Source organism: Nothobranchius furzeri, chromosome 12 (assembly GCF_043380555.1).
Source record: "Nothobranchius furzeri strain GRZ-AD chromosome 12, NfurGRZ-RIMD1, whole genome shotgun sequence".
Taxonomy (NCBI): domain Eukaryota; kingdom Metazoa; phylum Chordata; class Actinopteri; order Cyprinodontiformes; family Nothobranchiidae; genus Nothobranchius; species Nothobranchius furzeri.
The window spans coordinates 71,067,600-71,130,099 of NC_091752.1; the positions used below are offsets into that span (position 1 = coordinate 71,067,600).

Below are 62,500 nucleotides of genomic sequence, written 5' to 3' on the forward strand. Positions count from 1 at the left end.
ACAAGCCTGAGGCATCAAAGTCCACCTAGGTTGGCTCAGGGCTGGATTCCTGGCATGGTTTCATCCCAGCAGGAATCACTAAGCAGTCTGTCGGAGGAAAGGTGGGCGATCAAGGAAGACCATCACTTACCTTCTCTGGTTATTCACCAGCACAAACCTCGGCGATCTCTTCTGGTATGAATGAAGTTAGTGTGCGTTCGGTTGATTGGGTTTTATTATTGTTGTGACACTTCTTGGCAAATAACCTTTAGTCAGCGGAAAGTCAGATCCGTCACGTTTCCTAGGACAAGTAGGGAATGTGAAGCAATAGAAGGAGCAACGTAGCTGAATGTGGGCATAGAACCTCCCGTGTGGTTTTAATCCAGATTACGCATTTGTACAGATCAAATGGGTTTGATCACTCCTAGAACTTTTCACCTGTCTTTCTTGCCATCCTTTCTGTCTTTCAGGTCCAATGCACTGAGTCCTCCAAGCTCCCAGCATTCCCTTGTGCACAACAGCACTGGCCTGGATGACAACAAAAAGGTGGCGGTGATAGCGGGACAGGCGTTGTGTTGACCTGTTTGGGATCTGGCTTTTCCCTGTTTGTTCCGTGTTTTAGGATTTTCTGATGTCACTCATCCCTCTCATCCATAGTTCATAGACAGTTCTGAGGAGCCAGTGGGCTGCGATGTACCTGTCGACTTGAGATAATACTTACAAATGAAATAAAATATAAAATGATTTGGTTTGAACCAGTTTGATGAGTCCAGCTTTTAAGTTCAACATGAAAAATAGTATAAAGGTTCGTAAAACTGTGTGACGTGAACCTGTGTGAACCTATGGGTGGATGGATGGATGGGTGGATGGATGGATGGATGGATGGATGGATGGATGGATGGGTGGATGGATGGATGGGTGGATGGATGGATGGATGAATGGTTGGATGGGTGGCTGCTTGGATGATGGGTAGATGCATGGATGGATGGATGGATGGATGGATGGATGATGGGTGGATGGATGGATTGGTGATTGGATGCATGGATGGATGGATGGATGGATGGATGGATGGATGGATGGATGGATGGATGGATGGATGGTGGGTGGGTGGATGAACGGATGGATGGATGATGGGTGGATGGATGGATGGATGATGGGTGGATGGATGGATGATGGATGGATGGATGGATGGATGGATGGATGGAGGGTGGATGGATGGATGGATGGATGGATGGATGGATGGGTGGATGGATGGATGGATGGATGGATGGATGGATGGATGGATGAATGGTTGGATGGGTGGCTGCTTGGATGATGGGTAGATGCATGGATGGATGGATGGATGGATGGATGATGGGTGGATGGATGGATTGGTGATTGGATGCATGGATGGATGGATGGATGGATGGATGGATGGTGGGTGGGTGGATGAACGGATGGATGGATGATGGGTGGATGGATGGATGGATGATGGGTGGATGGATGGATGATGGATGGATGGATGGATGGATGGATGGATGGATGGATGGAGGGTGGATGGATGGATGGATGGATGGATGGATGGATGGATGGATGGATGGATGGGTGGATGGATGGATGGGTGGATAGATGATGGGTGGATGGATGGATGATGGATGGATGGATGGATGATGGGTGGATGGATGGATGATAGATGGATTGATGGATGGATGGATGATGGGTGGATGGATGGATGATAGATGGATTGATGGATGGATGTGGATGAACGGATGAACGGATGGATGGATGGATGATGGGTGGATGGATGGATGGATGGATGGATGGATGATGGGTGGATGGATGAACGGATGGATGGATGGATGGATGGTGGGTGGATGGATGAATTAGGATTTTTGTAAATCTTTCGAAACTATTTTCTGAGATCTGATTGGTGGGCTGATCTGCGTCACTCCACCATCTAGTTTTTTAAGTCTTTTGCAGTAAAATGCGTTCATATCTGACATATAAAAATAAATAAATGATGGAAAAACTACAGCAAACAGGACTGAGTCACCTCCCAGACTTCCTCCTTTACCATATTTGGGCTTCCAGAACATGGATATAATACAACAGCACCACCTTGTGGTTGGAATGCGAGTCCACATCAGTGTTTGTGTTCAGCATCCTCTGATCCATGATAGCTAACACTGAAAAAGCTTTCATTTGTTGAAAACTGATGGACTCAAATAAATAAACTTTAAGTCGTTTTATATCATTTCTGTGTTTCAGGATGTAATGAATTCAAACTGATGACAACATTAATATTTACCTCCATATAAATTAGATTTTACTCGGATATTGCTTGTTTTTATTTTTAGTCTGATCAGTTTTCTCACTGACTTGATTTTCATTCAATTCTTAAATATTTGTTTTATAATTTTTTATTGTAAATTTTGGACACTGATTTCCATCTTCTGGTAAAGAAATCTTCAGGTGTTCTAGGTTGCTGCTGCACTTTAAGCACCTGCTGCTAAAATAGGTTGCACCTTTGTGCAAGATTGTGAACCAGGCAGTGGCGCCCCCAAGGTGTAGCCAGAGGGGGGTCCATGGCCACCCCTGGAATTTAGTTGGCTTTCCCACCAGCCCCGCAGCGAAGACCACCTCTCGTAATAAATCCCATTCACCACTGTAATGGATGTTAAAGAGAGAATTACAATTTAATTAATGACCAGAGACATTAAAGGTCCATATCTAGCATGGACCCCATCTCTGGAAACTGGGCTATTTAAATCAGAAGAGTGGTTCTTTTTATTACAGGGAAATTTAAATTAAACACTTTGCATGAACTGAGAGACAAGAGAAGAGAGAGAGACCTCAGAACGTTTAGTAAAATTTATTATCTAAATGATTTTAAACAGTTTAACAGGACTAACTCTCTAGTGATGGATGCTGATGGAATGAATGTGAGGTGGAGTGTGTGTTGGTGCAATGTCGGTTCAGAACCTACGTTCTGGAGAAGCGAGTCTGAGCGGGAGATGATGTTTTGCTCCTAACTGATCAACTTTTGAACCGTGGTCATAAAACACGTGAGAGGCCATTTGTCGCATCCACATACCCGTCAGTGAGACTCCCGTACAGATCAGGCTGCCAGGTCCACGGACCCTCCTCTGGTACTGGAGCCGATGAAACAGCGTCCTCAGCACGACAAACCAGTCCTTGGATAGTCTCCAGGTAAAAAGAGGCAGGTGTTTCATAGTGTCAAAGGGACCCCCCTTTGGGTCAGCCAGTTCAGCTTTTATTCTGAAGGAACCGTTGTTGGTGGGTAACAACGACAGATTTTCCCAGCTTGATGGTTCTCAGTTTAAAAGTAAAAAGTACAGATGGCCGGTCCGTACTCCACTTAGCAATGATGAACATCAGAGGATCTTGAGAGCTGGCTGAATACTGCCCTCAAAATGGCGTTCTGTTTTATTAATCTTGATGTTTATGATTCTGGACGAATCACAGCTGACAGATTAAATAAACACCACAGAGACTCTGCCACGCTTCACACATGAAGGTTCTGATTGGTTCTGATTTGCGACCGGAATGTGTCATGTGATTATTTACCTTTAGTGTATCAGCATGTCTAGTGGCTAGATTAAGTCATATTACTTATTAAAACATATTAATCATAATATTGTGATTTCACAGATCAGTCACATGGTTAATAACCGAGAGGTTGCCGAAGGCATTCTTCACCACATATTCATCTTCTTTGATCAAGACATAAGCTAATAATCAATATATTTTCATTAAACATTTTATACATTATATCTAATCAAAATGTAAAACTATAAAAACAGATAAGTACAATTAGTTGTGAATTTTTTTGCCGAAACGTTTCTGCTTCTCACATTTGAAGTTCAGGTGTTGGATGCAGGCATTTAGTGTGTAATGAAAAAGGATGAAGGAGCAAAGCAAAGCTACAAGCTAACCGCTCCCAGACTTACCACAGGGACCAATTTGGTGCCACCCCAACATTCTCACTGGCCCCTCCTATCAAGTTTTCTGGGGCCGCCACTGGTGCTGCTGTGGGAGAGAGAGCAGCAGAAGCAGGTAGAGATGACTGCTGATCAACAACTGGAGTGCATCAGGGATCGCCGCTCTCTCCTCATGAGCGTGGGGCCGGAGGCGAGGGGAGTCCATGGGACTGAACCAGAGCAACGGACATCTGAGTGGCGTGTGCTTTGTGTCATGGTGCAGTAGACTGGAGTGGACCCAAATGCTGCTGAGCACAAACGGGTCAGACTGGCAGGTAAAAGAACTGTTTAACATGTATAATGGGAGGTAGGATGACACAACGGGTAGACAAGGCAAAGATCTGACAAGGACAAGCACACAGATGGTTTAGATAAAGGAGGGTGATCAGCAGTCAGCTGGAAAGTGGCAGGTGAGTCCAATAAGCCTTCAACGAGGGGAGAAGGGAGTTGGAGCAGATCCTGACGTTGTGGCCCTGGTGTAGCTGGTGGACACGGTCAACGATGGACACTAATGTTGTCTGCAGCTTTCTAAGGAACCGCTAGACAGACTTGGGTTAAACCCCCAGAAAGGAATAGAAATCTTTAACTAGTAGAATAGCTGAGACTTGGTCACAACCCCAAGTCTGATGCTACATGAGATCATGTGACCTGCACCAGAGGCGTGGTTAGCAAAGGTAAAAATGTGTTTATCTGACAACAAGTGATTAAAAACCATAGATGAGAATGTATTCACTAAATAACAGCCAAAATTATTAGTTGGTTTTAAAAGGAGGCGAGGCTAAACTAGAGGACCACTGTCACTGAAAATGTACCAATAATAATAATCATAATAATAAAAATAATAATAAATAATAATAATAAATAATAATGATCATAATAATTTTATTATTATTAATAATAATAATGATAAAATAATCATGATAATAATAATATTATTATTATTATTAACAACAACAGCAATAATAATAATAATAACAATAATAATAATAATGATAAAATAATCATGATAATAATAATAATAATAATAATAACAACAACAGCAATAATAATAATAATTATTATAACAATAATAATAATAATGATAATAATAATAATATTCTTGTTATTATTAATAATAACAACAGCGATAATAATAATAATAATAATAACAATAATAATAATATAATAATAATAAACACGTGATATTTATATATTTACACATTCAAAAGGTTTGTTGACACATTTAGGCTTTTTCTGATTAAAATGATGTAACTTCATATTTCACATTTGACCTTTTATTACTAATTTCCTTTTATCTGAAGGTAAATTATTGCTAATCTATCGGATTTTGTGTAAACTGGAACATTTCTTTTTTAAAACACAGAACTTGTCTTTTCTCCACGTCCTCGTGAAGAACATGTTTTTCTGACCCTCTCCGCTAGCTGAGATGCTGAGGTGTTGTAATCAAAGGGTGAAGGGTGGGGCAGGAGCAGGAGCAGCGGAACCCGGATGCTGATGCTGACTGAGGAGCAGGAAGCTGAGAGGATGCAGAGAGGAGGAGGAGGAGGAGTGTGAGAGGAAGAAAGCGGAGCAGCGGTGAGGACATCCCGGCGCTGATAGGAGCTTTTCCACCAGACAGCCTGCACCTTTGGTTCTGACGGAAGCAGGTTGGTTCTGGTTCTGGATCCAGACCGGCCGGGCAGGAGGAGGAGGAGGAAGAACACTAGAGAGAGGCAGCAGAGTCGCCAGCTGAGGATGCTGCTTGTTGTTTCCAGGAACAGGATCCACAATCGGCCCGAGTTCTGATCTTGAAGCCGTCCCGAACCGGATCTGGTGTGGTTCGGCCTACCCGGAGGCTGTTTGCCCCCCCAACCCCTTCCGCTCCTCTTTTTCCTGATGCAGGACCGGGGAGGGGGCGAACCAAAGTGTGACCGGATATTGGAAAACCCATCTGGAGCTGCTGGGATAGCAGCGGGATCTGATCCGAACCGAACTGGGACTCGGGACATGCTGGAGCTCTGGGGGAAGTAAGGAGGTGTGGGGGGCTCCAGGTGCTGATCTGAGACCGGATCCAACCGGGATGTTCTGACTCGGGTCATCTGAAACTCTGTTCCATCAGACTTCCGGTCCAACCCTGCAGGAGATCGTGCTCCACTTTTAGGATCAGTCCGGTTTCCGTTCTGAGTTATCTGTTTGATGTGAGTCGACTCGCCGGTCCTCCTCCCCCCACCCCACCCCCCTCCAGGCCCATTCAGGGACCGGCTGGTGGAGGGGAGTAGCCTGCAGGGCCCGGCTTTGGATCACGACCACCTCCTCCTATCCAGGAGCGTGTGACGCCGTCATGCACGGAGCAGCAGCGAGCACGTTTTTCATCCTCCTCGTTTAACGAAGAAAGACCCCCCCCCCCCCCCCCCCCCAAGCTCCACCCCGCACGCGCGCACGGAAAGATGAGCAGCAAGGAGCTCACAGGGGGCCAGTCCACTCAGTACGTGGGTCCATACCGGCTGGAGAAGACCCTCGGGAAAGGACAGACAGGTGAGTCTGCAACACACACACACACACACACACACACACACACACACACACGCACGCACGCACACACACACACACACATCATGTGGTAAGCTCCTCCTTGTCTCCCTGGTTCTGTGTTGCTCTGGGACCCAAATCAGTTTAATATTTTCCAAATTTCCTTTAGTTTCTTTTCCAAAAGTGTCCTAGAATCTAAAGTTGTAGTGGAGTAAAGGCAGTTTGGGGTGGCTGATGTACCAAAAGTCTTTACTGCCTTCATGCTGTAACTACTGCTGGGAAAAGCTGGTCTAACACGTCATAAACAAGACACGCCCCCTCTTGTATGTCCCAGTCACTGCCCAGCAAACATTCAGACGTTTAATGACAGTTAAAACAACGTCAAACCCACACGTTTCGTCATGGTTGAGAAACAGTTCCAGGGATACGATGTCGTCGTGACGATGTTTGCTCAGCAACATGTAAACGTTGGTCGTGGTCAGTGGCTGACGGGCCATTGGATTACTAGCTGCTAGCGTTAGAGCTACAGCTAATGCTAGCTGAAGTTGCTGCTAATGCTAGCCCAATCAAACGCTAACGCTAGCCTGAGCTAGTGCTAATGCTAGCTCAAGTTACTGCTAATGCTAGCCCAAATGATAAATGATAAATGACCCGCACTTGTATAGCACCTCTCAGAGGAAGAACTCCAAAGCACTTTATACTAACGTGTATCATTCATCCATTCACACACTGATGGTGATGAGCTACGATGTAGCCACAGCTGCCCTGGAGCACACTGACAAGCAAGCAAATGCTAATGCTAGGCTGAGCTTCTGCTAATGCTAGCTCAAGTTACTGCTAATACTAGCCCAAGCAAATGCTAATGCTAGCCTGAGCTACTGCTGACTCAAGCTAATGCTAGCCTGAGCTACTGCTAATGCTGGCTCAAGCTAATGCTAATGCTAGCCTGAGCTACTGCTAATGCGAGAAACAAAGAAAGAAAGAAAGAAAGAAAGAAAGAAAGAAAGAAAATGATCTTTTATATAGCGCCTCTTAAGATAAAAACCGTGAGGCGCTTCATGTCAACAATAAAACTATTAAAGAACAAAAAATATTTTTTTTTAATTTTCTAAAATATTTTCTAAATGAGAAAATAAAGCCTGAGCTAATGCTAACAGTGGCTTAACGGTGCCTTGGAAGTTGTTATTTCCGAGATGTAGCCGGAAATAACGCAATGAATTGGGAATTCTTAGCTGTGAGCTCGTAGGTTTCAGAGGACCCCGAGATCCCAAATTTAAAGATGGCTACTCCCAGTGCTACCAGGAAGTAGTTATCGTCTTTATTTTTTTTTTATGATTTATATGTTCTGTTTTCTTCTTTTTGCTCTTTAACAGCACCGGTAAGTTGTTTATTGTTGTTATCAATAGTTGCGTTGCTGAAAAATGTAACGTTGTCGCCAGAGTTGACCGGTGTTGATGGTTTTTTCTTTTCCTGGCGTTTTTATATTTACATTTGTTTTGTGATGTTTCTCTGCTCGTTTGCGGAAACAGTCGAAGGGCGTGTGTGTCACGATTATTAAGATGCAGAGAGTACTTGGTTACATAATTGTTTTGGTTTAGTGCTCAACAACACTGGTGGCATCCTTTTTTTTAGTTGGATGCTGGAATGCAGAACTAGCCTGTTACGTAATTTACTGCTCCGAAATTCTGAGTTTCGACGACAACTGGAACGCACGATGAGCTTCTGCTGATTCCGGCTCAAGCTACTGCTAACGCTAGCCCAAGCTACTGCTAACGCTAGCCCAAGCTAATGCTAATGCTAGCCTGAACTACTGCTAATGTACCTGTTGGAGAGGAAAACAACAAAGGATGTTGGAGCACCACTCACATTCCAGAATTCACTGGGAATATCCAGAGTACGGGGTTCACGAGTGAGGAAAGACGCAAGATTGTTAGGTGGATTGATGTTTAGTCTACAGTAATGCAGGTGTTATACCGGATTGTCGTATTCATAGCTCTCGACTTACCGGTGGATCTACGTTCCTACCCTCACCCATGGTCACAAGCTTTGGGTAGTGACCCAAAGAACGAGATCGCGGACACGAGCGGCCAAAATGAGTTTTCTCTGCAGAGTAGCTGGGCTGTCCCTTAGAGAAAGGGTGAGTAGCTTGGTCATTCGGGAGGGGCTCGGAGTAGATGTGCTGCTCCTCCACATCAAGAAGAGCCAGTTGAGGTGGCTTGGGCATCTGGTCAGGATGCCTCCCTGGTGAGGTTTGCCAGGCACGTCCAACTAGGATGAGACCGTAAGGAAGATCCAGGACACGGTGGAGGTACTATGTCTCTCAGCTGGCCAGGGAACGCCTTGGGATTCTCCCGGAGGAGCTGGCCCAAGTGGCTGGGGAGAGGGAAGTCTGGGCCTCCCTGCTGAGACTGCTGCCCCCACGACCCGACCCAGGAGAAGCGATTGAAAATGGATGGATTCCAGATAGATTCAGAGATTGTTATTGTTGTCCTCTTCCTTGTCCACCACTGACCCCCCCACCCCTCGGGCCATCGTCCACAAACTCACCTCCTAGATCTTCCTTAAACCGCTGCTTCACAACCCTCCAGACACTCTCTTCAGTCCTCCTTCTCCCACAACCCCCCAGCGCCACGGATATCGGCCAGCTGGTGTCGTTCTTCACCAATGTGTCTCCCCCTGGACCCACAACACACACACACACACACACACACACACACACACACACACACACACACACACACACACGCGCACACACACACACACACACACACACACACACACACACACACACACACACACAGACAAACACACACACACACACAGACAAACACACACACACACACACACACACATACAGACAAACACACACACACACACACACACACACACACACACACACACACATACAGACAAACACACACACACACACACACACACACACACACACACACACACACTCAGAACACAGATTTAGCGTCACAGACCCTTTGGGGCAAATGCACCTCATTCAATACTCATGTCTTGGCGGAGTGGGCGGGGCCATTTGGTAATCAGGACCATTTGAGTCCCATCAAAGTTTCATGTGTTACAAAGAAGCTCAAAGAACCGTTTCAATAATGAATAATTAAAATAAAAAAGTATTTTATTTCACCAAAACATTCGTTGTTGTTTTTAGGTCTTTAAAAATCGCGCTGTAAAATGATTCCTTGTGTCTTTGTAACAAAAATAAACCAGAATGTTGTTTTCCAGGGCTGGTGAAGCTGGGCGTCCACTGCATAACGGGGCAGAAGGTGGCCATAAAGATTGTGAACAGAGAGAAGCTGTCTGAATCGGTTCTGATGAAGGTACGGTCCTCGTTTCTTCACGTTTGTGTGGTTGGATGAAAGTCCCGGCTGCAGGAGGAGCCGGGTCAGGGTGCTGTAACATGAGACTGCTGAGTGTGGACTCTGCTCCTCTAGACAACAGGACTGCTCATCAGGACGCCTGCAGCAGAAATAAAACTCCTTCCAGTTCTCCTGGAGCGTATGTGGGCTGGGGGCGGGGGCTGTTTGGGCATCACCGTTAAGCCGAGCAGCTCTGGAGCGTTTCTGCGTAAAATAACATGAATTATTATCAGATGTGTTTTAGCTACAATCACAAGAAACGACATGATTCACCTGAAAGAGAGAGAGTGGTCTGACTCAGGTACTGTGGTTAAAAAATAAAACATAAATACATGAAAAGGTTTTTTATCCAACTTGGCAGAGCCCGGACCCTGCTCTTCAGGACTGAAACGGTACAGATTTTATTACAGATCTAATTAAATCAGTTTAAAACATCATTAACTAATCATTTAATATAATTATTGAAGTCATGGATAATTAATTCATGTGTTTTGTGGATTTGGTGACGCGCTTGACCGTGTCCGGGGGAGTCCTGTGGGGGTACGGTGGGGTGGAATCTGTTCTCCAGGTCAGGGGCCAGGTCCAGTCCGAGTTCATCTGGGGTCGTGTTCACGAGTGAGGGAAAACTGGAGCGTGAGATGGACAGGAGGAAATGTGCTGCGTCTGCAGTGATACGGGCGTTGTACCGGTCTGTCGTGGTGAAGAGAGAGCTGAGTCAGAAGGCGAAGCTCTCGATTTACCGGTGGATCTACGTTCCTACCCTCACCTATGGTCACGAGCTCTGGGTAGTGACCGAAAGAACGAGATCGCGGATACAAGCGGCCGAAATGAGTTTTCTCCGCTGTAGGGGTAGACCAATATCAGTCTGCCGATAAATCGGGCCGATTTTTACCGTTTTTTATACATCGGCCGATATTTGTCCTTAGTAAAGCCGATTTAAAGTCAGGCACATGCTCGGACAGCCCGGTGCTGAAGCAGAATTTAATTTGAGATTCATGTTCACTAATTACATCTGCATAATAAATACTCTAATTAACTTTATTTAGGTGTCCGACTTTAACACTGAGCGGTGAACAAAGTTAAGATTCACCAGGAAGTTAAATTCAAAAACAGATCCAGCTTCAGAAAGTTTCTGCATCGGCTGGTTTTCTTAGTGACATTTTAGCGTGAAAATAAGGTGGAAAATGTCTCAATATTGTCCCGAAAAATCTGCAACACATATCGGCCATCGGCTGACCGTGTCTCTTACATATCGGCCATCGGCTGACCGTGTCTCTTACATATCGGCCGTCGGCTGGCCGTGTCTCTTACATATCGGCCGTCGGCTGACCGTGTCTCTTACATATCGGCCGTCGGCTGACCGTGTCTCTTACATATCGGCCATCGGCTGGCCGTGTCTCTTACATATCGGCCATCGGCTCTTACATATCGGCCGTCGGCTGGCCGTGTCTCTTACATATCGGCCGTCGGCTGGCCGTGTCTCTTACATATCGGCCGTCGGCTGACCGTGGCTCTTACATATCGGCCGTCGGCTGGCCGTGTCTCTTACATATCGGCCGTCGGCTGGCCGTGTCTCTTACATATCGGCCGTCGGCTGACCGTGTCTCTTACATATCGGCCGTCGGCTGGCCGTGTCTCTTACATATCGGCCGTCGGCTGGCCGTGTCTCTTACATATCGGACGTCGGCTGACCGTGGCTCTTACATATCGGCCGTCGGCTGGCCGTGTCTCTTACATATCGGCCGTCGGCTGGCCGTGTCTCTTACATATCGGCCGTCGGCTGACCGTGTCTCTTACATATCGGCCGTCGGCTGGCCGTGTCTCTTACATATCGGCCGTCGGCTGGCCGTGTCTCTTACATATCGGCCGTCGGCTGGCCGTGTCTCTTACATATCGGCCGTCGGCTGGCCGTGTCTCTTACATATCGGCCATCGGCTCTTACATATCGGCCGTCGGCTGGCCGTGTCTCTTACATATCGGCCATCGGCTCTTACATATCGGCCGTCGGCTGGCCGTGTCTCTTACATATCGGCCATCGGCTCTTACATATCGGCCGTCGGCTGGCCGTGTCTCTTACATATCGGCCATCGGCTCTTACATATCGGCCGTCGGCTGGCCGTGTCTCTTACATATCGGCCGTCGGCTGGCCGTGTCTCTTACATATCGGCTGTCGGCTGACCGTGTCTCTTACATATCGGCCATCGGCTCTTACATATCGGCCGTCGGCTGGCCGTGTCTCTTACATATCGGCCATCGGCTCTTACATATCGGCCGTCGGCTGGCCGTGTCTCTTACATATCGGCCGTCGGCTGGCCGTGTCTCTTACATATCGGCTGTCGGCTGACCGTGTCTCTTACATATCGGCCATCGGCTCTTACATATCGGCCGTCGGCTGGCCATGTCTCTTACATATCGGCCATCGGCTCTTACATATCGGCCGTCGGCTGGCCGTGTCTCTTACATATCGGCCGTCGGCTGGCCGTGTCTCTTACATATCGGCCGTCGGCTGGCCGTGTCTTTTACATATCGGCCGTCGGCTGGCCGTGTCTCTTACATATCGGCCGTCGGCTGGCCGTGTCTCTTACATATCGGCCATCAGCTGGCCGTGTCTCTTACATATCGGCCATCGGCTCTTACATATCGGCCGTCGGCTGGCCGTGTCTCTTACATATCGGCCATCGGCTGGCCGTGTCTCTTACATATCGGCCATCGGCTGACCGTGTCTCTTACATATCGGCCGTCGGCTGGCCGTGTCTCTTACATATCGGCCATCGGCTCTTACATATCGGCCGTCGGCTGGCCGTGTCTCTTACATATCGGCCATCAGCTGGCCGTGTCTCTTACGTATCGGCCATCAGCTCTTACATATCGGGTGTTGGCTGGCCGTGTCTCTTACATATCGGCCATCGGCTCTTACATATCGGCCGTCGGCTGGCCGTGTCTCTTACATATCGGCCATCGGCTCTTACATATCGGCCGTCGGCTGGCCGTGTCTCTTACATATCGGCCATCGGCTCTTACATATCGGCCGTCGGCTGGCCGTGTCTCTTACATATCGGCCGTCGGCTGGCCGTGTCTCTTACATATCGGCCATCGGCTGGCCGTGTCTCTTACATATCGGCCATCGGCTCTTACATATCGGCCGTCGGCTGGCCGTGTCTCTTACATATCGGCCGTCGGCTGGCCGTGTCTCTTACATATCGGCCATCGGCTGACCGTGTCTCTTACATATCGGCCATCGGCTCTTACATATCGGCCGTCTGCTGGCCGTGTCTCTTACATATCGGCCGTCGGCTGGCCGTGTCTCTTACATATCGGCCATCGGCTGGCCGTGTCTCTTACATATCGGCCGTCGGCTGGCCGTGTCTCTTACATATCGGCCGTCGGCTGACCGTGGCTCTTACATATCGGCCGTCGGCTGGCCGTGTCTCTTACATATCGGCCGTCGGCTGGCCGTGTCTCTTACATATCGGCCGTCGGCTGGCTGTGTCTCTTACATATCGGCCGTCGGCTGGCCGTGTCTCTTACATATCGGCCGTCGGCTGGCCGTGTCTCTTACATATCGGCCATCGGCTCTTACATATCGGCCGTTGGCTGGCCGTGTCTCTTACATATCGGCCGTCGGCTGGCCGTGTCTCTTACATATCGGCCGTCGGCTGACCGTGTCTCTTACATATCGGCCGTCGGCTGGCCGTGTCTCTTACATATCGGCCGTCGGCTGGCCGTGTCTCTTACATATCGGCCGTCGGCTGGCCGTGTCTCTTACATATCGGCCGTCGGCTGGCCGTGTCTCTTACATATCGGCCGTCGGCTGGCCGTGTCTCTTACATATCGGCCGTCGGCTGGCCGTGTCTCTTACATATCGGCCGTCGGCTGGCCGTGTCTCTTACATATCGGCCATCGGCTCTTACATATCGGCCGTCGGCTGGCCGTGTCTCTTACATATCGGCCATCGGCTCTTACATATCGGCCGTCGGCTGGCCGTGTCTCTTACATATCGGCCATCGGCTCTTACATATCGGCCGTCGGCTGGCCGTGTCTCTTACATATCGGCCATCGGCTCTTACATATCGGCCGTCGGCTGGCCGTGTCTCTTACATATCGGCCGTCGGCTGGCCGTGTCTCTTACATATCGGCTGTCGGCTGACCGTGTCTCTTACATATCGGCCATCGGCTCTTACATATCGGCCGTCGGCTGGCCGTGTCTCTTACATATCGGCCATCGGCTCTTACATATCGGCCGTCGGCTGGCCGTGTCTCTTACATATCGGCCGTCGGCTGACCGTGTCTCTTACATATCGGCCATCGGCTCTTACATATCGGCCGTCGGCTGGCCGTGTCTCTTACATATCGGCTGTCGGCTGACCGTGTCTCTAACATATCGGCTGTCGGCTGACCGTGTCTCTTACATATCGGCCATCGGCTGGCCGTGTCTCTTACATATCGGCCATCGGCCCCTACATATCGGCCGTCGGCTGGCCGTGTCTCTTACATATCGGCCATCGGCTCTTACATATCGGCCGTCGGCTGGCCGTGTCTCTTACATATCGGCCATCGGCTCTTACATATCGGCCGTCGGCTGGCCGTGTCTCTTACATATTGGCCATCGGCTCTTACATATTGGCCGTCGGCTGGCCGTGTCTCTTACATATCGGCCATCGGCTGGCCGTGTCTCTTACATATCAGCCATCGGCTCTTACATATCGGCCGTCGGCTGGCCGTGTCTCTTACATATCGGCCATCAGCTGGCCGTGTCTCTTACGTATCGGCCATCAGCTCTTACATATCGGCTGTTGGCTGGCCGTGTCTCTTACATATCGGCCATCGGCTCTTACATATCGGCCGTCGGCTGGCCGTGTCTCTTACATATCGGCCATCGGCTCTTACATATCGGCCGTCGGCTGGCCGTGTCTCTTACGTATCGGCCATCGGCTCTTACATATCGGCCGTCGGCTGGCCGTGTCTCTTACGTATCGGCCATCAGCTCTTACATATCGGCTGTTGGCTGGCCGTGTCTCTTACATATCGGCCATCGGCTCTTACATATCGGCCGTCGGCTGGCCGTGTCTCTTACATATCGGCCGTCGGCTGGCCGTGTCTCTTACATATCGGCCATCAGCTGGCCGTGTCTCTTACATATCGGCCATCGGCTCTTACATATCGGCCGTCGGCTGGCCGTGTCTCTTACATATCGGCCATCGGCTGGCCGTGTCTCTTACATATCGGCCATCGGCTGACCGTGTCTCTTACATATCGGCCGTCGGCTGGCCGTGTCTCTTACATATCGGCCGTCGGCTGGCCGTGTCTCTTACATATCGGCCATCGGCTGGCCGGGTCTCTTACATATCAGCCATCGGCTCTTACATATCGGCCGTCGGCTGGCCGTGTCTCTTACATATCGGCCATCAGCTGGCCGTGTCTCTCACGTATCGGCCATCAGCTCTTACATATCGGCTGTTTGCTGGCCGTGTCTCTTACATATCGGCCATCGGCTCTTACATATCGGCCGTCGGCTGGCCGTGTCTCTTACATATCGGCCATCGGCTCTTACATATCGGCCGTCGGCTGGCCGTGTCTCTTACATATCGACCATCGGCTCTTACATATCGGCCGTCGGCTGGCCGTGTCTCTTACATATCGGCCATCGGCTGGCCGTGTCTCTTACATATCAGCCATCGGCTCTTACATATCGGCCGTCGGCTGGCCGTGTCTCTTACATATCGGCCATCAGCTGGCCGTGTCTCTTACGTATCGGCCATCAGCTCTTACATATCGGCTGTTGGCTGGCCGTGTCTCTTACACATCGGCCGTCGGCTGGCCGTGTCTCTTACATACCGGCCGTCGGCTGGCCGTGTCTCTTACATATCGGCCATCAGCTGGCCGTGTCTCTTACATATCGGCCATCGGCTCTTACATATCGGCCGTCGGCTGGCCGTGTCTCTTACATATCGGCCATCGGCTCTTACATATCGGCCGTCGGCTGGCCATGTCTCTTACATATCGGCCGTCGGCTCTTACATATCGGCCGTCGGCTGGCCGTGTCTCTTACATATCGGCCATCGGCATCAGCAATCAAAAAGTCAATATTGGTCGACCTCTTCTCTGCAAGTGGGGGAGGATTTGACCTGTAGTCACCTTAACAGCCTTTATTCACAGAAGTAGAATTCACATTTTTATGCTTATTTATTTTTATGTTTATTCGTTTAGCAGACGCTTTTATCCAAAGCGACGTACAATCTATAACCTATAGGGCATGTTGTGATCTGTGGGGGAAACCGGAGTACCCGGAGGAAACCCACGCATGCATGGGGAGGACACGCAACTCCACGCAGAAAGGCCGTAGCCGAGTTTCGAACCAGCATACTTCGTGCTGCGAGGCAACAGTGCTAACCACTGTGCCACCATCACATCCTACAGGACTGATGAGCTAACGGCTAGTCTTAACACAGCTCTTTTGACTTGTATTTTACTGACAGTTTCACAAAGGTTAAAGGACATTTACAGGAAAATGTGCAGCTTGGGTTGACGTTTTTGCAAACTCAGAAACTCTTTTCTTGCCAGATTTTCTTATATTTACCTGTTATCTGTCACCACATAATGTAGTGTGGGCGTGGCTTAACTTTAAATGCATCCCACCACGGGGCAGCCCCAGGGAGCCAATAATCAATGTCCCTGATGTGAAGGGAAAATCTATCCTGAGCTCATGTGTGTTTTAGGTCACAGAGCAGCTCCATGACCCGCTTCTGGGACCACAAAGTCTGACTTTTAAGACGCGTTTGGTTTTAAATGTCGTGACTATGAAAATCAGTCGGTATTTATTCCGTTAAAATATTCCCAGTTTGGAAAATCAGACAGAAGCTAAAGGCTAATCTAGCTAACAGGTAACCTGGAGTGGTGGTGCAAGTTATTCACTGCATCTACACACGTGCACGCACACACACACACACACACACACACACATATACACAAACATATACACACACACACACACACACACACACATGCGTACACACACATGCACACACACACACATATACACACACATACACACACACACACACACACATGCACACACACACACACATATACACACATATACACACACACACACATGCACACACACACACATATACACACATATACACACACACACACACACGCACACACACACACACACATATACACACATGCACACACACACACACATGCACGCACGCACACACACACATGCACACACATGCACGCACACACATATGCACACACACACGCACACACACATGCACACGCACGCATGCACACACACACACATGCACGCATGCACACACACACACACACACACATGCACGCACGCACACACACATGCACGCATGCACACACACACACACACACACGCACGCACACACACACACACACTTGTGGGACACCATCTTTATCTTTATGCAGCATCACAGGAACAAAAGTCTGATTTGAGCTTTTGCTGTGAAACCCTCGTCTGCTGACTAAAGATGACTAAAGATGACTCTAGCTGCACGATGAAGGAACCGTCTGAGGAATTTCTAGAAGCCTCTTCTGCTCTGTGTGCTAACCGACTCCCCCGTTTGCCTCCCTTCTCCCCTTTTTCTGCCTCACTCATCTGACATTCCCTCCTCTGTTGTTTGTAAGCTTCTCTTTTCTCTCCTACCCTCTGTCCACGTCTGTCCCTCCTCCTTTCTGCAGGTGGAGAGGGAAATAGCTATTCTTAAACTAATAGAGCACCCCCATGTTCTGAAGCTCTATGACGTCTATGAAAATAACAAATACCTGTAAGTAGCTCTGGCTCCTTGCTGCTTGCTGCTTGCTGATGACGAGCTGACCGAATCCCCGTTGTGGCTGATGACCATGTTTGTCTCAGGTATCTGGTGCTGGAGCACGTCTCTGGAGGAGAGCTGTTCGACTACCTGGTTAAGAAAGGTCGGCTGACCCCCAAAGAGGCCCGGAAGTTCTTCAGACAAATCATCTCTGCTCTGGACTTCTGCCACAGCCACTCCATCTGGTCTGTGAGAAGCTACAAACACATCCACTCTGGTCCTCCGAGCTTCTGCTCCTCTAGAATGTCTGTTTTTGTCTTTTGTTTATGGCTAAATCCATTCTGGGGACATTCTGCCGTGTTTATGTGTTGTTAAAGCCGGGACCACACGCTAGGTGTTCTGGCCATCGTGAAGGACAGCTTCGTGTCTCGCTGTGAGGACTCTAGCGAGGTGGCACACTCACGATCCAAGACTTCAGTGATCCAAACTGCACTACGGCTCGTTCTAGCGCGAACGTCACGAGCACACTAGCCAAAAGCACATCTGCTAAAAGCCGACAGATTCCCACGACAACAAGGATGAAAAGAGAAAACGGCGCCACCATGAACGGTTCAGCGGTCCAGGCGCTCCTACGTTTAGCCTTCACTTTTGCTGATGTTGCTAATGCTACTGTCGTATTGAAAACGCGTCACTACTTTTCTGCATCACTCCCTGGATGTATTTTCATTGGTCGATTGCAGACGGTGGTCGTAGGTTTTCAGAAGACTGGTGGAGGCTGAATCTGGTCATGAGGCTGTTGCAGCGCCAGTCACAAACCTGCAAATCCCCCTCGTGTTCGCTGTTGGTGTCAGGATTCTGTTCACAACGAGGGATTTTCCCACAGAGGCCGGAACATGGCCGACTTTCACGGGGGGGGGGGGGGGGGGGGGGGGGGCAGAGCGTACATTTCAGGGTAGTTTTACATCATATCTTAGGTGTGTTCTTGCTGTGTCTTTCTAATTCCATGCTTTCGTTCTTTTTAAACACAGAAACAGTTTTGTTTACCTGTTATTGACGCTACGGTTTCGCCGACGGCTGCCGGCTTCTTCAGGCTGACGCTGATGGTGGCGCGTCACTTCCTTCTCCGTTTATCTGCGGGCAGCAGAGGACGTTGTCGCCCTCTACTGCCCGCTCTCCCCTCTCCGACGATGCAGTCCCATGCGTGGGTGCTTAAGAGAAAACCATATAATGGACTGGGACAGCACACGGATCATAACCACCGAACAACAAAAATGCAAAAGATGGATCAAGGAAGCAATCGAGATAAGGCGACGTGGATGTGGGACCATGAACAGGGACGACGGAGTTTACACGCTGGACCACGCATGGGACTGCATCGTCGGAGAGGGGAGAGCGGGCAGTAGAGGGCGACAACGTCCTCTGCTGCCCGCAGATAAACGGAGAAGGAAGTGACGCGCCACCATCAGCGTCAGCCTGAAGAAGCCGGCAGCCGTCGGCGAAACTGTAGCTACAAACAGGTAAACAAAACTGTTTCTGTGTTTAAAAAGAACGAAAGCATGGATTTACATCATATCGTTATGACCGTCGCTGGTTAAAAACATTTCAGGGTAAGTGTTGCTGCCTGTGGAGCAGAAAGCATGCGATCTCGGCGCGAGGTCCTTCAGTTAATCCCATCGGGAGAACGCTGACGCCAGTTTTCTGCTGCTGTCGTTTCCGGATCTGCTCGGGGTCCAGTGCCTGCCGATGACATCATCACACTTTTCTCTTCAGTTCTTTCACGTAGGTTTCGGAAACAGGTTCGCTGTTTTGTTATTAAATTCATTTTTCTTTGTGCCTAAATGTTTTCAAGCGTGGCAACATAACTTCTGTAAGTCTTACTTCCTGCCAATCATTTAGTGTGATGTCACTGTCGACCAGAAGGAAACATGGCGCCCCCCAAAGACGCTAGACCCGCGCACCATGTACTTTAGACGTGATTTCTATGGTTATTTGGTACAAAGCGCCTGGACACCAGAGAATACGGAAAATACTACACACACTGTCTCTTTAAAGCAGCAATCCAGAGTTTTCCCTGTTTTAGAAGATCTGTAAAAGAGGAAGTCTTATTTTGAAAAGCTCAACCACCCACACCCACCACACTGTCCCATAGGCAAATATTGGAAATGTAAAATGGTCTAGGAAGGTCCCGCCTTTCTCGTGAACATAGAGCTATAATCACGCTTCTGTCCCCATGCAAGCTTCCGCTCAGCATCAGCCAATAGCGTTAGACACCTGCTGACGTGCACGTGCCTATCAGAGAGCGTGCACCAGTGCTTGAGCACGAACCCAGACGGATGCAGAGTAACGTGAGAATAATAAAAGTGTTTTTGCTCTGTCGGCTGGCTCGAGGTGCGGTCACAAACGAGAGGCATCCGTAAAAATGGAGGACGCCTTAAGGTGCAGTACACTTTTCATCCTCTAGATGGTGCTGTTGGAGAAAAAACTGATTAGCAATGGCTAGCCTTTCACACAAAACAGGTGTGGTGTCATTTTCGGTAGAACCGATGTTTGTCGGGTTCCTTTCTTCATGAACAACTTTAGAAACATGGTTTTAAAACGATTTTTAATGTGAAATCGTGTCTAAAACGGCTCAGATTTGGCTGATTAAAGATCAGGCAGCTCCTCCATTAGAGGAATAATTTTTATTAATAACAATGAAGGCATGGACATGAATTCTTGTCTTTTGTCCACATGTCCAGCCACAGAGACCTGAAGCCGGAGAATCTTCTCCTGGATGAGAAGAGCAACATCAGGATAGCGGACTTTGGGATGGCCTCGTTACAAGTGGGGGAGAATCTGCTGGAGACCAGCTGTGGGTGAGTTTTCACCTCTCATGGTGCAGAAATAAGAGAACTGATGCTCGTGCTGATCACCTGGAGCAGCCTACCTGTTCGGTCTCTGCTGTTCGTCGATGATGACTCATCGGGAGGAGGAAGGGATTAAATGACAACAGTAGGATGGGGTTATAATTTTCACCTGGGTTCACCGGAAACATCAGAAGGATAAATCCTGGCAGTGAGGAGCAGGACCGTAACGGAGAGATTTAAACACCGGTCCCTTCGAGAAACTGAGCTGGGAGCACGGGTGGGTGTTGGATCTGCACTGGTAGGAAAACCGCGCCAGGCCTAGGAAGCTGGCGAGGACAACACTGTTGAATATAAATGTTGGTAGGGACATTTCCCCGCTAGAATGATGCTAATACTACAGCTAATGTCCTTGTTGGATGAGAGGAAACCCACCAAGAAGAACGTCGGAGCACACGTGTAACGTTCCAGGATGATCAGATCCACGGCTGAACAGTTTCTGACTTCAGGCAGAGTCATAGAGCTATCGCAGTCAACCGGCCAATCAGGGTGGAGCTCATTTAATATTCGTGTATTTGGTCATTTATCAGGGCTCCTGGCACAGGTTGACCTTCTTGTGTTTTCTAGAGGCTCTAAGAAGAGTTCCCAACTGTAAAAGCCCCTTTAAGGTGCAGTACCCTGCACTGCCACAAGGGGCTCTGCTGCTCCTCACATGAGTCTCTCTCTCTCTCTTCATAGATCCCCTCATTATGCCTGTCCAGAGGTCATCAGGGTGAGTGCACGCCCTCTCGGAGCTGTGTGTGTGTGTGTGTGTGTGTGTGTGTGTGTGTGTGTGTGTGTGTGTGTGTGTGTGTGTGTGTGTGTGTGTGTTTCCATGTCCAACTCCGTGTCCTGTTGTATGTTTCAGGGTGAGAAGTATGACGGTCGCAGAGCTGACGTCTGGAGCTGTGGAGTTATTCTGTTTGCTCTTCTCGTGGTGAGAACTTCTTCTTCTTATTTAAAATTTCTGGTTTAATTTGCTGATTCAACCAATCAAATCAATCAAAATTTATTTATGAAGCGCTTTTCATGCAAATTCAGCTCAAAGGGCTTTACAATAATAAAACAACCAGACAGCAGTCGGTTTCCCACCCCTCCCACACACACACACACACACACACACACACACACACACACACACACACACACACACACACACACACACACACACACACACACACACACACACACACAGATTCACATAAGAGATCCCCTTTGTATCTCCCTCCTCCCACCTTCAATCCACACACACACACACGCACGCACAAACACACACACACACACACACGCACGCACGCACACACACATATGCACACACACAATAGAGAAAGGGCAGCTGGCTGAGTGCAGATGTAATAGATATATAAAGAAGACGAAAACGCCATCAAAGGAGCCAACGGCACCGGGAGCACCAAGACTGGCAGCAACCGCCTTGGCAAGAGTAAACATGGGAAGCACCCGGCCGCCACAGCCCACCGCTGCCCCCGGGGCTACCGGCCGCCCCCCCAGAGGAAAGACTAGTTTAATAATGAGACTAAGATAACAAGTTAAGAAACAAATTAATCATAAACAGCTGATAAATAAAAATCTAAATAAAACACACTGATCAAAGATGACCAAGTAGAAACATATTAAATTTATACAAATATTGTACAACAAAGTATTAAGACTGGTTAAAACTGATAATTATATCAAGTTAAAATAAATATATAAGAAAATATGTGTTATTTAGTTGAGTGTAGTAAGTAATAAACACTGATAAAATATATAAAAGATGGTAAAACAGGCTAAAATAGATCATAATCACTTAAAAGCTGTACTAAAAGGGTGAGTCTTGAGCCTGGCCTTAAAAACAAGAACACCCTCTACGGCCCTGAGGTCCTCTGGCAGACTGTTCCAGAGGCGAGGGCCATAAACCTGGAAGTATGCCTCGCCTTGGGAGTGTGTCCTGACTTTTGGAATGACGAGGAGATGGCTGCCGGAGGAGCGCAGGGACCGCGAAGGCTCGTGTTTATGAAGCAGTTCCGAGAGATGAGAAGGCCCAAGACCATTAAGACGTTTAAAAACCATTAAAACCAACGGAACGCCAGGCTGTGAGCGTTAACGTTTCTGTGTAACCGGTATTATTAACTCCGTTCCTGCTTGTTGTGAACGGCTTCATGAACAGCCTTAGTTCACAGAAACAGAGTTTACACCATCGGCACTGAGGAGCTAATGGCTAGTTTTTGTACCGCTAAGGCTAAAGCGAACTGACCTACGCCTCAGCCCCGCCCCTGAACACAAGCAAACCAGTAGCATTCAGCTACTGGTCTCCTCTGGCTGCCCACCTGCATAGAGAAGCGTCAGGATCTGCAGCACTTTAGCCGTTTGTTACTTTATTTGTGTTTTAGGACACAAACGTAGTTAAACCAAGCGCCTCCAGCCGCCACCAGCTGGGTCCACCAGTGGGCTCGGGGGCTGCCACCATGACAGGTACAGAGAACCGTGTGGCCACGGCTCTGGTCAGTCGCCTGGACAATGGAGGTACACAGAACATGACCCAATCTGGCTCGGTGTCCCCCACCGCCCCCTGGAAGCACTCAGCTGCCGATGGAAACTGAAGCTCCTTCCGACAGGAAGCCCCATCAGATGATCCCCACAGACCCTCTCCATACACTTGGGCCCGACAGGTCAAATCAGCATCCTCCCCACCATCTGAGCCAGCTCACCACCAGGTAGTGGTCAGAATATAATCATCCATCCATCGTTCTCCGCTCATCCGGGGTCGGGTTGCAGGGCCACAGCCTCAGCAGGGAGGCCCAGACTTCCCTCTCCCCAGCCACGTGGACCAGCTCCTCCGGGGGAATCCTACGGCGTTCCCTGGCCAGCCGAGGGACATAGTCCCTCCAGCGTGACCTGGGTCTTCATTTAGGTCTCCTCCTGGTTGGAAAACAGGGGGCATCCTAACCAGACGCCCGAGCCACCTCAACTGGCTCCTCTCGATGTGGAGGAGCAGCGGGTCTATTTCAAGCCCCTCCCGGATGACGTGAAACTTCCTTTACTCTTCGTCAGGGTTTTCTCCTCTCTCTCTCTCTTCCCTCTCAGGGTGCTTTACCGTTCGACCACGACAACCTGCGACAGCTTCTAGAGAAGGTGAAGAGCGGCGTTTTTCACATGCCTCACTTCATCCCTCCCGACTGCCAGGCTCTGCTGAAGGGGATGATCGAGGTCTCCGCCGAGAAGAGACTCACGGTGGGACACCTTTAGGCTCGTCTACGACTCAAACTAATGATAATTCTAATTACTGCAGATGAAAACTTTGAAATGGTCGTGTTGGTTAATGTGGTAATCATGAGCTGTAGTCACCAGCATGTCCTCCTGATGAGCTCCTCTGATAGACGCAGCTGCCGTCCTAAAACACCCGCCCACTGCACCACTAGGACCTGCTCTCACTTTGTAAGGGTCAGACCTCCTCAGGGATCTCGTGTTCAACAACCTCCTAACATTCAGAGGTTGGCTGGGATCTTCTCCGCATGAAGAGGGAAACAGTTACAGAAACAGGAGGAGCTTGTTCTCCACGTGGAGCACGAACCAACGGGTAGGAGCGGATGAGAGGCCGCACCGAGCTTTAATGGAGTCTGACACAAGACCTTAGCTGGAGAGGGGGGGGGGGGGGGGTCTGCTATAGCAGGACTTTGTCACAAAGGAGGAGAACATCTATAGGCTGGAGCGCCAGAAGGGGCGGAGCTGCAGCAGGAAGCAGGTATCTAAGTTTTTAGGGCTTTCAGATTGAAGCTCTTGAGATGATTGTGGAGAGTCCTCCATCGTGTCATCGTATTTAAATACTCGGCTGTTCAGAGTGACTTGGCTGTAACGGGCTGATCGAGTCTGCAGGCTGACACGATGCTTCTAAAATGACCATCTGTGAGTTTTAGTCCTTTTATGGTTTGAGAAAAGATTTCTTTCTGTGTAACGACCTTCAGGTTCCCTTCGTTTTCAAAGTCAAGTACGCACTCGCTACAGTAACCGAGTCGTGTGCCAGAGCCAAGTCGTGTGTCAGAGAACTGAGTCGTGTGTCAGAGAACCGAGTCGTGTGTCAGAGAACCGAGTCGTGTGTCAGAGAACCGAATCGTGTGTCAGAGAACCGAGTCGTGTGTCAGAGAACCGAGTCGTGTGTCAGAGAACCGAGTTGTGTGTCAGAGAACTGAGTCGTGTGTCAGAGAACCGAGTCGTGTGTCAGAGAACCGAGTCGTGTGTCAGAGAACCGAGTTGTGTGCCAGAGAATCAAGTCGTGTGTCAAAGAACTGAGTCGTGTGTCAAAGAACTGAGTCGTGTGTCAGAGAACCGAGTCTTCTGTCTGAGAACTGAGTCGTGTGTCAGAGAATCAAGTCGTGTGTCAGAGAATCGAGTCGTGTGTCAAAGAACTGAGTCGTGTGTCAAAGAACTGAGTCGTGTGTCAGAGAACTGAGTCGTGTGTCTGAGAATCGAGTCTTCTGTCTGAGAACTGAGTCGTGTGTCAGAGAACCGAGTCGTGGTCAGAGAACCGAGTCGTGGTCAGAGAACCGAGTCGTGTGTCAGAGAACCAAGTCGTGTGTCAGAGCATCAAATCGTGTGTCAGAGCACCGAGTCGTGTGTCAGAGAACCGAGTCGTGTGTCAGAGAACCGAGTCGTGTGTCAGAGAACCGAGTCGTGTGTCAGAGAACCGAGTCGTGTGTCAGAGCACCAAGTCGTGTGTCAGAGAACCGAGTCGTGTGTCCGAGCCGAGTGGTGTTAGTAATTCAGCAACAGATTTAGTCAAAGCTGTGAGTTCATCAGCTGAGCTGTTGATGATTGGAGCCTGAAACCAGGTCAGTCTGTCTCTCCCTGTCTCTCTCGCCTTGTCTGTCTGCTGCTCGCCTCTGCAAATGCATGCAGCCTCACAGAGAGACACGTTTCCCTCAGTAGTGGGGATTAGAGGACGGCCCCACCATTTAGGAAGCCAAGTCCAGTACAGGAGCATCCTGTAAGCTTCATGCTCGCCTCTTCCTGGTGAGGGAACGGTGAGGTGCTCACAGAGCTGCAGCTGCTCACTGACTCCGCCCCTTTTACATCTTCCTTTTGCTCCTGTTGAGTTAGTGATTGCTGCTGAGACACCAACATTTCCTACTGCAGGGCAAAAAGGAATTTTCTATTCTATTCTATTATGTTCTATTTTATTCTATGTTCTATTCTATTCTATTCTATATCTATTCTGTTCTAGTCTGTTCTGTTCTATTCTGTTCTGTTGTATTCTATTATGTTGTATTCTATTCTGTTCTATTCGATTCTATATCTATTCTGTTCTATTCTGTTCTATTCGATTCTATATCTGTTCTGTTCTATTCTATATTCTATTCTGTTCTATTCTATTCTGTTCTATTCTATGTTCTATTCTATGTTCTATTCTATGTTCTATTCTATGTTCTATTCTGTTCTATTCTATTCTATATCTATTCTGTTCTAGTCTGTTCTGTTCTATTCTGTTCTGTTGTATTCTATTATTTTGTATTCTATTCTGTTCTATTCTATTCTATATCTATTCTGTTCTGTTCTATTTTGTTCTATTCTATTCTATATCTATTCTGTTCTGTTCTATTTTGTTCTATTCTATTTCTATTCTCTTCTGTTCTATTCTATATCTATTTTGTTCTATTCTTTTCTATTCTATTCTATATCTGTTCTGTTCTATTCTGTTCTATTCTATTCTATATATGTTCTGTTCTATTCTATTCTATTCTATATCTATTCTGTTGTGTTCTATTCTGTTCTATTCTATTCTATTTCTATTCTCTTCTGTTCTATTCTATATCTATTTTGTTCTGTTCTATTCTATTCTGTTCTATTCTGTTCTGTTCTATTCTATTCTATTCTATTCTATATCTATTCTCTTCTGTTCTATTCTATATCTATTTTGTTCTGTTCTATTCTGTTCTATTCTATTCTATATCTGTTCTGTTCTATTCTGTTCTATTCTATTCTATATCTATTCTGTTCTGTTCAATTCAATTCAATTCTATTCTATTCTATTCTATTCAAGTGGCCCTTGCCACCTGTCGATCCACCACCGGGGGCAGTAGACCTGTGTGGGACTGCATGTGGCAGACTTGCTGCTCCATCTGGACGCTTTAAGGCCAGACTTGGCTTCGTGTGTGTTTGTGTGAATGACCGATGAGGAGTCAACGAGGGCTCTGATGTTATTAAATGTCTTCTTTTACAGCTGGAAGCGATACAGAAGCACTCGTGGTACCTGTAAGTACATGAACACGCCTCCTCTCCTGGTCTTTTTTCCATCCTGTCTTTCTGTAACACAACTTTATTTGTTTATTATTTCATTTCTATAAATCCTATAAACAGTGTTAGAGTGGACTGAATGGTTGGTCCTGTGGTACCATGTGCCAGACGAGCAGTGGTAGGTTAGCCGGAAGGAGGCGAGGGAAGCCCAAACCACGTTTAACCATAACTTAGAGAACTTTCTAGTGAACCGGGGAGAAAGCTTCACATCCTTGTGGAGCTCCACCGCTCAGCTACATTCAAGTCAGCCGGTGTTCTCTGTAAGGGTTTTTATTTGAGACTTTACTTGTTTTCACATCTAAATGTGTCTCCATTCGCCTCGTCCTTCATCCATGAACTCAGATGTTTGACCTTGATGCTCGTAACGACGCCGTCTCATCCCACTGTCCTCTTCCTGTCAGGGGGGGTCGTAACGAGCCCTGCCCGGAGCAGCCTCCCCCTCGTAAGGTGTGTGTGAAGAGGATCCTGTCCCTGACGGACCTGGACCCAGATGTCCTGGAAAGCATGTACTCTTTAGGATGCTTCAGAGATCGGGTGAAACTCACTCAGGACCTTACGACTGAGGAGTGAGTACGCCCAACATCTCCTCTCTGACCAGACCCTCTCGGGCAAAAACACCAGTGTGCTATTTCCGGGGACCAGAAGTGAGCCGCAGCACAGCTGAGCTTCAGACGACAGAATTTAGAGTCTTACTTCCTGATGCGTGGACATCTCTCTGATTGGCAAACAGCAACACGACTCCACCGCTGACTCTTTCTCTGCAACGTTGATGCTGCATCTCCACTAATAACACAAGCCTGGGGGAGTTCTGCTGTGTGGTGGAGTTGCTAATGCTAATGGTTCGCTTCTACTAGACGTAGATCTGTCAGGATTTTCTAATCCTAGAGTTTCACCGTCTGTTTTCTACCAGAAGCTACTGCAGGAGATAGGCGTAGGACACTATCTTCTATCAGAAGCTACTGCAGGAGATGGGTGTAGGAGACTATCTTCTATCAGAAGCTACTGCAGGAGATGGGTGTAGGAGACTATCTTCTATCAGAAGCTACTGCAGGAGATGGGTGTAGGAGACTATTTTCATGTTCAGCCTGCATGAAACACTCAGAGTGACCCGTTAGAGTCAGAGACAGTCATTAAAAATGGTTTTCAGTGTTCCACACCTTAAAGGACGCAGAAACTTACGGACTTTTTTCATCTAAGTTTTGCTTTTGTTCTTCCTGACGTTCCGCCTGTCTTCAGGGAAAACCAGGAGAAGATGATCTACTACCTCCTGCTGGATAGAAAGGAGCGATACCCCAGCTGTGAAGACGAGGACTTGCCACCTAGGAACGACCTGGGTGAGAGAAGTGTTTTGATTTTTCACCTTTGTTTCCATGATTCTGGTTTCGTTCATCGACTGTCTCGCCCACCAGAAGCCCGCTTCCATTTCCACGTTTGAGTTGTGGTTGTTTTTGTCTCTAAAGACCCCCCCAGGAAGCGCGTGGACTCCCCCATGTTGACTCGGCACAGCCGCTGTGGTCCAGTCAGGAAGAGCCTGGAGGTCCTTAGTGTCACCGATCAGGGGTCTCCCACCCCACCGCGCAGGGCTCTGGATACGAACGCACACAGCCAGAGGTACAAACAGATGCTACAGGTGAGACGGGAAACGTGAGAATCTGGTGCTAAAGTCCACGTGTCAGCAGTCCAGCTCAGACTGAGAGACCATCTAAAGGCTCAGGAACCCCCAGCAGCTGTTCTGGACCCATCAGCTGATCAGAGTGGGACACTAGAATATTCGACCTTTTCACAATATGCCGGAGATGTCGACTGTGGGGTTTTCCTCAGCTGTAAGCCACGATCATCACAGTTAGAACGGATAAACACCTGGATGTGCCTCTCATAGGCTAGTTTCACCTTTGCACCAGATTCTAGTTTTCCGGTTTTCCCTGTAGGTGAGGCGTCCGCCTCGGGCCGGATCGGCTTCAGACACGGCAGAATTTATTCCCTCTGTTGAACCTGGAATATGTTTAATCCCTCTGTGCTCTCCTGCGAAGGTCCCGCTCGGTCAGCGGAGCATCTACCGGTCTGTCCTCCAGTCCTCTCAGCAGTCCCAAGGTAAGAACGTCAGCACAGCTCAGCTCTGCATCCTCTACTCGGTCTTCTAGGGTTGATCTGGGCTTTTCTGGGAACGTCGTCGTGCCCGGCTCTCTGAACAGCCACAGAGTCTCACCAACCTAAAGTTAGCTGAGTCAAACCCAGAGTACGGTTTATCCAGGCTGAGGTTGTTCCAGGAGGATCTGAAGCCGGTAAGATCGGTTCAGCAGAGGATGTGGGCCGTTGTCTGTGCTGACTTTGGTTTACTCCAGTTGTTTATTAGTTTGTGCGTCTCTGATGTCCGATCAGAACAAACAGGTTCTTTTACGAAGAGCCGCTCAGAACCATCTTCTGTAGACGAGGAGGGAAGTCTCGTCTGACTGACATCTACCAGCGGGTCCCGCTTTCCTCTAGAAGCAGCTCTGTGTTCACGTGTCTTCAGTCTCATGCACCAACATCACTTTTGTCCATCAAACCAATTCCCTGTGACGTAACCATAGTAACGGTGGCTCAGTCTGTCCCTGAAACAGTCCCATTCTCATTTCAGACACGTGCTGTTGCGTCATACGAGTGTGTGTGTGTGTGTGTGCACGAGCTAGCCGATTAGGGATGTCCAGATCCATCAGTCATATTTCATGACCATTGCTTCCTGTTCCATCTGTCCACATCCCTCTCCCTCCCTTTTCCCTCTTTCTCTGTCCGTCCATCAGAGTCCAGTCTTCACGTTCAGCCAGTCAGAGGTCCCACCCCCCAGAGACTCCAAAGCAGGAAGTGCCACCGCCCCTCGGCCCGCTCGTCCAGCGCCCGACCCAAAGACCCAGACCTTACCCTCCAAGGGCCCCACCGACCGGCCCCAGCTCCACTCCATGAAGTCCCTCCCCCTCCAGACACCACGCTCGCCTTCCCCCTCCCCCGTGCTGTCCCCCACCCCACGCTTCTTCAACTTCCCCTCTCCATCCGTCTTCAGGTCCAAAAATGTCCACTCGTCCTCTAACTCGTCTGCCACCCCCCCTCCTGTGTCGCAGGTCACGCCGCAGGGCTCACCGCTGCCCACCCCGCTCGGCACGCCCGTGCACCAAATACAACACCCTTCCTCCACCACCCCTCCCTCCTCCTCTTCCTCATCTTCTTCTTCCAGAGTGGATGGAGCGGGCGGGGCCTCGGTGTCGCTCACCCCGCCCTCCAGCCCAGGTGGAAGTGGAGGGTTGTCCAACTCGAGCTCCACCCACTGGAGAACGAGGCTCAACTCGTTCAAAAACAACCTGCTGGGCTCGCCGCGCTTTCACCGGCGTAAACTGCAAGGTGACTACCACGCCAGCCACAAAGATGCCGTAGCCTGCTACGGTTAGTGCCGCAGCTGAGGGCTGAAGCCGCAGTGACTTCCATCGGTGTCACATTAGCCGAGCCGAGTCCAAACGGAGGCTGTGTGCTCCGGCCTGCAGCTGGCGAGCGACTAATGCTTCTGTGATTATCTACAATTAAGGCAACTAAATGAGTCTGTCGTCGAGATTCACCGTCCTGTTCTGCCTTCTCCTCCCTTCTTTCTTCTTCTATGTTTGTGTTTTCAGTCCCTACATCAGAGGACATGTCCAGTCTGACTCCGGAGTCCAGTCCAGAGTACGTACCCTTTCCTTTCTTTTGCTCTTTGGTTCAGGTGACCAGGTGAGACGGCGCGGCATTTGGACCCTTTAGCCTACAGGGGGTGAAGCGCGTAAACCTTTAGTTTCCTTAAGCTCCGCCCAGCGGGGGAAGAGAGGCAGCCGTGAGGGAGCTCGGTGGATTTTAGTTGGTAAAGGAGGAGCAGGTGAATGTGAGGCAGGTAAAAACATAAACCTGGCCTGCAGCGCTCAGCGGGAGAGGTTTCTGGAAAGTTCAAATGAAAGGAGTCATCTCAGTGAGAACAGCACGAGGTAGGACGGTGTTGGCTTTGGCAGTCAGGTTGGTCCTGTTGGGTGCTGAAGTGCTCTGCCCTGAAGACCACTTCACATAATAAGGGCAGCAGCAGATGTAGGTTTGATCCCAGATTCTGCCAGAATATTCTGCTGTTGTGTCCTTGGGCAAGGCACTTTGCCTGCTGGTGGTGGTCGGAGGGACCGGTGGTGCCTGTGTACGGCAGCCTTGCTTTAGTCAGCGTGTCCTAGGGCAGCTGTGGCTACATCGTAGCTAATCATCACCAGCATGTGAATGGATGAATGACTGATAGGCAGCCTAAGTCACGCCCATCTACCTGCGGACCGGACGGTCGGGTCCCTGGAAGAACGAAACGGTGAACGCAAGTCAACGAGGCTAAAACGCTATTTTCTAATTCTGCTTGTTTTGTGCCATGGATTTCATGTATGATGTCCGTGAATCTTAAACACACATTTTGATACCAAAAACTCGCTTATTCTCCAAAGGTGGAAACGCTATAATAGGTGTTGTGTGAAAATAAGTCCAGGACTACAAACGCGCTTCACGAAAACTGAGGGAAAGGGGCTGTAAGTTCAGCAAACTTCAAAATCTTCCTTCAGGAGGAAAGAACCACCATAAATCTGGTCGTGTGGTGAGTAGCAGCCACGCTAGGGGGGAGGAGCTTATGTGGTGATGTCACAAATGCAACGTGTTGATGTCTGATTTGTAGTCATGCTAACAAACTTTTACAAGCTGATAAATCTCAAAGTACGTGACTGGCGTGGTCGAGACACCATCATTAGTTTTCATTGAAGCTGAAGTACAACATATGTGTGATCCAGGGTCGGAGGCAAAGCGGGTCAGAACAAAGCGCTTTTAGCTCCGTTGACTTCCGGAGACCCGTGAGCTGACCAGAAAGGGAGGAGACTTAGGCTCTCTATTGTGTTGTGAAGTGCTGTGTGTGTGTGTGTGTGTGTGTGTGTGTGTGTGTGTGTGTGTGTGTGTGTGTGTGTGTGTGTGTGTGTGTGTGTGTGTGTGTCGGGCCATTTACCAAGTTAACCACTTCTCCCGCCTATTGGCCGAAAGTGGAATTACTGCTGTCGTAAACAACCCTGCAGCAGCCTGCTGTAGCTAGCGCTGGTAGCTATCATTGGGCTAATGCTAACATGAGCTAACTGATTAGCCACGAAGCTAAAAGATCCACACTGTTGGACTGTTACTCATCCAGCAGCAACAAAGCCAGGCCACAACCAGATCGTGGTTTCGTAGCCTCCCCCAGCGACTGTAATCTCTGACTTTTACCTCCAGGCTCCACCATGAATCCAGAAAATAGCTAAATTCTCCTTCTTATTGTGCTTTTTATTGGCATTTGTCAATCTAAAAACGCTAACTGCTATCCTTTATATTAGCTACTGGCACTGTAAACAGCTACTACTGTACAACAGGTGGAGCGCTCCCCCTAGTGTTCCTACCCAAGCCACACAACTGGTTTCAGGTCAACAGAGTGCTGTCCAATGGGAAGTTGATCCACTTAATAAAAACCTTGAATAACACCGACCTTCATTTTGGTATCAGTTCTTTGAAAATGGCTCTTAAGACTTTCTGTGTTTAGACTCACACGTTATTCCTTCAAGTGATTTCTCAGAACCTAGTGTTAAAAACAATCCCACATACTTCTTAGGTGTGTTCTTGCTGTGTCTTTCTAAATCCATGCTTTCGTTCTTTTTTAAACACAGAAACAGTTTTGTTTACCTGTTTGTAGCTACAGTTTCGCCGACGGCTGCCGGCTTCTTCAGGCTGACGCTGATGGTGGCGCGTCACTTCCTTCTCCGTTTATCTGCGGGCAGCAGAGGACGTTGTCGCCCTCTACTGCCCGCTCTCCCCTCTCCGACGATGCAGTCCCATGCGTGGTCCAGCGTGTAAACTCCGTCGTCTCTGTTCATGGTCCCACATCCACGTCTCCTTATCTCGATTGCTTCCTTGATCCATCTTTTGTATTTTTGTTGTTCGGTGGTTATGATCCGTGTGCTGTCCCAGTCCATTATATGGTTTTCTCTTAAGCAATGATCTGTTACGGCTGACTTCTTTATTGTACTTTCTGCTTCTTGTGTGTTTACGATTTGCCTCTTTCTCGCACTCCTTTCTGTGTTCTATTGTTCGTGTATTGAGTTGGCGTCCGGTTTCTCCTATGTATGTTTTATTGCATATTTTGCGTGGGATTTCGTAGATGACTCCACATTTTTGTCCAGCTGATATTTTGTCTTTTGGGTGTACTAGTCTGTTTCTAACTGTTGTGTATGGTTTTGTTGGTGTGTTTATGTTGTGTTTTTTCATTGTTGCTCTTATTTTTTCGGTTATGCCTCTGATGTATGGTAGGGTTATCACTGGTTCTGGTTCTTGTCTTTCTGGGTTTCTGGTTCTTTTCAGAAAGCAAAGAACAACCCAAAAAAAGAACCAGAAACCCAGAAAGACAAGAACCAGAACCAGTGATAACCCTACCATACATCAGAGGCATAACGGAAAAAATAAGAGCAACAATGAAAAAACACAACATAAACACACCAACAAAGCCATACACAACAGTTAGAAACAGACTAGTACACCCAAAAGACAAAATATCAGCTGGACAAAAATGTGGAGTCATTTACGAAATCCCATGCAAACTCTGCAATAAAACATACATAGGAGAACCCGGACGCCAACTCAATACACGAACAATAGAACACAGAAAGGAGTGCGAGAAAGAGGCAAATCGTAAACACACAAGAGCAGCAAAAGAAGAAGCAGAAAGTACAATAAAAAAGTCAGCCGTAACAGATCATTGCTTAAGAGAAAACCATATAATGGACTGGGACAACACACGGATCATAACCACCGAACAACAAAAATACAAAAGATGGATCAAGGAAGCAATAGAGATAAGGAGACGTGGATGTGGGACCATGAACAGGGACGACGGAGTTTACACGCTGGACCACGCATGGGACTGGATTGTCGGAGAGGGGAGAGCGGGCAGTAGAGGGCGACAACGTCCTCTGCTGCCCGCAGATAAACGGAGAAGGAAGTGACGCGCCACCATCAGCGTCAGCCTGAAGAAGCCGGCAGCCGTCGGCGAAACTGTAGCGTCAATAACAGGTAAACAAAACTGTTTCTGTGTTTAAAAAGAACGAAAGCATGAATCCCACATATTGATGCCGTCACTGCCGTGCTTGCATATGGAGAGGGCGTTCATGTATAATATTTGGCGTTGTAATCCCAAGGTTAGATTTGTGTGTGTGTCTGTTCTGTAACCATTGCAGGCTGGCCAAGAGGTCTTGGTTTGGTAACTTCATCAGTCTGGAGAAAGAGGAGCAGATTTTTGTGCTAATCAGAGACAAACCCCTCAGCTCCATCAAGGCAGACATCGTCCACGCCTTTCTCTCCGTGAGTGCAGTCACGCTTTGGCTCACTTTGTGTGTGCAGTACCGTTTGATTCTGGGACTCCATCTTCTTCACCTCCACAGATTCCTTCCCTCAGCCACAGTGTGGTGTCTCAGAACAGCTTCCGGGCAGAATACAAGTCCTCGGGCGGTCCCTCTGTCTTCCAGAAGCCTGTCAAGTTCCAAGTATTGCTTCCTTCTTTAATGTCTAACAGAGTTCCCATTGATGTTGGTGGAAATCACCGAGCTCAGTTCCATTAAAGTTTAACCTGTATCTGTTTTAGGTGAAGACATTTAGGGGTCCGTTCATGTATAAACTCTTGGTTTTAGACCAACCCACTCCAGTTGTGAGCTCTCCTGCTCATGAAGTTTAAAGCATACGTACCACAAAGGTTTGACTTTTTCTGCAGGTAGACATCGCCTACTCTGAGGGAGACAGAGAGCGAGAGAGGGAACGAGCAGAAAGAGAAGGACGACGAGAGATGGGCATCTACAGCGTCACCTTCTCTTTACTGACAGGTGGGAGGCTAAAAGAGAGGCAACCTCGCCTGGACACACAGCAACGACCCAAACACTGACTTTGTTTTATTAAACTCAGATCAAATGAATTAAATCAGTTCAGAAACACAAGACTGTCAGAGTCCAGGTTGTACCAAACACGTGGTAAATTCATTCAGTTAGCCTGTAGGTTGTTGAGCAACGGACAGTTCAGAGGTGGATCATAGCTGACATACCATACGTCCATGCTAAAGGCCGCTAGCTTCTGCGGCTGCAATAGCCTCCTGCAGGTCTAAAATGTCGAGATTTGAGGCTAAAGATCTTGGTAAACGACCTGTATTTGATATAGCGCCTTCTAGAGTCCAGGAACCCCCCAAGGCGCTTTACAACACAGTCATTCATCCATTCACACACACATTCACACCCTGCCCTGTGGCACCCTGACGGAGGCAAGTCTGCCATACCCACCGGTCCCTCTGACCACCACCAAAGTCAAAGTCAAGTCAAAGTCATTTTTATTGTCATTTCTACCACATGTGCAGGACATACAGAGAAACGAAATTGAGTTTCAGTACACACAATTCAAAGATCAGACATACGTGGGTAAGACACATGACAAGAATTGGTGACTGCGGTCATTCGCAACGTGAGTCGCGCTACCTTAATAGATAGATGAAAAGGGTGTAGCATGAGGATAAGTGGGGGTAGGTAAAAAAAGACATAGCAGAGTTAGCCCCAGCGGGGAGTAACTCTATTATACAAAAAAAAAAAAACTCCTTTAAACATGGATGCACAAACAGCACAGATACAACATCAGAGTCCGATGGGGAGGCGGGGATGGGCGGGATCCTGAAGCCTCCAATGGGAGCTGCCACTGCGGCGCATCGACCAGCTGCAGACCAACAGGTGGGAGGGAGAGATAAGGACCAGAGAGCACATTGAAGTTCCCGCAGACGTCTCAATCAGAAGGAAGAGGGTGAAGGTCGGGACACAGCATCTGTCGGCATTCCTCTTTTCGTGGGGGTGAGTTGAGGCAGCCTTGAGAGGCTGCTATGGCGTCAGATAAGAATAAACATGACTTTGTTTAGGGCAGGCAGAGATAATTTTCATCTCCGCCTTTGAGTCTCTAAGTGGTCATTCTTGTCCACCAGTGAAGCCAATTTTACATTCCACATCCCCGCATCGTCCGGCGACCCTCTCCGAGATCAAATCCATCTTGCGTACTAACACAGGCAACGCCGCGAGGACATTGTCCAGCTTACGGTTCACCTCGAGTAACGTCCCAGTCTGTGAGGTCACCGCACGAGCTGCACATTCCGTGGGCACGGGTCGCACTCCAATCGCTCCCGGCTTCCCAAATTTCCAGAAAACCAGATATCCTCCCACTCCAATCAGAAGAAATCCAGTGATCATCAGGCCAAACATCCACAAATCTTCCACGTCCTCGATGGTCAGCTGAGAGAGGCACACGATTCGCCAGACCTCCCAAGAATCGAGTGCATATCCCGATGCGAATGTCCCCTCTGGACAGGTGGGAGCCCCCTTCTCCGTTCTCATCGTAGAAAAAATTTTGTCAATCGCGTTGAATGACCAGTTAATTAAGTCCATATTTCCAAAGAAGAGTAGTGGTTTCAGGAGAAATGCAGAGAAGTGCTCTGTAGGCAGACGGGACAAGAGCCTTGGGGAAGCCGATAAGGGAGCTGAGAAAAAAGCGTCTGTACTCTCTGAAGGCTGAGAAGGAAAAAAAAAAGAAGAAAAAAAAAGGGGCATACAGGCAAGGGGGGGTTAAGCGTCTTGCCCAAGGATACAACGACAGCAACAGACCGAGCGGGACTCAAACCTGCAACCTTCCGATTACGGGGCGAGCACTTAACTCCTGTGCCGCCGCCCTCCTTAACAGATTCGTTTTGATTATTTATTTTTGTTTGCATTTGTCAAAGATGAATGCTTTGTTGTGGAAGCTTAGCTCAAAGTCAGGGAATGTGTTTGGTTGGGGTTAGGGTTAGACTAGGCTAGGCTAGGCTAACCCTAGCATTGGAAAATCACTGAGGGTTGGATGGGAGACGCCGTCCCACACCATCACCTTACCTCCACCAAAGGTGGCTTCCAATCATCCAATCCAACGAAGAGTCAAACTAGAGTGAACTAGGAAGTCTAAAAGTCCACCGGCCTGTTTTCCCGCAGGTCCTAGTCGCAGATTCAAGAGAGTTGTAGAAACCATTCAAGCTCAACTTCTCAGCACCCACGATCAGCCTTCAGTGCAGGCACTGGCAGGTGAGCGACCCCCACACAGGTCACAGGAGTCTATGGCACGACTGTTCCATAACCACACTTACCCTTTGTCTTCCAGACGAGAAGAACGGCCACCTTTCCCGTCAGCCTGGTGGTCCGTCTCGTCAGAACTCGCGGCATTCTGAGGCTGGATCAGATGGAGTGGAAAAGGACCGCGTGGTTGATGGGGTGAGCTCCAGCTGCAGCGGCGGTTCTGCCTCACAACGGCGAGAGCCAGAGAAAGGAAACGCCAGACTCCCGTCGTCGTCCAATGGAACGCAGTCTCATGAATGATCCAACAAGCTTCTCTCTCCTTAACCACCTGGTCACATTGTTTCCTTACTTCCTCTTACACTTCCCACCTTTTTCCCAAGCAATGGGAAAGCGGGGAGGGGTCTGCTTTCGAGCTAATCTATGGATCTGACTCCAAAGCACGTCTGATGTGAAGTCAGGCTTTAAAGGCGCCTCAGCCTCCCTTAGAGTGGTGTCAGAAATACTCCACCTCACCACAGAAGGACCAGAAACCATGACCTCTAGTTGTCTCGCCACTGCAGCCAACCAGGAAAGCACACGACATTTCCACCGCCCAATCACGCGCAACATTTGCTGCAAACGTCGAAGGAAACCTTCAAATCAGTCAGCATGGCTCAGGATGACGTCAGCCACTTCCTGAATGCATCAAAGCATTTCGATTTCGTCATTTCCTGGTCGTCCACCGAGTCGCTGACAGGCTGCTCCTTTCCTCTCCTCACTCTCCGCTTATGGACAACGGTGTTTTCTCACGCAGAGGAACTACGCCAGGTCAAAAGGCCAAGAGTTGCACGAGTTTTGATTGTTTAAAGTTGATTGTGTCCATTAATAATTAGCTGAGCTAATGAGTGAGTGATGAGCTCACCCGGTCACCGAGGAAGCAACAATCTGAGGACGGCTGCAGAGCAGAAGAACAAAGACATAACAGCTCTGAGTATTTCAAAGTAAGACAACTTTTGTTGAAGTGAATGAAGCCCCACATTTATTTTCGAGTTCCAACAATAAAGCTACGATACCACGTTGCCTTTTTCGGAGGAGGAACAGTGGGTAACTGCTTGGATTCATCCCCATTTTGAAGAAAAAGGTCCCACTACAGGACGAAACGCTTGCTGGACGAGAGGGAACATCTATAAAAGATGGATGGTCCGCGCTGTACCAGAGAAATAAAGGATAAGAACAAGTTTTACAAGATTCAGATCGAAACGTTTGGTACAGAATGGCTCGATGTTCGCTCTAGCTCTAGCTTTAGCTTTAGCTCTAGCTTTAGCTGCTCCACATGCTGGTCGAAACCCAAACGAGGTGGATTCTCCAACAGCTAGGAAAAGGTTTATTCTGCTCTAAATGAGTGGTAAGGAGGGCTAAAAGGTGGTTTCATGACCACTAAACCCCTCGCACCTGCTCACCCAAGAGCAGCAACCCAATCAAAGCCGCCGTTCCGGATTTAAACACAATAACAACCAAATCTCACGTAAAGTCTATACACACGTCAGCAGCTTTCTGTTTTCCCTCCTCAGCCCAGATCTCACCGGGCTGAGGCTGCTAGTGACTAAATCTAAATGACGTTTGCAAAGAAGTCCCAACACGTTTGTGGAAGTTCTCCATTTCCTCTCGATAATCACGGCGTCTCACTTTTCTGTTGCAAGGATTTTGAAAGTAATCAGAGAAATTACAAGACAAACGTTGTCTCGAAATAGCTGCAGAGCTGCTGTGTGCATTTAAAACCTTCCCCTAAGCTGTTCTGGTCCAGCATGAGACGTTTGGGGGGGGGGTTGGTGACTGAATTTCTCATCAAATCTGTGTAAACGGAGACTTAGCTGGTGGATTCAGTGTGCTTCCAACTGAAAAGTTGTGTTTGTCTCACAATGCTGTGTCTTCAGCTAGAGACCAAAGGTCATCTGGGACCTTTAAACCTGTCCTAAATATTCGAAGGGTTCTTAATTCCTCCATGTGAGTCTCTCAGGCCTCTCTGATTTGTCACTGGGCTTTTGGATGAGTTGATAAATCCTGGTAAACAAACTGCGATGGGATTGCCCGTGCCCAGAACACAACCAGTTTAGTTGTCATGAGATGGAAACTGCTGGGCGTGTGAGACATTCAGAAAGGACTGACCATTTGGCGAATTGCTCGACCATCAGCTCGTTTCCTGCTCACCCTGGTTTCACACTGCAAGCATCAGCGGAACGGAGCAGCGGCGGAGCAGTTCCCTCGCTAACTTCAAAGCGGTCCCTTTCACAACGGGAGAGTGTTGGCCGCGGCGCGGCTTCCTCGCTGCGCCTCGCCGTACCCGCGGGATTCTAAAATCCCTCGAGACTTCCGACACCTTCCTCGTCGAGAGATCACAACCCCCGCGAGGAATCGCACCGTTGCCCTTCTCGAAAGAAACTGGTGGTAAACAAAGCCGTTCGGTCACACGTGCTGACGTAAGTTATATACAACATTGCAACGTTGCATTTTATTTTGAAAAACTACGGGGATTTTAACACTGAAACCGTGTGGTTTCCTGTCTCGCACTATGTGAACTGCGGAAATTGACGTGTCCCAGAAGCAGCTCATGGAAAAAACAGAACTTGATCTTATCTTTACCGGCGTGACGCGACATGCCGCTTCGGGGGTGCGCCTGGAAATTGCCGCGTCGCGGCTGGTTTGAAACACTCCATAGACTACTTAAAGCGTACCGCTTCGCCGCCGTTCCATTCCGCTGATGCTTGCAGTGTGAAACCCATCAGGAATATCGCTTGGAAGTTTTTGATGTATTGCCCAACCCTCATTGGCGACTGCATTGTGAATTAAGCACGGTTAAAAAAACACAGAAAGTCTTTTCATTTGTCTCATTTTCAACTGATGATGGTTCCGTTAGGAGAGAGGAGGTCCAAACCCGTCCCCTCCCCCCGCCGCACCTGGGTCAGGCTGTTGGGTTAATGAAAGATGTCCACAACATCATAAAAAACCCTACCTGGGTTCAAATGGACGTGAATTCAGATCATTCCTCGGCTGAAATAAAAGGGTAAGTTACAGAAAAGTGGAACTAGTTTGACTAGTTAGGGCCCTTTACCCGTTAGATGACGCAAACACAACCACCGTCACATGATTGTTATTTTACCTTCGTCTCAGTTGTCCAAAGGCTTTGAATGTTGACGTTAAAGTTTAGCTCCAAGCTCAGCTGAACCGAACTAACAGAACTGCCATGAGTTTGGGTTTATTCATTCAGGTCCCTTTAACGTAGTAGTTGTCGTGATCTGTGGAGGCCATGCAGGTTTCAGGTGTGGTCCAGAACCTGCAGGAGGACAATCCAACCATCTTATCTGCAAAAGTGCAGGAAAGCGCCTGAAATGTTCAGAATCCTGCAGCGATTCACGTTACAGTGAATAAATATTCTTTAATAATGCAATCACAATTATTTTATTTAGTATTATTTCTTTAGGACTTAGGTCTGGACGGGTCTATACCTACTTTTCTGACTCTGTTGCCTTTAAGCTTTTTTCTCTGTAACAGTTGAGGCTAAACATTCAATTAGCAATCACTTAAAAAGTGATTTGCATTAGAGCCCAATAATAATAACGTCACTCGTATTAATTTAAACTGCTAAAAGACAAAGGCGCTCCACTTTTGTAGGAACCGAGCTAATAGACGCTTGGTTGCACCTTTAGTGAATTTGCGGAGATGTGACATCACTGCAACAGAATTGGACAGTTGGTGGTCCATGACTGAAACTAAAATAGCCGTTACAGATAGCTCACACGTTCCCAGCTGACTCTACGCCTGAACTGGTTTCAGCAGAACTTGACCTCAAATTTCAAGATTAAATAAAATGTTTTTGAACATTTTGTCCGATAAATGTACCCGAGACTCAGCGGACGTCTTCTTGAGGCCTTTGTGGGAGAAGTCTCTACAGAAGGTCTTTGCCCCGTGCTTCGTTTAGCGTACGGGTGTGGACAGCTCTGTGTTCCCACCCTGGAGCTCACCGTGTGCAGGACTCTGGCGGGACGCTGGCTGGTTGTGACGTGTGCCCGTGCACGCTAGAGCACACACGCACGCAGCTAAAGCTCAGAATGGGTTCCACTTTTAGAACAAGCTCATGAAGGCTAGCCATGAAAAACGGCCAAAGCAGAAAGCATATTCATCCTGTACCCCCCCCCCCCCCCATTTCACCTCTTTGTATTTCCATGTCATGCCCCCCTCCCCATGCACATACCTTACCTTATATAATCACCTCCTGTATCTGTTTCTACTGTGTATTGTTTGACCCGGAGGCTGTATACAGTAGTATACACCATGAGCCTGTCTGTCTCCATTCATATCTATGTAGCGTTCCCCATGTTTTATTCTACCTGTAGTCACCCCACCGCCTCCTCCGCTGGTCTCAGCTCTGCCACCCATGTTTCTCACACCCTCGCTCCATTACACACACACACACACACACACACACACACACCCCCCCCCCCCCCCCCACACACACACACACTCCATAGAAGAAAGACTTTTTCCCACACTAATTAAACAAATGACGTCATTTGGAGTAGGAGGCGTGTGGACGGGGTGGATGATCAGCCCACGTGATTACTGATGAAGAAATGTCTGTAATTCTGTTACAAAAAGAAAAAGTGCACTATTATGACTATGATCATTATTGCCTGTGAGAAATTCTGTCCAATAAACAACAGAAGTATGTTTGATGTCTGTTTTACTGCCCAGTCATAAGGAGAGCCGAGAACTAATCGTTTCCAACACCTGGAACATCTGGAATCCGTTCTTTAGAAGCTTGAATAGAGAAAACCCTGCAGGCAGTTTTAATTATTTTAATGAGGTTAACAGCAGCAGGTCCGGACCTTGGTGTCTTCAGTGCTAGATCACATGACCTTGAGTGCTGTTTGGGTATTTTTGTGCTTTCTCAGTAACAGCGAAGTGAACGTGTAATAAAGGGTGTGACCCTCAGAAACACAGGAGGTAAATGCATTCTCCAACCAACTCCTTTACACGCCCATGAAAATCTGGGCTCTCTTATTGGCCGACCCTCTTCAAACTTCTGCTCTCTTTTTCTCTGCTGTTAACGTTTTCTTTGGGTTTTTCTACATCCTAATATTATTTTGGGACACAATTGATCGTTGGATGTTGAGCACCTAAAAATAAAGTTTTTGAGCCGTGAAAGGCAGATCAGGAGCCCGAGTCTCCTCCCTCTCCGGTTGGCTCACGGGTCCCTGAACAGAGCCAAGAGCTGTTTTCTAACCCGCTTTGCCTTACGCCCGGAATCACACACGTGTTGTATTCCAATTTAAATCAAAAGTAATGATGAGTGTTTCGGCCACGCCTTCACATACTTTTATCTGTTTGTGAAAATTCTTATTTGCTGTGTAAGTCAGGCGTCGGCACGTCGCATATATGACATAATCTCCTGTCCTCTAGCGTAGCAGCTACTTACCACATGGCCTGATTCATGGTGGTTTGGAGGATTCATAGCTCACCAAGCTCACAGCCTTTCTTCCTTTGATTTTGTCCGTGTCTGTTTCAATGACGTCACTTGAAAATAGGCTTTCTTGGCACCAGAATGCATCTTTAAAATTCACAGACATCATATGTGAAATCCGTGGCACGTAACAGACGGGATTAGAAAATAGCCTCTGTAGCTCCATTGACTTGCATTCATGGAAAAAGGAAATCCGACAAACTTGTGAAACCTGGGATTTGAATGACATGTCCTGGTCAAAGATAACACCAAGGTTCCTTACTTTGTTCTCAGAGATTAATGTAATGCCATTAAGGTCAGGCGATTGGCTAAGCAATTTCCTTTTCTGGATTTCTGGTCCAAAGATGAGAACTTCCGTCTTGTCTTGATTTAAAAGCAAGAAGTTGAGTTATCCAATTTTTTTATGTCCTCAAGACAAGCCTGTAATCTACCCAACCGATTAGGTTCATCAGGGTTAATGGATAAATATAACTGAGTATCGTCAGCATAACAGTGGAAGTTTATCCCATGCTGTCTAATGATTTTACCAATTGGGAGCATATATATAGTAAAAAGAATTGGTCCAAGCACTGAACCCTGTGGTACTCCACAAGTAACCCTGGAGTATGAAGAAGATTTGTCATGTACATTTACAAAATGAAATCTGTCAGACAGGTAGGATTTAAACCAGCCTAACACTGTTTCTTTGATCCCTACAACATGTTCAAGTCTTTCTAAAAGAACATTGTGATCAACTGTGTCAAAGGCAGCACTGAGATCTAACAAGACTAGAACAGACACAAGATTCTTATCCGAGGCCATGAGAATATCATTTGTAACTCTCACTAATGCAGTTTCAGTGCTGTGATACTCTCTAAAACCAGACTGAAATTCCTCAAACAGAGCATTAGTGTTTAAATGCTGACATACTTGGATGGCCACTATTTTCTCCAGGACTTTGGATAAAAATGGAAGGTTAGATATTGGTCTATAATTCATTGGGTCATCTGGATCCAGAGAAGGCTTCTTAAGTGAAGGTTTGATTACAGCAACCTTAAAATCCTGTGGTACATACCCATACACTAAGGATAGATTGATTATATCTAGAATGGGGCCAGTAACCAAAGGAAATGCATCTTTAAATAATTTGGTTGGGATTGGATCCAAAATGCAAGTTGAAGGTTTAGATGAAGCTAATATTTCGGGATGGTACGGCTCCCATCTACCTGAATCCTCTTGCAAAGGCTTACGTCTCGGCCCGGCCGCTCCGGTCATCACAGGATGGTCGGCTAGCAGTGCCTACACCACGCTCAGGACAATCCAGACTTTTCTCATGCATCATTCCACAAATGTGGAATGACCTTCCAAGCACTACCAGAACTGGAGCTTCCTTTTCAATTTACCAGAAACTCCTGAAGACCCTGCTCTTCAGAGAGCATCTTCTAAACTAGCACCCTCCCTGCACCCGTCCCCCCTCTCTACTGTCCACTCCTTGTTCCCTCCTCTCCATGATTGATGTCAAGTTGTTGTTGTTACTATTGTTGTTAGCCTCAAGGGCAACATGCCGATTATCACTTGTAAGTCGCTTTGGACAAAAGCGTCTGCTAAATACGTAAACATAAACATAAGTTTAGGGAAAAATAAATAAATTATTTTTTATAAACTATGTACTGACTCTGAATTAATACGAAGTGTGTTTATGGTCCCTGAAGAAGCAAAGTAACTAGAATCTTCTGACTAAACATTCAAAGATCAATCAGATCGATATTTCATATTTATATGGAATATCGATCTGATTGATCAATTTAATAAATATGTAGTCAATCATCAACACAGCAGGCAAACATTGTTTTGGTTATACAGTATATCGTTGTGTTGTTGGTGCAGCGATATCTTGGTTCTGTTGTATTTTTGTACTCCTTTTTTCCTTTCTGTCTCTCTTTCTGCAGGTCTAGAAGCAGATTCGACCTCTCTTGTTTATTTTTGTGAACTTTCCCCACCTCTTCCTTTACTTCCCCCTTTTTTTAAATTTCCATCTCAAAGTCTGTTGGGATCAAACACAAAACAGCATTTGAATTGAAGTTTTGATATCAGGCGGGCGGGCATCATAGGTGGATCTATATTCTACTAGTTTATAAATCTCTCAATGGCATGAATCCAAAATACACTGTTTGTATTTTAATTTGTGTTTTTATGTAGTTTTCATATCATATCCTGATAATTGTAAAACACGCTGAATTGCCTCTGTGTTTGAAGCGTGCTCTATTAATGAAGCTGCCTGGCCTATAACTCTTCGCCTGGGAGGGTAAAACGGTGAGGCTTGTTTTTGGCACTCAGACATGAATTCTGATTTCTTTACAGCCAAACAAGACACAGAAATAAGAAAATATACTATTTATAGGTCCAAGTCCCTACTGGAGCAGATACATCTCAAACTGTGAGAGGTTTCTCTGCCATAATATAATAAACCAATGGCAACAACTCAAATGGTTTACGGGGCGCTGTGGACCAGAGTTGAATAGCCCTGGTTTAAATAAAAAAAAATTAGATACAATAAATCCCATTCTATGCAGTTCTAGCCTACACTAAGCCGAAGTCTTTTTCGAGGATAAACTAAAGTGAGTCTGTGTGTTTCTAAAGGTTGTTTGTCAGAAACACAACAGATTTAAAACCTACAAGATAATTCAACGTAAACTAAAGGTCGCTCTTTTCATTGAGAGATCCTTTTACGGCCTACTGTATGGGTTTCCATGACGACCACTTTTTATTTATTTTATTTTTATTTATTTTTTTGGAAAATAGGGGCTGCGCAGTGGTTACAGCTGTTGCCTTGCAGCGAGAAGGTCCTGGGTTCGCTTCCCGGCCTGGGATCTTTCTGCATGGAGTTAGCATGTTCTCCCTGTGCACGTGTGGGTTCTCTCCGGGTTCTCCGGCTTCCTCCCACAGTCCAAAAACATGACTGCTAGGTTGATTGGTCTGTCTAAATTGTCCTTAGGTGTGTGTGTGTGTATGAATGTTTGTCCTGTGTGTCTCTGTGTTGCCCTGCGATGGACTGGCTCTCTGTCCAGGGTGTACCCTGCGTGATTGCCCGTTGACCGCTGGAGAGAGGCACCAGCCCCCCCCCCCCGCAACCCTGCGTGGACAAAGCGGGCTCAGAAGATAGATGGATGGATGGAAAATAGTACATTTACAAAATTACAATACATTGCAAAAGAGATGAAAGTGATGCAGGAGGAGTAATAATAGTCTTTTCAAGGGCAGATATCGTTCTAATGGCTTTAGGATTGGAACTAGATTTAAGGCATTTTATAGAATTATCTAAAGTAGCTAAGAATGCTTTAAAATTGGGTTTGAGATGCTGAAATTTAAAGGTGTGGATATGATATTTCCCATATATCACAAGCAAATTAGTGATGTACAGTTTTCTGAGTCTTTGAGATCATGTTTCTCAACACCAAACAACATATGCTTTGTTTCTAGTGAGAAAGTTTTGTTCTTTCTATTTAGAAAATTCATCAGGTCGGTCCAAAAGACTTTCGTATAAGTCCAGAACAAGCATAACAGACATTCATCATCATTTTTACAGAAAGTACACAAGCAGTCCATTATTTATATCTTTTTTGTAGAAAAGCTTTAACCGGATAGCACCTGTGAATAATCTTAAATGATATTTCTTTTATTTTGTTAAACAGTAAATATTTTCTTGGTAGCAACCATGTCCACTTCCAGTCAATGTTTCCATTGATACTTTACTGGTCAACAAAGGTGTTGGACCAGTAAAGTACACCTGCTGGTGAAGGTGCAGCATTTCTCATAACCGTGTTTCTAATGACTTTGTTAGACATGTTGTTGCTTATAAAAGGTAGTCTCAGTCAATAAAAATGTCCATGACGACCGCTTCATTGTCAATGTGGGGGACGCGGTGACGTCATGCGTCGGAGCGAATGAGGCATCTTGTCACGTTCACGCGCTCCTTAACTGTCCCGTGAAGGGAGGGGTGCGAAACTAACGCTTCCATTGCTGCGAGGCGCTGCGGGTACGTTATCTACGTTTTTACTTGATTTGGTTGTTTCATTCCCGCCAAACCTTTGTGAGATAACTCGTATCCTGTGGGGACTCGGACGTTTGTGAGGTAACTTGTGTCCCGTGGGGGACTCGGACGTTTGTGAGGTAACTTGTATCCCGTGGGGGACTCGGACGTTTGTGAGGTAACTTGTATCCCGTGGGGGACTCGGACGTTTGTGAGGTAACTTGTGTCCCGTGGGGGACTCGGACGTTTGTGAGGTAACTTGTGTCCCGTGGGGGACTCGGACGTTTGTGAGGTAACTTGTGTCCCGTGGGGGACTCGGTGGTGGTGTTTCTGCTCCGGACTCGGATGCTGCTGCTGACCGGCGTGGCTCTGGGACTCACGAAGGCGGTTCGCTTGAACTCGGCTGAAGTTAAAGCAGCGGACCTGTTAGGGAACAGCCGGGGTTCGGGGGCTGTTGTTCTCCAAGAGCCGAAAAAACAGCTACTAGATTTATTCCGCGGGTTTGTGGAGTCGCACGCGCCTTTCCACCGCCTCCTGCGGGTTTTCTGTGTTTCGTGACGTTTATAGAGGAGTTCTCAAAGATTTGGAGGCCAGTAACCCTTTGTAGCCAGATTCATGGGCGTAATTAAGTGGGTGGGGCAAGGGGGACATGTCCCCCCTAACCTGTAGGCTTCTCTTTATTTTTACTGAAATGAGGGAGGATATGTTATTTTTATGAAGTCTAATTGCCAGACTAAAAATGCGTGTATAATTTGGATGTCCCCCACCCACCACTACTAAAACTATATGTGTCTCCCCACATTTGAAACAGAAATAACTTAATTGGGTTCACCGTGTGTATTTTTCAGGGCGTGCATTAGTAAGAAAAGTTTATTTCTATAGCACCCCTCACAGAACAGATGAAACTTTTAGTTAATTAGCATAATGAACGCTGATAAGTAGGTTCAATGGGGCTGTTTGCTTTGTAGAGTGCCTAGAGATGACTTGTTGTTGTTGTTTGGTGCTTTATAAATTAACAAATGAAAGACAAAATACAACATGCTTCACAAATAAATCCACATCAAAATGAATGAAAAATTGATTAAAGGCAAAAAATGTAATAAATCTAAACAAAGAACAATGAAAACAAACAAAAGATATTTAAAAACATTAAGGGTTATAATTCTGTGGATCTGCAGAAATGTCCTAATGTTGCTAAATAATAATAATAATAATGACGCAAAATAAACAAAATCAGTTTTTTATTAAATCGGTCTTGAGCTGCTTCTTAACGTGACCAGACTGTCAATATTACATAAGAATAAAGGAAGTTCTGTTAGCATGACTTAACGACAGAGTGGTGACTTAATTAGTGATCAGCTTATTTACCAGCTGTGATTTTTTTAGGATGGTTTAAAATGGGAGAATAGTTTGGCTGTATTGAATGTACAAACATTACCAAATAACTGTTAAAATGTTCAGCGAGATCTTGCCGTGAAACATTTTTTATATGATTTTATTTTCCTGTATTTCTCACCTCAGAGTTGCTTAATTGATGCCCGGGGTCACTTTGAATAGAGCTGAATAGCCGCCAGTAGACATTGAAAACCAGGCTAATTGTGATCCCATTGGCTTTCCTTAAGATAGTGTTGAGCAGAGTCTGTAGGATCGAATCTAGTATAGAATAGAGTAGGCTTTACTGATCCCTCAGTGGGAAGATTCACATGTTACAACAGCACCAACACTAAAGAGAATAATGATAAGAAACAAGAGTACATGTATGTACACATAGGCACTAGGCTAGTATTGTAACCTTTGACCACAAAAAAAAATCACGAATAAAAATGAAAACCAGTTTGACATCAACCAGTAACAAACAACAAAACCAGTAAAGCCAGTTTGACACCATTGTTCTGTAAGCCGGGTGATGAACACTGGTATGTACAACCCTCTGGTTACTTTGTCCCTTAGTTGGTTATGGTTAACTCAGACATTGCTTTAACCCTTTCATGCATAATGGTCACTACAGTGGACAGGTACTCAAAATAGTTATTTCTTTATTTTTGCTTTTAAAGAGCAAGTCACCCCTTACAAGAAGCCTACTTCACTCCCACTTCATGTTTGAAAAATGCAACAAATGCTGTTACCTAGCAGACCGAGAGAGTGGAGCCACTAACAAATACACACACTCACAACATTGTGACATCATAATGTACCAGTTTACATCATAGCTTACCTCTTAGCCAATAGCGGTGGCAGATTTAAATTCAAATGCAGTGAGTTTTTATCTGACAACGGCACAACCCTGACAGTTTCAGGCAGAAAATTTAAATTTTAACTAAAATGCACTAAAGTACAAAACTATTGACTACACGTGTCTGCGGCACGATTAGACACACATTTATATAGTTTATCAGAAAAAAAATAGTTGATTTGGGGGTGACTTGCTCTTTAAGCACAGCTGTTGCAGGCTTTATTGCATTTGAGCCCCTTCATTTGGACTTCAGTAAGTCGAGCCAACACATTTCATGTTCAGAACGCACGCTGTCCACGGAGGTGGACACATAATACATTATTTGTAAATTATTTAATGTTACAAAAAAATTGTTGAAATTAGTTTCATTCACACCTAAAGATGAATGAAATAAATGGTTTAAAAAATCATGGTTGAAGATTTCATAATTCATGCATCAGAGGTTTAAATGGGCCAGACCATGCCATTTTAAACCTTCGAGAGCAAAGGTAGGAACAAATATGCCAAAATATCACCGTTGGTACTAGTAAATGCCATTTTATCTTAGCTGTGGGTTAGGGCTGGGCAATAAATCGAAAATTTATCATTATCGAAATTTCTTACTCTTGTCAAGAAAAATTTTCCCATGTCAATAAATTTGACGATAAAGAGTGAAAAGATGTGTTTAGGGAAGCTGTACCACCATGTAAAAATGTGATTCAACATGATACACGTGACAGCCCCATCTAGTGGACAACCTTTGATTCTGCGCACACCTGTAGTTATCGTCCATTTATCGTTATCAAGGTGAAATCCTCCACATATGGTGATACTGGTTTGAGGCCATATCGCCCAGCCCTACTACGGGTTGTTTTTATCAGCCTGTATTTGAACCTGGGAATCAAATGCTCGGATTCAGGGTAGACATGTGATGTTCACAAACGAATCAAATCTTTTGAACGGGTTTTCAAAGTGAACTATGAGAGCAGAGTCTTCGTCTTCCTCCGCTTATCCGGGTCCGGGTCGCGGGGGCAGCATCCCAATTAGGGAGCTCCAGGCCGTCCTCTCCCCGGCCTTGTCCACCAGCTCCTCCGGCAGGACCCCAAGGCGTTCCCGGACCAGATTGGAGATGTAACCTCTCCAACGTGTCCTGGGTCAACCCGGGGGCCTTCTGCCGGCAGGACATGCCCGAAACACCTCCCCGGGGAGGCGTCCAGGAGGCATCCTGACCAGATGCCCAAACCACCTCAACTGGCTCCTTTCGATCCGGAAGGGGCAGCGGTTCTACTCCCAGTCCCTCCCGAATGTCCGAGCTCCTCACCCTATCTCTAAGGCTGAGCCCGGCCACCCTACGGAGGAAACTCATTTCGGCCACTTGTATCCGCGATCTCGTTCTTTCGGTCATTACCCAAAGCTCATGACCATAGGTGAGGATTGGGACGTAGATTGACCGGTAAATCGAGAGCCTGGCTTTCTGGCTCAGCTCCCTCTTCCCCACGACAGATCGGCTCAGCGTCCGCATCACTGCAGACGCCGAACCAATCCGCCTGTCGATCTCCCGATCCCTCCTACCCTCACTCGTGAACAAGACCCCGAGATACTTAAACTCCTCCACTTGAGGTAGGACCTCTCCCCCGACCCGGAGGTGGCAAGCCACCCTTTTCCGGTCGAGAACCATGGTCTCAGATTTGGAGGTGCTGATCCTCATCCCAGCCGCTTCACATTCGGCCGCGAACCTACCCAGCAAGAGCTGAAGGTCAGAGCTGGATGAAGCTAGGAGGACCACATCATCCGCAAAAAGCAGAGACGAGATTCTCCTGCCACCAAACTCGACACACTCCACACCACAGCTGCGTCTAGAAATTCTGTCCATAAAAGTGATGAACAGAACCGGTGACAAAGGGCAGCCCTGGCGGAGTCCAACCCTCACTGGGAACAGGTCCGACTTACTACCGGCTATGCGGACCAAACTCACGCTCCTCTGGTAAAGGGACTGAATGGCCCTTAACAGAAAGCCACCCACCCCATACTCCTGGAGCGTCCCCCACAGGGTGCCCCTGGGGACACGGTCATAAGCCTTCTCCAAATCTACAAAGCACATGTGGATTGGTTGGGCAAACTCCCATGCCCCCTCCATCACCCTTGCAAGGGTACAGAGCTGGTCCACAGTTCCACGGCCAGGACGAAAACCACATTGCTCCTCCTCTATCTGAGAATCAACAATCGATCGGACCCTCCTCTCCAGTACCTTGGCGTAGACCTTTCCAGGGAGGCTGAGGAGTGTGATCCCCCTATAGTTGGAACACACCCTCAGGTCACCCTTCTTAAAGATGGGGACCACCACCCCGGTCTGCCACTCCCTAGGAACTGCCCCCGATGACCACGCAATGTTGTAGAGACGTGTCAACCATGACAGCCCTACAACTTCCATAGCCTTGAGATACCCAGGACGAACCTCATCCGCCCCCGGGGCTCCGCCGCTGTGTAGTTGTTTGACTACCTCAGCAACTTCTGCCCCCGAGATCGGACAGTCCATCCCCAGGCCTCCCAGCTCTGGTTCCTCCTCGGAATGCGCATTGGTGGGATTGAGGAGCTCCTCAAAGTATTCCTTCCACCGTCCGACTATAGCCTTGGCTATCCGGTACCTGTCTGCTGCCTCCGGAGACCCACAGACCAGCCACGCCCTGTAGGCCTCCTTCTTCAGCCTGACGGCTCCCCGAACCTCTGGTGTCCACCAGCGGGTACGGGGGTTGCCACCACGACTGGCACCGGCCACCTTACGACCACAGCTAGCAACAGCCGCCTCGACAATCGCAGAGTGGAACAAGGCCCACTCGGACTCAATGTCCCCCACTGCTCTCGGGACGTGGTCAAAGCTCTGCCGGAGGTGGGAGTTGAAGACCGTCTTGACAGGTTCTTCTGCCAGGCGTTCCCAGCAGACCCTCACTATGCGTTTGGGTCTGCCAGGTCTACGCGGCATGTTCCCTTGCCATCTGATCCAACTCACCACCAGGTGGTGATCAGTTGACAGCTCCGCCCCTCTCTTCACTCGGGTGTCCAAAACATACGGCCGCAGGTCAGATGATACGACTACAAAATCTATCATCGACCTGTGACCTAGGCTGCCATGGTACCAAGTGTACCGGTGGGCATCCTTATGTTCGAACATGGTGTTCGTTATGGCCAAACTGCGTCTTGCACAGAAGTCCAATAACAAAACACCGCTCGAGTTCAGATTAGGTGGGCCGTTCCTCCCAATCACACCCCTCCAGGTCAAGCTGTCATTGCCCACGTGAGCATTGAAGTCCCCCAGCAGGACAATGGAGTCCCCTGATGGAGCACTATCTATCACTCGTCCCAGGGACTCCAAAAAGGGTGGGTACTCTGAACTGATATTTGGCCCATAAGCACAAACAACAGTCAGGACCCGTTCCCCGACCCGAAGGCGCAAGGAAGCTACCCTCTTGTCCCCCGGGGTAAACCCCAACACACAGGCAGAGAGTCTCGGGGCTAACAAAAAGCCAACCCCAGCCCTCCGCCTCTCACCCGGAGCAACTCCAGCAAAGTAGAGTGTCCAACCCCTCTCCAGGTCTCGGGTTCCAGAGCCAATGCAATGTGTCGAGGTGAGTCCGACTATATCTAGCCGGTACCGCTCAACCTCTGCCACAAGCTCCGGCTCCTTCCCCGCCAGCGAGGTGACGTTCCATGTCCCAAAAACTAGTTTTCTTGTCCGGGGATTGGACCGCCAAGGCTCCCGCCTTGGTCTGCCACCCGATTCGCATTGCACCGGACCCTTCATGTTCCTCCTGCGGGTGGTGGATCCACAGTTGGACGAGCCCATGTATCCGGTTCGGGCTGGGACCGGCCGGGCCCCATGGGCGAAAGCCCGGCCACCAGGCGCTCGCTCACGGGCCCCAACCCCAGGCCTGGCTCCAGGGTGGGACCCCGGTAACCCTCCGGGCCGGGTACTCCGACTCTTCGTTTTAACCGCCATGAAAGATCCTTCGAACCGTTCTTTGTCTCACCCTTCACCTAAGACCAATTTGTCATGGGAGACCCTACCAGGGGCACTAAGTGCCCCAGACAACATAGCTCCTAGGATCATTAGGGCACTCAAACTCCTCCACCACGATAAGGTGACGGTTCAAGGAGGAGCAGAGTCCTTTCAGAGAACTGTTCATCTTATCGCCCAGTGCCCCCACCACCTAGCACTGTCAGAGACATTGGCCGAACGCTACCCCACCACCTGAGCACTGTCACAGACATCGAATGGATGCGTTGCCCCGCCCCCGCTCAAAAGTCGGTCTTATGGTGTTGTGAATGTGACTTTGCACTCTGCTTCTGACCTGACAAGATGGCGCCGGTGTGTGCGGCAGCTCGTCTATTGCTCCTGAAGCTTTTCTTTTGCTTCATGTTAGTCTTTCTTGCAATTTAGTAGTTCAGTCCGGGTGTATGATCGTAAAACCTTGCTTGGGATTCGCCAAGCAGCTGAAGGCTTATCGTTCTCTGGAGGTTTTGGGCACAATGGATCGCAGCTACTGGATGGTTCTTTGGGCTACGTGACAAACTTACCTAGATGGAGGAGGCGCCGGAGACGGGGGAAGCGTGCCGGACGCCGGATGAAGCTGGGATCGACTCGACGTGGCACGTCGGATGCTGTGTGTGGAGTTGTGGGCTCAGAGGGGGACGGTGGGACGCCGGAGCACCAGTTGGATCCGGGGCCGTTGAATCTGGCGGCTTCCGGATTGGTGTCGGTGGTGTGCGGCAGCGGGATGATCCGGTCGCGGCGGAGGATTGGCAGTGATATTTAAGTCATCAATTATGTGTAGGCAGGTATATCCATCCTCTGTGCCTACCAGCTTTGAACTCTGCCTCTGTGAGCTGGGATGCTCTCAGAAGCTACTGGTTGCTCTCCTATATCGCCCACCGAGACAAAACTCTGATTTTATAGACGACTTTACTGAACTGCTTGGCGAGCTGATTCCTAAGTATGATCAAGTGTTACTTCTTGGGGACTTTAACATACATGTGTGCTGTTAGGATAAACCTTTGGTGAAAGATTTTTTAAATCTCGCTGACTCTTTTAATTTGGTTCCGTTAGTGGACCAATCCACACACGTTAGTGGCCATACTTTAGACTTGGTGCTGTCACTGGGGGTAGAAGTCTCAAACCTGCAGGTCCAAGAGGCCTATTTTTCAGATCACAGGCCGGTATTGTTTGATGTGGCCTGGAATCACAAACGTGTGCAACAATATGCTCCGATGAAGCGCTGTCTGTCGGATGTTAAAATACTCTACAGCTGCCGAGTTTGCCGCAGTGTTTTATATGGGGGGTGCGGGGCAGAACTACAGAGCTTGGACCACAGATGAGCTTGTTATACACTTTGACTCAGCATGCACCATGGCGCTTGATGTGGTAGCCCCACTACGGGTAAAGAAACCTAAAGCTAAAAAGGAGCCATGGTTAACTGAGAGTACTCGAGCACTGAAAAGGATGTGCAGGAAGGCCGAGCAGAGGTGGAAAAAGGATGGGCTCCAGAGCTGGCTTGACCTAATAAGAGGACTTTGGATTGGCTATCAGAAGGCTGTGAAAGATGCTAAGAGAAAGTACTTTGCCAACACAATTTCCTTAAACTTTCAGAATGCTGGGATACTTTTTAAGACAATGGACTCTATTTTAAATGTCAATGAGCCCCTTGCGATTGAGTACACCACTGAGTCATGTAACACGTTTTTGGACTTCTTTGTGGACAAGGTAAGGGTGACAAGGGCCTCTATTCCACCGCTTAAGCACGCCCCCTATGCAGATCTCTGTGTTCCTAAGGCACTGGAGGGTTTTCAACCATTAACTCTTGCAGAGCTTGAGGATCTGGTCATGAGACTTAAGCCAACGGGGCGGTAACTGATGTTCTCCCGGCAAGGCTACTGACAGAAGTTTTTTCTGTAGTGGGTGATCACGTACTGAACATTGTAAATAGCAGCTTGCTATCTGGGGACATCCCTACTCCCCTAAAGCAGGCGGTGGTACGACCTCTGCTTAAGAAACCAGGATTGGACCCAACAATCTTGTCCAATTACAGACCTGTATCTACACTCCCTTTCATCTCAAAGATCATAGAGAGGGCTGTGTTTATCCAACTGATGTCTTTTCTACAGGAATGGGAAATTGGAGAAGTATTTCAATCTGGGATTAAACCCTTTCATAGCACTGAATCTGCACTGCTTACGATCCTTGATGACATTTTATTGGCTAATGAATCCGGTGATGCTGTGGTTCTGGTGCTCTTGGACTTGTCATCAGCCTTTGATACCGTTGATCAGAACATCCTAATAAACCGGCTGGAGCGGTCTGTGGGCATTACGGGCCAGGCACTTAAGTGGATAAGATCCTACATGACTGGGAGGAGTTTTTGTGTGAGGTTGGGGGACTGTTCCTCCGATCTGGCTGAGCTGCCTTGGGGAGTCCCCCAGGGATCGATTTTGGCCCCACTATTATTCTCCCTATATCTCCTACCCCTGGGTGACCTATTCCGTAAACATGACGTGTCATTCCATCTATATGCTGACGATTGCCAGGTCATTTTTCCAATTAGGCATGGTGGTTTATGCACCATTCAACCTCTGTTGGACTGCCTGGAGGACATCAAGCTATGGTTGGCTCAGAACTTCTTGTGTTTCAACGAACACAAGACTGAAGTTATTCTGTTTACGCCACCAAAGACCCAAGGCCACATATGTCAGACTCAAGGCCCGCGGGCCAGATGCGGCCCGCAGAGCATTTTTATGTGGCCCGCGAGATAAATATCAAAAATATATTAAAACTGGCCCGCTGGCCGATTTTACCTCAAAGACTTCAACTCCCATGATGCTTTGCGGTGTCAGCGCGGAGCCAACGTGCCCCCTCCTTTGTGTTTTTTTCCAGCGTCTGCTGCCGGTTTCTGCAGCTCCGTGGTCTCGGACAAACTACACTCCTCTCACTCAGCGCCGAGTTCACTCAGCTATTTTCTGATGTTGAAGCCCAGAAACGGAGATTCTAGCCGCTCAGTAATGTGTTCACGACTGAAAGAAAAAGTTTTCCAACTAACTTCCAGACAGAGCTGATATAACTCCAGCGAGCAGCGACACGCTCAAACCAGCACGACTCTGTGGCTGCTGTAGTTGTTATTTTTCCTCCCCGACACACAACGACGTGGTCAAGCTGCTCAGACATGTTCATCAGCACAAACCTATGTGAGCACCTGTTGTCATCTAATGTTGTCATTATTATGATGAAGATGAACAAAACAACAGGAGTCTCCTCCTCAGCTCAGATCAACCCCATGATGCAGGTATCTGGCTGGAACAGGTGAGCATCACAGTAAACCAGTGGAGCAAACTGAGCTTTAAATATGTTGGTTTGATGCTCTTTTTCTGCTCCAAAACATGAAAGTTAACAGGTGAGATGTTTCATTTTCATTTAAGATAAAATGATATTTTTATTTTGTTGTTGGCCCGTGAGAAAAGATTTAACCTACAGTAAACAGGAAGTGGAAAGGCTGCAGATAGATGAATAGAATAGAAAATCCCTTTATTGTTCCTCAGTGGGGAAAGCTAGACGTCACAGCAGCGATGACACGTATTACAGGAGAAAAAAGGAGAATAAAAATAAGAAAAATGAATAAAAAAGAAAACATAAATCCTGAATAGATTTTAAAAATGCTGATTATACCACAAGTAATGAATACCACTGATGCCTTTTATTTAAAACTGACTTGCTCGTGTGTAATTTGGTTATTCCACATTCAGTGTTAATGCAGAAATAAGTTTGTTTCCTAATTTAAAGGTTCTAAATTGCATAAATGTTGATAAAGAAAATGTGCAAATTCGCCGTCACTTTTCCAAAAAATATTAAGTTTGGCCCTCGACTCCGTCCCAGAGTTTCATTTCGGCCCCGTGTGAGTTTGAGTTTGACACCCCTGCCCAGGCGGTGCCCAAGGGCTTGATTTTTCCACTCTGGCACCGCATCAAAAGGCGGTGGTCACTAACTTAGGGGTAAAACTTGATGCAGAGCTCAGATTTGGTGCTCAAGTGAACGGAATCGTGAGATCTTGCTTTTTTTCATCTACGCCGCATAGCAAAAATTAAGCCATTTCTGTCACATAGTCATTTGGAAACTGTAATCCACGCCTTTGTTACCTGCAGGCTGGATTATTGCAGCTCGCTATATGCGGGGCTTAGGCAAGCTCCAATAGCACGCCTCCAGGCGGTTCAGAACTCGGCTGCTCGGTTGCTAACATCTACCAGGAGGTCTGAACATATAACACCAGTCCTACGTGCCTTGCATTGACTTCCTGTTTTTTATCGCATCAGGTTTAAGGTCATCCTGTTTGTGTTTAAGGCGTTAAACTCAGGGGCACCTAAATATCTGTCTGAAATCATCCACCAACATGTCCCGGTGCGTTCCCTTAGGTCAGCTGACCAGAGACTACTAACTGTGCCCAGGTACAGCCTGAAGTCTCGTGGGAGTCGTGCCTTTTCAGTACTTGGACCAAGTCTCTGGAATGAGTTGCCAGCTGATGTAAAGTCGGCCAAATCATTGGAAACCTTTAAAAGCAGACTAAAAACACATCTGTTCTCGCTGGCGTTTGGACATTGAAGTTTGGGAGAAGTAGGCCGGATATGGATTGCGAACTTGCACTCAGGATTTCGTATTGTATTTTAAACTGATTTCTTATTGTATTTTACTGGATTTCTTATTGTATTTTTAATGGTTATATGTCTGTCCTATTGTGGTGCTTTTTATTGGTTGTTCAGCGCTTTGTTTGTCCATTTTGGCCACGTGAAAGCGCTTTATAAATAAAGTTGATCTGATTTGATTTATGGGGGTAAGGACCAACAAATGAACGGCTTCCTTCAACGAGACATAAGTCATCCCTAACTAAGTGAAACTTCACCTCCACCCATTTATGACGTAACTGGTGAAGCATCATGGGCCACAATGGAGCAACAAATTAGAAGAAAGTGTTCTTGGAAAAAGTGCCGGCGCTTCGTACGTGCCCACCCTGAAAAAATGTGCGGTGCAGGTGACGAACTTACAGAAAGTGATGTCCTGACCAATCACAAGCTTACGGTCTCCGTCATTTTTGACGGATGTTTAAAATTTTGGGCATGTCTGAGCCCATTGGAGAGCAGTTGCGCCGATGCAAATTGGCGTTACGTGTCTCCGCACCGACGCAGACAGAGGAGTATAAATACAATTATTTATATACATATAATAATAATAATAATAATAATAGAATAAAATGACTCTAACACAAAAATACGGCTTGCCTGCAATGATTTGGGTATGTACTGCCCCCTATTGCCAGGGAAAATACACCGTCTGTTTGAGATTTCAGCCTCTTTAGTAGGTATTGATGGAACACGTAGTGACAATAATCTTTGAATATTCTGGTGACTAGGTTTTCTTTAATCTGACAAATAAATTTTCTGGACTTCTTTGGTTTCTTGAAGATGTTTCTCTTCTCATCTGAGGAGCTTTGACAGTTCTAACTGGGATACAGGAGAGTCAGGTTTATAAGCTGTAGCCGTCTGTTGTTGTTTAACCAGCAGAAACTACTCTGAGTACCCCTCCTCTCCATCCCCTGATGAGTCATCATGTTGATGAGATGCAGGAAGGTGTGACCTAAACTGAAGTAGGGTTGTGACGGTGTGAAAATGTAACCTCAAGGTTATTGTGACCAAAATTATCACGGTTTTCGGTATTATCGCGGTATTTTTTTTAAACATGTTACATTTTCAGACAACTAAATAAACCCTGTATATCAGGAAATATTGTCCTCGGTTTGTGTCTAAATTTAGCCTAAAATGTGTTATTTTGTAATTATGTTGTTTATTTGTTTACATTTTTCCCCTTTAGTCTTTAAAATACCAATATTTGCCCATAACTTCTTATTTTATGTCTGTTTGATGTCATCATTTTAAAATATTAGACCAGATGATACTCAGTACTCAAGTAGCCTTCTAATCAGATACTTTTTTACCCTTACTTGAGTAATAAACCCTATATCAGGAAAGTATCGTCCTCAGTTTGTGTCCTTCCAGTGAGCTTTGCAGATGTGGGAAAATGTCATCAGGCAGTAATCATTGTTAAATTCATAATTATTCGCGGAGAGAGACCAACTCTTATCTGCCCCTGGGAGCCCCGTAATGCATAGCGTCATTTCAACATGGGGGTGTCCGCGACACGGTTTATATGCAGGTAGCGGCACTGCGGCTGCTTTATATAGCGACTCGTTAGCCTGGCAAGCCAGACTAAATAAATGTATTATTTAGTCTGGCCATGCTCCATTGACGGCTCTCTGTTGTGGGGCGGGTTCTACCGTTGTCTTTCAAATGATCTCCGCATTCCACTGGACAATGAATGTGACATACTCTTGTTTCACTCTGTTGCATCATCCCACCCACCAGGCATATAGAGGGCCCTGATTGGCCCACAAAGCGGATAAAGCTCTGTGATTTGTTCACTAAGCAGATAGAGCACTATGATTGGCCCACCATTATGGACCAATCACAGCTCTTTATGTGTTTGCAACCCCTCTAGAGAGCTGTGATTGGCTAGCCAGAGTCCTGGTAGGAGCTGCGGAGGTTCCAATGGAGCGTGCCTAGACCTTTCTTTGCAAAGCAAGAATTTGGTCTAGTTCACTAGGCTAGCGACTCGTTGCATTCTCCCTCAACCCAAATCCTCGGATCACGCATTTTAGCTAAAACGCTAACGTTAGCTTGCCTTGCGTTGACTGTAGAGTTGTGGGTGATGGTCACGCAGATGTGTCATGAGATTTGAAGCGTTGCTGCCTTTCACAGACACTTTTTCTGCACGTGCTGCAAACAGGATAGCCGTCTTCTATCAACTGTCCCTCGGCATTCTTCAAACATCCAAAATATGCCCGTACTTCCCACTTTGCCTTCTTTGAGGGATAATAAATGTCCTCCTGAGCGCTGCCGTCTCCTCCTTTGACCATTATTTCAGCTTTAGCTTCAAGAAAGTTTTGGTTGTAAACAACAAAGTGCGCATGTGCCGCCGGCAACTTCAGCAGATGATACGGTGGCTGGTAAGGGTCACCGCGCCTACACCGCAGCCACGCTAATCCACTGAGATAATATATGTTTTAAAAAACAAGACGGTTATTATTATTGCCAACTTTTTTACCGGGGTTTACCGCTACACCGGTTACCGTGACAACCCTAGACTGAAGCTGCATTATAGGTACTAGAAAGGTGAAATCTAAGCCCCGCCCCTATTTTAAGTGGGTTTTCCATGTTTGACATAGATAGCTCCTTTTACTCGTCTCTCACATCATCTGTCTTCTCTGTCCAGAATGTGGACTTTGTCATCTTCATAGGTGTGTCCCTTGTCCTTCAGGTGTAGGTGGACTGCAGAGTGTTGACCTGAAGATGAGGCTCTGCTGTGATGTGCCATGCTCGTGTGTAACTGTTGTTTATAAAGGTTCTTCTGTAGCCGACAAACTGCTAAAACTCGTTGTTTTATGAGTATTATTCTCCTGTCATGTTGTGTTTATATTTTAGAGACTTGCTGTCCGTGGAAAGTTCATCAACTCTGCATCAGCCGAGGCGTTCCTTACATTTGAAGCAGTAAGCCGTAGTCTTAACGCTATTGGTTAGTTCTGGTCGACTCTCAGTTCCTATTGCGTGGCGCTCTGCGGGGCAGGGGGCGTGGTTAGCAAAGTAACTAAATAAAGACGCATAGTTTACATTAAATCACAGAGCAGGATGAGATCATCACTTTTACAGATTTCTGAAAACATCATCTCTGAAAGGGGAAGGCTACTTCAAAGATGAAAACATAGATTTTTCCATTCTGGGATTTCTGACAGTTAATTCATTTCCTCGCTTCATCGTCAGCGCTGAAAGGTTCTCTTTGCGTTTCTTTTACATTCGGATTTTCTGGTTTGTGTTCCTCCTTCGATCCGAGCTGTAGAGGCGGAGGATTGAACTGTTTTATCCGTGATTTACTGGAATCGGCTCGCTTTAGTCGCAGCAGAGAAGAGATGGGAATAAAAGAGCTGCAGGACTCTGTGCAGCAGCAACAACATTCCTCTGACACGTCGACTTACCCAGAGTTGATGCACACACTAACCCCGAGCCGACTCCCACTTTACAAACACGTTTAAAGCATGAGATGTTCTAATTTTCACACCAACCAGGTGATTGATGGTTTCCATTTGGATCTCCTTTCCATAGCCATGGCGGAGGCCCACCAGGCTGTGGCGTTCCAGTTCACCATAACGCCAGAAGGCATTGACCTCCAGCTGTCCTACCAGGCCCTGAACCAGATCTACCTCTCCGGAGTGAGATCCTGGAAGAAACGAGTCAGCCGCATGAAGGTGAGCATGCGTGGATCTGGGTTTGTCTTGTACTTCTGTGGTAGTTTTAAACTCCTCCACTAGAGGTTGGACCTCCCTCTGGGCCAGAGTAGGTGGCCTACCCCTTTCCTGGTGTTTTCAGAAGACCTCCTACGCTGGTTATTTCAGGCTTTTGGGGTTTCTGACTCTGGAACCATTAGCTTACTTGTTAGCTTTGTTGTTGGCTGCACCGCTAGATCTACTTTGGATAGAAGCATCTGCCGCATGCATACTTTAAAGTTCTCATCATTTTGTGTACATTGTACTGTAGAGCCATGTGCATCTAATGCCAACATCAGACGAAACTGTGGAAAAGATAAAGGCCCACGAATAGACCCAAGAGGAACTCCACTGTCGACTTTTACCCCACCCAACTTTACACCGATCCTCTGTGTGTGTCGTTCATCACGTTACAGAACCGGGTGATTAAGGGGGTGTACCCAGCCAGCCCTTCCTCCTGGCTCTTCGTTGCCATAGCGATCCTGGCCACCATGTACATGCAGTCCGATCCCAGCATGGGGCTCATTTCCAAGATCCAGCAGCACCTTCCACTAAGGTACACCTGTGGGTTAATAACCTGTTTTACTGCTCAACCCATTTTCATGTGAAACTGGAAAAATCCAGCCTAACAGGTGAAACCGGTCTGTGAAACCGACTCTTTCCACGCACATCCAGATGTTTCTGCTCCTATCTGCTATAACTGGTTATGTACAGCTGATGTTAACACCACAGTCAGATTATAGACTCAGAGTCACACTGAGATCAGCTGATGAGTCCAGAGCCCCGGCACGTTCCTGAGCCTTTAGATGGTCTCTCAGTCTGAGCCGGATTGTCCATACAGAGGCAGCAGATTTTAGTTTTTCCAGGTGTGAAAACACCAGAGCTACCTCTTTGGTAACATCATTACTGACGAAGCTTTCGGCCGGGAGCGTCCCAACCTGATCTCAGCGGAAGGATTTGAATTGTCTTAGCAAAGCGTGACTCCTCCCCCTGAGCAGTTGGTATATGCACAGACAGGTGAGAGGAATGATGTTTGACGGATGAGTCATGCTGGGCTTGAACCCTCACCTACTTCTACGCCTGCTGGTTCCAGCTCGGGCGGAGTCACAGACCGCCGCTGACTCGTTCACACACCTTATTGTCTCAGTAAACATAAACTTGTATTAAAGCGACGTAATTCATGTCTGAGTTGCTCTGTTATCCACCTTTAACTTGTGGTCAGCTGATCAGCACACTGGTTTAGCAGCTCCCACACTAATAATGTAACTGGAACCAGTTTGTAGCTGCCTGGTTTGTCCCAGCGAGCTGCTTCTGGCCCTCTGAATCCGTCTCTATGGAACACGAGTCAAACGTCCACAAGGATGAAGAAAATGTAAACATATTCATGGAGATGGAGACATCTCTGCTTAAACAAAAGTCTGCTTTGGAATGA

The 62,500-nt window shown here is 47.5% G+C and overlaps 3 protein-coding genes across 8 annotated transcripts in view; all 3 read left to right on the forward strand.

Moving 5' to 3' along the window:
• Positions 1-734, forward strand: part of LOC107395171 (uncharacterized) — an 11,359-nt gene extending 10,625 nt beyond the window's left edge. The window contains exon 3 of the mRNA XM_054735074.2: positions 450-734. The gene's annotated coding sequence lies outside the window, so the exon portion shown is untranslated. The remainder of the gene's footprint in view (positions 1-449) is intronic.
• A 5,614-nt stretch (positions 735-6,348) lies between these two features.
• Positions 6,349-37,423, forward strand: LOC107395170 (serine/threonine-protein kinase BRSK2). 2 transcript variants are annotated; one of them, XM_015974479.3, is made up of 20 exons: positions 6,349-6,473; positions 9,717-9,811; positions 17,567-17,652; positions 17,742-17,882; positions 20,376-20,492; positions 21,219-21,252; positions 21,388-21,456; positions 23,604-23,750; positions 26,734-26,765; positions 27,209-27,373; positions 28,044-28,141; positions 28,268-28,418; positions 28,838-28,898; positions 29,588-30,179; positions 30,446-30,494; positions 34,067-34,190; positions 34,271-34,372; positions 34,597-34,705; positions 36,869-36,958; positions 37,035-37,423. In XM_015974479.3, exons 1-20 carry the CDS (start codon positions 6,386-6,388, stop codon positions 37,247-37,249), a joined length of 2,565 nt encoding a protein of 854 aa, XP_015829965.3. In that variant the 5' UTR covers positions 6,349-6,385; the 3' UTR covers positions 37,250-37,423. The 2 variants fall into 2 exon arrangements, with proteins under 2 accessions (XP_015829965.3, XP_015829966.3); XM_015974480.3 differs by having other exon boundaries at positions 29,903-30,179.
• Positions 37,424-45,920: 8,497 nt separating this feature from the next.
• Positions 45,921-62,500, forward strand: part of cpt1a2b (carnitine palmitoyltransferase 1A2b) — a 39,272-nt gene continuing 22,692 nt past the window's right edge. For 2 of the 5 annotated variants that reach the window (XM_070543014.1, XM_070543017.1), the window contains exons 1-4: positions 60,109-60,129; positions 60,233-60,323; positions 60,908-61,050; positions 61,485-61,624. In XM_070543014.1, the coding sequence (XP_070399115.1) occupies positions 60,124-60,129; positions 60,233-60,323; positions 60,908-61,050; positions 61,485-61,624 (380 nt within the window). In that variant the 5' untranslated portion in view covers positions 60,109-60,123. Of the gene's footprint in view, positions 46,462-46,538; positions 46,558-60,108; positions 60,130-60,232; positions 60,324-60,907; positions 61,051-61,484; positions 61,625-62,500 lie in introns of those variants that run through there. The other 3 variants (XM_054735075.2, XM_070543016.1, XM_054735076.2) reach the window with 3 other exon arrangements.

What these genes read in the sequence shown, in the direction of transcription:
- LOC107395170 (XM_015974479.3), top strand. Translation starts at nt 6,386, where the DNA reads ATGAGCAGCAAGGAGCTCACAGGGGGCCAGTCCACTCAGTACGTGGGT. An exon ending in CAGGACCTTACGACTGAGGA is followed by an intron (nt 27,374 to 28,043) that starts GTGAGTACGCCC and finishes GCCTGTCTTCAG; the next exon opens with GGAAAACCAGGAGAAGATGA. An exon ending in CACCTTCTCTTTACTGACAG is followed by an intron (nt 34,706 to 36,868) that starts GTGGGAGGCTAA and finishes GTTTTCCCGCAG; the next exon opens with GTCCTAGTCGCAGATTCAAG.